Below are 59,116 nucleotides of genomic sequence, written 5' to 3' on the forward strand. Positions count from 1 at the left end.
AATTCTAAGTCCGTGTGGAAAGGGCATCATTGGAGACATTCAGGCAGAACGGGAGCCCAGAAGGTCAGCACCTAACCCGGGTGTGGAGAACCTGACACCGGAGTGGAGCCCAAAGGAGCGAACAAGTTGGGTACAAAATGGTGGCAGAAGGTTCTGGGAGGAGAGAATAGTGGGTACGAACTGGCAGAGGAGTGATGAGTTCCATCAGATGAGTTCAAATGTTTTTGGCTGTGAGTAGCAGAAAACCCAACTCAAAGTGTCTTTATTTTTTATCTTTTTAAAAATATTTATTTATTCCACTTTCTTTATGGCTGCATCGGGTTTGAGTTGCGGCACGCAGGATCATTGTTGTGGCATGTGGGATCTTTCGTTGCGGCGCGCAGGCTCTTCATTGCAGCTCATAGGCGTCTTTCTAGTTGAGGCACTCAATAGTTGTGGCGCGAGGGCCCAGCTGCCCCGCGGCGTGTGGGATGCTACCTCCCTGATCAGGGATCGAACCCGCGTCCCCAGCATTGGAAAGGGGACTCTTTACCACTGGACCACCAGGGAAGTCCCTCAAAGTGTCTTTAACAAAAGGGAATTTATGGGCTCACATAGCTGAGAAGTCCTAGCTGTGGGTTTTAGCAGAGGCTCCACACAGCAGCCAGTGCTATAAGCTATATGCTCTACACACACCCCTGTATTTTTTCTGGTAGTGGAAGGGGGGTATTTCCTTTTCTATTATTCTTGAAGAAGAAAGAAGAACTTCTTTTCTAGGAGCTTCCGGCAATTTCTACTATATCACTAGCCTGAATTGGTCCACTTGTCCATCCCTGAAGCAATCGCCCTGACCTGGCAGCGGATGTCACTAATTGGCTTAGCCATGCAGGGCTACCTCAGGAGCTGGTGTGTGCATGTGTGTGTGCACATGTGCTTGTGTGTCAACCTTGCCAAAATGCATGGTTAAATTCTGGGAGGAAGATCAGGAAACTTGCACAAGCCTCTTAGATAGCCTCATCCATCAGAGGGCAGACAGCAGAAGCAAGAAGAACTACAATCCTGCAGCCTGTGGAACAAAAACCACATTCACAGAAAGATAGACAAGATGAAAAGGCAGAGGGCTATGTACCAGATGGAGGAACAAGATAAAACCCCAGAAAAACAACTAAATGAAGTGGAGATAGGCAACCTTCCAGAAAAAGAATTCAGAATAATGATAGTGAAGATTCTATCTTCACCACTATCTTCACTCTCACCACTATTATTCAACACGGTTTTGGAAGTCCTAGCCACAGCAATCAGAGAAGACAAAGAAATAAAAGGAATACAAATTGGAAAAGAAGAAGTAAAACTGTCACTGTTTGCAGATGACATGATACTATACATAGAGAATCCTAAAGATGCCACCAGAAAACTACTAGAACTAATCAATGAATTTGGTAAAGTTGCAGGATACAAAATTAATGCACAGAAATCTCTTGCATTCCTATACACTAATGATGAAAAACCTGAAAGAGAAATTAAGGAAACACTCCCATTTACCACTGCAACAAAAAGAATAAAATACCTAGGAATAAACCTACCTAGGGAGACAAAAGACCTGTATGCAGAAAACTGTAAGACACTGATGAAAGAAATCAAAGATGATACCAACATACCATGTTCTTGGATTGGAAGAATCAATATTGTGAAAATGACTATACTACCCAAAGCAATCTACACATTCAATGCATCCCTATCAAATTACCAATGGCACTTTTTACGGAACTAGAACAAAAAAATCTTAAAATTTGTATGGAGACACAAAAGACCCCGAATAGCGAAAGCAGTCTTGAGGGGAAAAAAATGGAGCTGGAGGAATCAGACTCCCCGACTTCAGACTATACTACAAAGCTACAGTAATCAAGACAATATGGTACGGGCACAAAAACAGAAACATAGATCAATGGAACAAGATAGAAAGCCCAGAGATAAACCCACACACCTATGGTCAACTAATCTATGACAAAGGAGGCAAGGATATACAATGGAGAAAAGACAGTCTCTTCAATAAGTGGTGTTGGGAAAACTGGACAGCTACATGTAAAAGAATGAAATTAGAACACTTCCTAACACCATACACAAAAATAAACTCAAAATAGATTAGAGACCTAAATGTAAGACCGGACACTATAAAACTCTTAGAGGAAAACATAGGAAGAACACTCTTTGACATAAATCACAGCAAGATCTTTTTTGATCCACCTCCTAGAGTAATGGAAATAAAAACAAAAATAAACAAGTGGGACCTAATGAAACTTAAAAGCTTTTACACAGCAAAGGAGACCATAAACAAGATGAAAAGACAATCCTCAGAATGGGAGAAAATATTTGCAAATGAATCAATGGACAAAGGATTAATCTCCAAAATATATAAACAGCTCATGCAGCTCAATAGTAAAGAAACAAACAACCCAATCAAAAAATGGGCAGAAGACCTAAATAGACATTTCTCCAAAGAAGACATACAGATGGCCAGGAAGCACATGAAAAGCTGCTCAACAACACTAATTATTAGAGAAATGCAAATCAAAACTACAGTGAGGTATCACCTCACACCAGGCAGAATGGCCATCATCAGAAAATCTACAAACAACAAATGCTGGAGAGGGTGTGGAGAAAAGGGAACCCTCTTGCACTGTTGGTGGGAATGTTAATTGATACAGCCACTAGGGAGAACAGTATGGAGGTTCCTTAAAAAACTAAAAATAGAATTACCATATGATCCAGCAATCCCACTACTGGGCATATACCCAGAGAAAACCATAATTCAAAAAGACACATGCACCCCAATATTCATTGCAGCACTATTTACAATAGCCAGGTCATGGAATCAACATAAATGCCCAATGACAGACGAATGGATAAAGAAGATGTGGTACATATAAACAGTGGAATATTACTCAGCCATGAAAAGGAACGAAATTGGGTCATTTGTTGAGACGTGGATGGATCTAGAGACTGTCATACAGAGTGAAGTAAGTCAGAAAGCGAAAAACAAATATCGTATATTACGCATGTATGTGCGTAACCTAGAAAAATGGTACAGGTGAACCAGTTTGCAGGGCAGAAGTTGAGACACAGATGTAGAGAACAAACGTATGGACACCAAAGGGGGAAAGCCGCGGGGGGTTGGGGATGGTGGTGTGATGAATTGGGCGATTGGGATTGACATGTATACACTGATGTGTATAAAATTGATGACTAATAAGAACCTGCTGTATAAAAATATAAATTAAATAAAATTCAAAAAAAATTCTGGGAGGAAGAGATATGGGAAAGAGCAAGTGCAGATGCCCACGGCAGGTAGCACTGCCTGAGTGCCTACTGGGTGCCCAGCTCTGTGTCAGCTGCTTCACAGGCATCATTTAATACCCACGACAACCCACGCTTTGAGTTGTCATCTCTACTTTTAAAAAACAAAAAATTTATGTATTTATTTATTTTTGGCTGCGTTGGGTCTTTTGCTGTGCACGGCTTTCTCTAGTTGCGGCGAGTGGGGACTACTCTTCATTGTGGTGGCTTCTCTTGTTGCGGAGCACGGTCTCTAAGCACGCAGGTCAGTAGCTGTGGCTCATGGGCTCTAGAGTTGCAAGCTCAGTAGTTGTGGCGCACGGGCTTAGTTGCTCCACGGCATGTGGGATCTTCCCAGACCAGGGCTCGAACCCTTGTTCCCTGCATTGGCAGGCAGACTCTTAACCACTGCGCCACCAGGGAAGCCCAGTCATCTCTACTTTACAAATGCTGAGATGAACACATCTAGGGTCATGTGATTAGCAAGTGGGAATCTGGGATTTGGACCCTGCATGGTTACATCATAACACAGTCCCTGGTATACAGCAGGTACTCAATAAATGGTAGCTACTATTAGGGAGAATTCAAGAATGACTCTCAGATTTCCAGCTGTTGTGTTTGGGAAGATGAAGGGTCATCAATGGGATGGAAAGTACAGAACAGGAGGAAGAGCCTGTGGGGAAGCTGAGTTCCATGTGGCTCCTTGGTGTTTGAGGTGACCTTGACACCTTGGGGACTCATCTAACAGTGGGTTCCATGGACCAGATGCTCAGGAGACAGGACTCCCTGGAGAGAGTGAGCTGACGCCACCTTGACTAGAGTCATATACTGTAAGCAGAGCAGTGGGCCCAGGACTAAGCCATGGGGAGCCCCCTTATTGAAGGGGTGCATGGCGTAAAAGGAGCCCAGAAAGGCAACCAAGGAGGAATGTCAGGGAGGAGGAAGAAGTAGTCACAGAGGCTAAGGGAAGGGGTGTTGAGACAGGCTGTGTGATCGTGTGTCAGATGCACCACGTGAGGAAGTGGAGCGGGAGAACATAGTCATGATGATGATAGCTCACACTTACGGCACTCTCACAGTGCCCCAGGCTTTGTCCCAAGCTCTGAGCATCTTCACAACCACTCTGGAAGTCTGTCCTATGAAGAGCCTCATTTCCCAGATGATCCAGGAGAGGGAGTTTACCAAGGGCTGGTAAAAGGCCTGATGGAGGAAGTTGAGGTTGTACCAATGGTGACATCTTTGCACCCACTTTGGGGGGACCATCCCCCCTCCTTTTCAATAAGGCGATCAGTATATTCCAACCCCCCTCCAGTCTCAGTGCTCAAGGCATGATCACATGACCACATCTGAGTCAGTGAGATCCAGGCATAGGACTTTTAGGGGGAGGAGCTCTACTTCTTCTGTGCTGAGTACACAAGATGAGATGGTGTGAGACCTGGAGCTGCTAAGCCATCTTGCAGGCATGGGGTTAACCCATCTGAGAATAAGGACAACACAGGTTGGGATGTGGAACTGAGCTGAGCCACAGAGAGAGCTGGATGACAATGTGACACTGAGCTCTGCCTCAAGCTGGATCCAAAGCCTTTGCCATTACTGAACTTTACCCCCTGCAAGCCAATAAATTCCTTCTCTGCTTTTCTAGTTTGAGTTGGCTTTTCTGTCATTAACTGAAAACAAACTATCAGTTATGTAGAGCCACAACTAGCTGTGTAACAAATCACCCCACAGCTTAGTGGCTGAAGCAGTTCAGCTGAGACTGGATTGATCTTTAGGTTGGACTTGACTGGGAAATTCTCTGGCCTTGACCAGTTGGGATGACGGGGACAACCAGGCCACATGTCGAGGCCACGCTGGTAATGATCTGTGTCACTGTTGATGTTTTGTCTCTGGAAGCTTTCAGTAGTCTAGGATAGGTGCTTCAAAGATGGTCTGTGAACTGCTGAGCCTGCACTCTAGAGCCCACAAGCCACAACTACTGAAGCCCGTGCACCAAGAGCCCGTGCTCCACAACAAGAGAAGCCACTGCAATGAGAAGCCCGCGTACCACAACAAAGAGTAGCCCCCTCTTGCCGCAACTAGAGAAAGCCTGCGTGCAGCCAAAAATAAATAAATAAACAAATATATATATATATATATATATATATATATATATATATATATATATATATAAAGATGGTCTGTGATACTGATACAGGGTTGGGCTTTTCTCGCAAATACTGCAGCACAGGGTTGCAGGCGATAAGGGGGGTATATATATGAAGGGCCATTTTTTGTGTAGATTGTTCCTTAATGTGGGTTTGTGTGATGCTCCTTGGGATCGTCAGGCAATGGCTTTTTGGCAGTAGACCTCGTGGGTGATGTGGGGTCCTTCTCAGAGCGTCTTCTCAGTGGGTCCTCAGTGGGAGTCCTGTCTGTGCATGTGATGGCTGACTGGCTGACAGGCTCATTCTTTTGTGCGTTATCCCTTCCTTTGTCACCAACAGTGTAGGTCAGGTCTGAGCAGGTGGGTGCGTCCCTATAGCAGCTGCCCGCCCGCTGCTGAGCAGAAGAACCGTTCGGCTGAACCCAGCCTGAATGGTAGAACTGTGAGCAGATAGATTGTTGTTTTATCTACTAAATTTCAGGGTGGTTTGTGTTACAGCAATAAATAAGCAATAGAGTAAGAAAAAAAAACTATTAAAAGACTATATGAATTTGAAAGAGTTAGTTTCCTGCAATAACGGAGTCTCTGGAAATTCACTAGAACAGCAGGCGAGGGGCCAAGGATGCTGGCCCGAAGACTGGCCCTGGGCAAGGCCTTTCTCTCCTTTGAGCTTTAACCGGAGATTTGTGGATGTTTCATGATTTGGGGCACACGGGTGGGGACTTCCAATGGGCTCCAGGATGATGGGCCTTCGGGATTTGGGGGTTTTATGTGCACACAGCTGAAGCTCCAACTTGCAAAGCGAACTGGGCAGGGCGGTGGTTAATGACTGGTGTTGACTGTAGTCGTCACTTTTGCTCTTGTCTCTTCCATCCTGATGGCGCTTAACAGGTTGCCATGCATTTCCCTTTATTTCATTTTACCCTCTATGCGCAGTAAAGCTTTCTATGGGCCATTTTTACAGAGAGAAGACTGAGTCTGGAAGGGAATACGCGTCCCTTCCAAGGTCATGGAGCCTGTCAGCACCCCACACCCTCCTGGACAGCCAGCGGAGGGGGAGTGCTGTACCTGATGCTCACGGACAGAGCACCATGCCGGTTCCTGGGCTCTGAGGACTCTGCGCCAGCCTCACCTCACCGTCCTGAGGTCGTGCTTACCTGTCTGTGTTCCCCCACTGACTGTGGTCCTTCTGTGAACAGGGACTGTCCTCGCTCTCAGTGTCCGGTGACCCAGCACTGTGCCTGGCTCAGTTAGGAGCCTGGATGATATCTGAACATTGACGCAGGCATCACTGCCATCCTGTCCTCACCTCTTCTCCCCTTCCTCCTCCCCGAGTGGATGCTGATAGAGGGAGTGCACTTTGGCAGTTAAGAGCTCAGCTTCTGGGTTTAGGCAAACTCTGACTCTGCCATTCACTGCCTATTTAATATGTCCAAGCCTCACTTTCCACATCTGTAAAATGGGAATGATGGGGAGGGAACACTCTTAGCCCAGAGTTTGGCACAAAATAGGCATTTAATAAATAATGTCTGTAAATGTTTATGATGGTCGTGATTCACTCTCAGACTTTTTTTCTTTTTCGGCCTCGGCGCCCCGGCAGTGCGAACGCCAAGTCCTAAACACTGGACTGCCAGGGAATTCCCTCAGGTGTGATTTAAGGGCTGTAAGCTTATCTTAAGTGGCAAGTGGGTCACCACCGCTCTCTTCCAGATAGATGCGACATCTACATCTCTTCCACTCTCGCTCAATCCTGCACCTGTGGACGCCTTCCTGGGCTTTGGGGGTGTGGCCGGGAGTCCAGGCATCAGATTTACGTGTGTACAGCGCCTGGCAATTTGCAGGGGCTCAGGAGGCATTAGCCCCTGCTCCAGCCACCAACACTGCTGTCACTCCTCTTCCTATCCCCAGCCTCAGTCTCCCCACAGACAGTTGCTTCACAGCCACCCCATGAGGTACCAAGGCAGAGTTCAAAGTGTGTCCGCTCCCACCATCTCTGACACTGTCCTTAGAATATACCCAGAGGCTCCCCTCCCCAGGACAATGCCAGGATCCAGAAGGCCTAGAGGAAGCTGTCGGGGAAGTCCCCACATTCCACAGCCCAGACACCATCACAGCACAAGTCCAGATTAGCTCCATAGGGGAGATGACCCATCCTGGAGGCTGCCGCCCTTACCTGCCCCGGAGGGCTGGTGACAGGACTAGTCCTGGGAATTCAGATCTGGCCCTGGTCTGCCACCAAGTGGCTGTGTGGCCTTAGGACCCCCGACAGGCGTAGGGAGGAAGACCGCTGAGAGCACAATTGCGGGAGAATCGCTCCACTCTCACTAGAGGCACAAAAGTCTTCATCTAGATCCCCAAAGGGGTCCCCACCCACCTCAGGAGGGTGGGTATAGCCAGACCAGGTCCTTCTGTGAAGGACTGTTAGCGCCTCCCTTTCCAGGCCCGTTTCCACCGATGAGAGGGACAGATGCTCCCTTGGTCGGGGCAAGGGAAGGGGGTAACTGCATGTCTAAATGAAGATGCTCAGAACGGCCCCGCCCTCACCGCTGTCCAGTCCTCAGGAAGGCTCACACCCCACCGACCCAGCAAGACCAGAGCTACCCACTCGCACCCCTCCCTGCCCCAGAGCACCCCCAAACTGGCCACTCAAGCACACACTGCAGACTTTGTAGCTGTTTTTATTATTAATATTATCTTCTCCTTTAAGCATCCCTTTAAGGGTGAAATGAAATCCAACCATTTACAGAGAAAATGATTTCAGAATGTACATATTGATTTTCCCTTACAAAAAAAATAATACTATTATTATTATTGGTGTCCTTAAATTACACATTTCCCAGGACCCTGCCCGCTGCTTGGGCAAGTCCTGTCTCTCCACCCTGTCACCTTTGTCCCCAAAGCTCTTCCACGCCTGCCCATGGGAACCAACATGATCCGAGGTGTGCTGGGCCTCCTTGAGTCTGGAGGCCATAGGGCGGGTGGTTCCCAGAGAAAGCAAGCTGGCTACGGCGCCAGGGCCAGCAGTGCACTGGCGCTCACATTCACAGTTTGGTTTCCCTTCATACTGGGGGAGTGGCCCAGGGCTCCCCTGCCCCCGAAATTCCCAGTGTCTGACGTGCCTATAAGTGAAACTCTTCAACCCCACGCCTTGGCCCCCACAGCCCGCTGGAAGCCGTGCGCTCCGCTCCGTGGCCAGGCCTCCACTTGGCGGTGACCGTGAATGTGCCCGGCCCTCCTGGGTCTGAGAGGGAAGGTGGGGTCTAGCAGGTCTGAGCTCCTCCCCTCTGCCTTCCCCTGCCCCTGAGCTGGTGAACTGGAGGCCAGGGACCCCTGACAGCCTGGACAGGGGCATCCCTTCAGCAGCAGAGGGTGCCAGGGGCATAGGATGAGGAAGCTGTCAAGGAGGGGGGCCCTGGGCTGGGGCTCAGGCACGAGTCAGAAGCCCCCAGAGACTGCCCACCCGGCAGGGAGCAGAGGTGGCTGGAGGTGAGGTCAGGTCACCCTGGCCTGGGTGACCCAGAGCCACAGGGACACCTTGACCTCTTGAGCCCCTTAGCTGCAAGAGGGGCCAGAGAGAAGGGGGCTGCTCTACCTCCAAGGGAAGGGTTCCCTCGGGACACCCCCTCAATGGGAGGGACAGTGGGGGCAACAGAGACCCCCATACCTGCTTCACACCCGCCCGCCCGAAGCTGCTCTGCGGCCAGCTCCCCGAGCCGCACCCACGCCGGGCGCCTCCCCAGGCAGAGCTATGGCAAATGAGACGCCCTCCTCTCCCGACCCATCAGGAAAGCCCCAATAAGACACCCCAAGAAAGTCCCGGCTGGAGGCTGGAGGGGCTGGGATGGAGGGAAGGGGCCGGGGGGTCGTGGTGGGCTCTCAGCCCTACAGCACTCTGGTCGGGAGGATTCTCATTCCTTGGACTGAAAGACAGACAGACAGACGGACGGACCCAACATCCCCTTTAGCCTGGCTTTCCGGTCTCCCCAGCTTGCTTTCTGCCTCAGTCATTTCGGGAAGTTGCAGGAGGTGTGGCCCCAGGCTCCAGGTCTCGGGAAGGGTGGCCTGGGCCCTGCTTCCACATCCACACACAAGCATATATGTACAGGGACGCACCAACACAGTCACGTACAAGTATACAGCAAGCATGCACCCATGCCCATAAATACACACACACACACACACACACACACACACACACACACACACACACTCACGCACAAACACGTACAGTTCCACAGGCAGGCTCTGCGATCCGGCATCACTGGGTAAACATCTGAGGGGGCCTCGGGGAGGGGGCGTCTCTCCCGGCCCACAGCGGCAGGCTCTCACTGCACCCCAGCCCTGGGCTGGCAGTGAGGGGGCAGGGGCAGGTTTCAGGAGCTCTGAACATGCAAGCAGGATCTACAACTACAACAGTCATTTCCACCCTCTCCCCTCCTCCCCTTGTGCCAGAGATGCTCCTGTACCCATATCCATCCTCTCCTCCTCCTTCCTTTAATAAATGAGCAGGGCAGCCCAGCTGAAAACTACTTTTCCCGCTTCCCTTGCAGCTACCTGTGGCCATGTGACTAAGTCCTGGCCAGTGAGACGCCATCGGAAGTGACTGTGCCACCTCTGGCTCATGCTCTTAACAGGAAGGGTGTGCACTTCCATGCCTTTTTCTGGTTGCCTCAGACACGGATGCACATGTGATGGTGGGAGCTCGAGCAACCACTCTACCCAGAATTGGAAAGTGTGATGAAGGAAAGCAGAGCTGCCCTACCAGATCCAGACAACCTCCCTCCGGAGAGTTAAGTTAGAAACAAGCTTCTGTCTGCTTGAACCACTGTATTTGTGGGTCTCTTAATTACAGCAGCGTAGAATCTACTCTAACAATACATCCCCCTCCCCCACGAGGCAACTAAGGAATGAGATAACATACAACTGGCCTTAATGTCCCTCTTGGGCCCAGGGCAACCTCATGGCCCCTTCCTGGCCCCTAGCCAGCCCCAAGGAGGGGCACATGGGTGACTCCATCTGAGATGGTGGAGAGCTGGGGCTGTGGGTTCCAGTGGGAAGGGGTGATGGGGGAGGAGGAGGCTCCTCCCCCAGGGCTGACTTACTAGGCTGGCTGACAGTCCCATCCCACCCTGAGAACTGGACTCCTGGTCTTGCAAGGACTGGGTGGGCAGCCCACAAGACAGCGACATCAAAAGTAAGAAGGAATGTCAAGGCCAGGTTTGGAACCAAAAGGAAGACTTCCCAGGCTTCCCCAGGCCCCACACCTGTGTCAGGTCCGGAGGGGCTGGGGGCACAGGGCCATCCGTGCAGTGTGTCCTGTGGGGCAGCAGGGTGGAGGTCCCTGCTCCCTCTGGCCCAGCACTCCTGAGGACACTACAAAGCATCCACCCGGGCTTCCTTCCAGCTGCCACTTCTCATCCCCTCCGACCTTGGTGTCCCTTCTTCCTCCTGGGCCCAAATGCATCTATTTACAGAGCCCTGGGATCTCCCGGCATCCCCCTTTCCCACTGCAGGTCCAAAGCCCCAGGAGGCCGAATGGTGGGCTTCTCCCCGGAGGGGGCCGTAGCTCCCACTTGGCTGCCCTAGGGAGTTCCTGCAGGCTCCCTTCCCCACCCTTCCCTGCTCCCCAGTAACCACCGTGCACTCTCCGTTGGCACCTCCGGGCTGCAGCACTCTTGGAGGGGTGAAAGGGCCTGCTCTCCTCTCCTGATGAGGAAGGATGTTTTCTGAGCTCACGGGCCTGACCCTGGATTCACAAGGGCTTGAGTAGGAAAGACTCCCCCACCTATCCACTCCTGGTTCTCTTAAGAGCCACCCAGACGGCGGAAGGAGACAGGAAGGTAACAGGGCGGCAGCCGCCCACCCCCCTACCCTGGCCACCGGCCCTATAAGATCATGCAGCCTTAGCCTTCAACCACGTCCAATTTGCTCCTGGCGGGCGGCCTTCCCTCCGGACGCTTGCTCCGCCGCCCACCGTCTGCTGTGCTCTTGGGCTCCTGATAGGGGTTGTCCAGCAGGTAGCGGAACTGGTGGTAGTTCTTGAGCAGGTACTTAGGGGCATACATGTGTTCGCTGGGGTCGGCCGGCGGGTACTCCTGCTGCGTGCCGTCGAACCAGCCCCCTGTGCGGATCAAGCTCCGGATGTAATTGAGGTCCCGCTTGTCCTCGTAGTCACCCCAGCGGGGGAAGTCGCCGTTCTGGGCGGACACCAGCTTGAAGTAGATGCCCTCAGGCGTGAAGCACCAGGAACAGTGCCAGCCGGCGAAGTGCAGGGGGCTGCCCAGCGACCACTGCACCAGGATGTGGCCCGTGCGGTTCTCGTACTGGCGGAAGTTGGGCATGGTGTAGTACTGGCGGCGGCGCAGGCGGATGCCGTCCAGCCCGTACACCGTCTGCAGCATGTCCACCGTGCAGCCCGACACCACCTCTAGGGTGCCCGGCTGCTTCCAGAAGAAGCCGTACAGTGACTTGCGCATATGGAAGGCGAAGGGCTCCGTCCAGCCGTCGTAGAGCTTGAGAAAGAGCACGCCGTCGCGAGCAGGGATCTCGTCGGCGTCGTCGATGATGAAGACGTCATCGGGCCGCAGGTTGCGCAGCCGCGACACGCCATCCTGCGTCAGGAAGGTGCGCAAGTAGTCGTCGGCGATCCAGCCGTCCTGCCGCCCGCCCAGCGGGAAGTGGTCCAGGAAGACGTAGAGCACCTTGTGCCGGATGTACTCGAAGGTGCCGTTGGTCAGCATCTCGCGGAACTTGAGCGGCCGCGGCTCCCCGTAGGCCGTGAAGTTGGACTCGCACACCACGAAGGCGTCCACCACGTCGCCCAGCTCGTGGAAGCGCACGTCCAGCAGGTCGAACTCATGGTTGATGTTGATGGCGTTGATGACCCTCCGTGGCACCTCCCGGGGCACCAGGCGCTCCTTGGTGGGCAGGTTGGAGTACTGCACCACGGTGGGCACGCCGCAGCTCGGCCCGTGCCAGCCCGGGAGGCACACGCACTCCACCCACTTGCGCCGCGCGCCGCGCCCCCCCGGCCGCTCCCGGGCGCTCAGCAGCTGCCGGCCCGGGCCCCGCGCCGACGCGCCTTCGCCCGCCTCTGCCTTCTCCTCTGGCCGCCCTGATGGCGGCTTCTCCAGCGTCTTGGTACCTGGCTTGAAGCAGACGCCCCCGGCTTTGGTGCGGAGGAAGTACTCGGTGGTGTCCTCGGGCAGCACGAAGTCCATCCGGTGGATTTCCTCCGTGGCCTTGCTTGGCGACAGCGGCTGGAGCAGGGGCGAGTGGGAATAGAGCGGGGTACGCAGCAGGTCGGGGCTGCCCGGCTCGGGGCTGGCCTGGGGCGTGACCGGGGCATTGTTCCAGAAGAAGCTGGACACCAGGTTAGGGCTGAGGGAGGCCAGTTCTCGGGGGAAGGTGACATAGGACAGGGTCTTAAAGAAGTGCAGGAAGGAGATGAGGCACAGGCCGGCCATACAGAACATGAGAAAGAGCTTGTAGCGTCTCATCTTCATCCTGCGGGAAACAGGGAGACAGCAGATGGGTCAGGGGTCTGCAGACCCGGGCAAGGGGAGCCTGAGGCTCTTCTCCTAAGGGAGGGAACAGGGAGGGGCTTTGTTGCCATCGTGTTTGTGCATGTCCTGACCAGCGCCTGGTGACCCTGCAGGAAGTCACCTCCAGGCGACTCCCCTAGAAGTCAAGCCTGTGAGTCCAACTCACTGCACCAAGGACCCCTGGAAGCCCCAGCATCAAGGAAACCCCACCAGGCTCAGGACCCCTCCACTCCCACAACCTCTCCCCTCCAAGCCCACCAGGTCACCACACATACCCCTGGCAACCTGCCCGCCCCACCCTGACTGTACCAGCTGCATTGCTAGGCTTTGCCCCAGGAACAAGATGCATCCTGGGAAAAGCGCAACCCTGCAGTGCAGAACCTGCCCCAGGGGGCTTCCAGGCCCCAAGGGAGGGGGAGAGTGGGTCGCAGGCTGCGGAGGTGGGGTCCCTTCCCTGCACCACCCACAGTGCTTTCTCGTTCTATCTGTCCATCTCTCTGTCTCTTTATCTATCTTTTCTGTGGCTATATTTACAAACCTTTTGCACTGAAAAAATTCCCAGGTCTCAAGGGAACACTTCTAATTCTAACATATTTAAAGAACCAAATTAAGTAAAAGTTCCCCTTCATTACCCCTTGCCAGGCAGCAGATTGATATCCAGCCATAAACAGTTCATGTGTTTGAGGTGTATCACCGGTCTTACATGCAATTTTTCTGTTCTCAGTTTTTTATAATTATTATCATACTTGGTCGGGATGACCTACAGAGTCACGGGAGGGGCTGGGACAGAAACCGGCCTTTGGCACCTGGTGTTTTCATGTCCCCTTCCATAGATCCCTGTGTAGGGGACGCTGTCCCTTCCCTTAAAATGTTCCTTTCTGTGGCTTCCCCTTAACGTCTCTGGTTCTTCCTCTGGGTCATTTGGGTGCCTTCCTGCCATACCCTCCCCTCCATATCCTAACCTAAGCAAGGCTCCTCCCCATTCTGAACCTCAGTTTCTACATCTGTGAAATGGGCACAGAGTTCCTGCTGTGCAGCAGGTGCTCAATAAACTTTCGCTTCTTTCAAAGCTCGAGGCTGGAAGACTCCAACATAAATTTTCTCTAAGCTACATGGTCATAAGGCACAAAATCATGAAATGTTGGACCCAGGACAAAACTTTAAGGACCACCTCCACCAACCCTTTCATTCTGTGGAGGAGGCCCGCCTTCCCCGGCCTCACCTTGGTGAGGAGTCCTGAGTACGCTAGTGAGAAGCAGTCGAGTCACCGATCCCGCTGGCCAGGGAGGTACTTGTGCTCTCAGGACCCAGATGTCCCCCCTCCTCCAGTTTAAATGCTGACGCCCTGGAGCCTGCCATCGGGGGGCCAGCACAGCTGACTATAGGAGGCAGGACAATCAGGGGTGAGGGCCTGACCTCTGCTAAATGTCAGCTGCCCCAGGGGCAGAGGGGGGACAGCTCTCCACTGGGAGGCAGGAGGGAGGGCTGCTCCTTGGCAACGTTTTGAAGTGTGTCTTCCAGGTTCCTCTCCCCACCATGGGTTCCAGCCCTGCTCTGGCAAAGCGAGACCAGGCAGGCCAGGCCAGCAGGGCGAGTGGAGGGGCAAAGGGCTGAGGCCCAACAGAGGCAGGCGGATAGGAGGTCTTGCTGGGGTAGGGACTAGGTACAAGGCGACACTGCAGAAGCCTCCAGAGTGACCCACCCGAGGGCTTGTAGGACCTGGCAAGGCAGGCCTGATTCTTCTGGCGGATTATTTGTCCCCACTTGGGGCGTGTCTCTGTGGGGCACCCCAATCCCAGCCCTTGCTGGACTGAACTGGCCGTGAGCTGTGAAGGGCAAGGCCGGGGCTGCCGCTCAGACTAAATTCCCTGGCGGCAGTGAACAAAGGCCTTAGGAAGGTCAGTGAAACTCAGGGAGGCAAGTGAACGCCCTGCTTAGAGCAAAGGGGCCCCTACAGCCCTGCTGAGGTCACACTGACCCAGCTGCCCCTTGGCTCCCTGGTCAGGTTGGCTTTCAGGATCTAGTTACACCTGGCCAGCTGTGCGCTTCAGAGGACAGACTCACCAGTGCTTGGGATCCCCCTCTTAATCACTGGGGTCTTCAGGGTGAGGCCGTTTGATAAGGCCCCAGCCTGGCTTGCTGCCAAGAATCATGGAACCGAGTGTGTCTCCCTCATCGCTCGGGCTGCTAGGAGGCTCACAGACACACGGTGGTTGGCCCAGAGCAAGTCAGTGCGTCACAGGCCAAGTTTTCCAGGACACTTTCACACACAGCTGCCTGTGTTTTTTAAACTTATTCTTGGCCCGATCCCTTTTTATCTTATCTTCAAGTATTTTGATAAGTGCTTCAGATACATTTTTTAGACTGAATGGCATATTAATAGGAAAACAAATAAATTAATAAGCATTGGCACCCGGGGTCTCACGTAAGTCTCACCACCCCTGGGAGACTGAGGACTGTGAACGCCCCATTTTTACAGGTGGGGAAATTGAGACTCAGAAAGATGATGAGACTTTCCCCAAAGAACCTTAAGAAGGTGACTGAACAGGACCTGAACATAAGTTCTGTTCCCGAGCCAGCCTCTCCCTCCTGACAGCTGAGACCGTAGCCCTCCCTGGAGCAGCTGGCCTGGCTGTGGGCTGAAGCCATGGGACCAAATTTGGCCCCAGCTCCAGCATTTCTACCTCTGTCATAAAGCTTCATCCAGAACCATCAGGTGTCACAATAAAGCTGATGATTGCTGACCCTTACAGGCCAGCTACTGTCCTGAGCACATTACACGCATGTCCTCGCTGGATTCCCCCAACACGCAGCAGGTACCCTTGTCCTCTCCATCATACGGACGAGGAGACCGAGGCCAGAGAGATGGTATAACTTGTTCAGGGACACACAATTAGTAAGGGTCAGACTCGATTCTGTGGGGTCAATAATGGGATTTCATCCAGTGGTAAAGCTGTCCTGGGTCCCTTCCATCTGCCAAGATCAACCCCAGTGGGGTGATAAGGGTCCCGTGGAGAGTCCCCCAGTGACCAGGGAACACAACCCAGTGGATGGAACAGACACAATTGCATTTGACCCACACGACCCCCCGCGGGGTGTCACCCAACCTGTCTCCTCCATTGACTCAGCGACTACTTACTGAGAGCCCACTGGGTGCCAGGCGCTGTGCTGGCCCTGGGAGCACAGGGGACACGGGTGACAAGAACCCCTGCCCCGTGGAGCGGGCACGGGCGTGCGCAGGGCAAGGGACCGCTGCAAATCATATGGTATGTTACAAAGAGTCGTGCTCTGGAGAAAACTGAAACAGGGTAAAGGACAGGAAGGGGGCAGGTTCAGTGGTCATCAGGTGGCCAGGGAGGGCCTCATGGAGAAGAGTGAGGCCAGAGGACAAGGGTGCAGGGACAGTGGGCTCTGGGCAACAGAACAGCCAGCGCCCAGGAGAGCGTCTGCCGTCCATGAGCGAGGAAACACACGGAGGGCAGAGCGGAGGGAGGTGGACAGGCCGGATCACACGGGGCCCGGGGCCGCGGCCGGAAGTGCGGCTTTCACGGGAGGATTCTGAGCAGAGCCTCCAGCCTGAACAGCCTCACTTGGGCTGCCTGGCCGACAGCAGACTGTTGCCTTGAGGGCAGAGCAGGGAGAGTGGCGAGGAGGACACTGCACTGTCTGGGCAAGAGGCGGGGCTGCAGGAAGCGGTTAGATTCTGCTGGATTGCCAATGACCTGGATGTGAAGTGTGAGCGAGGAGTCGCATTCGGTGGATCCAGGACCTGCAGGATGGACCAGCTTTTGACTGGGGCGGAGGCTACCCCATGGCGGAGGCCACCATGAAGATGGGCAATGGCAGAGCTGGGGCTGGAGGCAGCTCTCTCTGCAGGGTCCTCTCTCTAAGCGCTGCCCTGCCCACTTCAAATGAGACACCAAATCGGAGAGACCAATGCACAGCCCCACCCCTGCCCCTTTCCCAGCGCTCGCCATGCTCAGCCCATCTCCGCGGATGTCTGTCTCCCCAGGTGGACACGAGCCCCGGAGGCCGCAGTCTCCAGAGCCGCCTCCACGCGCTCAGCCACTGGCGTGCGCACAGACTCTAGAATCAGACTGCCCAGCTCCAGTCCCGGCCCTGCCATTTCCTATCTGTGTGGCCTGGAGCAGGTGAATCACATTCCTCCTTTGGCTCATCTAGGAAATGAGGGTCGAATAATAACCCATGTAGAGTGCCTAGCACATAGTAAGAGCCCAGTAAGCTTCAGTTCTTCTTATCATTAGTGTTATTCTTATTATTAGTGTTATTAGAGAGGGACTTCAGGCGGGGGCGCGCAGCTGGTGCAAAGGCTCGGAGCCGAGCCCCTGGCAGGGCCTGGGCCCTGGCGGGTGCTGCCTTGTTTAAGAGCAGCAAAGAGCAGAGTGGGAGCCCAAGTGGAGCCCGGACAGAACCTGAGCCTGACGGGCGGTGGGCTGGGAAACGAGTGACCCGCGTCCTGGGGCTCCAAGGAAAGGAGGGAAGAACTGTGAGGCTCTCTGGGAGCCTCCCTAGAAGAGCCCACACACACATACACACGCTCCGTGAGTTGCTCCCAGCCCCAGCGGCCTGGGTTTCCGGCGTGAAGGGGATGGGGGATGGGCCAGGTGCTTCCTGGTAGCTAGATAATCATGGATGCAGGAGGCTGACCCAGACCCAGCATAGTGGCAGGACCAGCCCACCCTGGGCCTCCTCTTTCTGTACTGACTTGCAGCCGTGCCCATGCCCAGAAGGTTCTAGCTGGGCAGATTTTCTTCCTTCCCTCCCGCTTCCCACTTCTCCCTTCTCCTTGTGGCCTCTTTCCTTGGGCTCTGCTTGATACGATTATGAGGTGAGACGGAGCAGATGAGCCTCACCCCACGACCCAGTCACTACCTTGGGGTCTGGGCTCAGGCTGAGTCCGGTGGGGGCTCCTGGCCAGAGAGAAGACAGGTGCTCCCTGGAGGCCACAGGCTGTGACTTTGGGGCTAGCCAGGTGGGCAGCAGCCTCCCGGGTACAGACGCACCCTGACAGCTGTCACCGGGTGACAGGAAGCTCCTGTGGAGCTCTCCGTGGTCCTGAGCTCACATGCGCTGACCAGGGTCCTAGCTCGGCCCTGGGATGCCTTTGGCCAGCGTCACCCTGGCCCCTGCCAGCCTCCCCTGTGGTTCAGCAGCTTCTGTCCTAATGGCCACTTCCCCTGTCTGCCACCCTCTGGCCCCCTTCCCCACCTGCCTTACAACACCCTGGTGACAGCTGTGATCCCTGGGTCCTCAGCTCTGGGAGATCCGCAGGGCACTCAACTCCTCCAACTGGGAGAACGGGCCAGCAGGGAACAGGTCCGACACCTAGTAGGTGCTCAGGGTGCTCCTGGAATGTCCATGGGGGGATCCTGGAGGTCGCACAGCCCACCCTCAGCCTCCACTCCTGGCAGGAATTGGCCCATCTACAACCCCCAGCCTAAAAGTACCTTCAGATGGACCCTCACCACCACCCATCTGCTTCAAAGGGCATCTTGACTCTTAGCTGAAGGCTGGCTTCCACCCAATCCCAGTTCTGCCCCACGTTACCAAAGGGCTCTGCCAGCTCCGTGTGCCAGGCCTTGCTCCTGGCCAGCTCTGTTAAAGGGCTGGGCCAACTGGGGGGCTGCTTACTACTGACGGGCCCCCAGCACCCTGCAGGGCATTCTCAGTGACTCATCTGGCTTTCAGAACCAAGGCCAGAACTGGGAAATCTGGAGCCCCATGGAGGGTCCAGACTCCTCTCCCAAGGTCTGAAGGACCCTGGAAAAAGAATATTGCCCAAACCTTCACCCTAGGCCAGTGTCCCTGCCAAGTGCCCATCTGGCCTCTGCTTGTCCAATCCTTAGTACCGCCCATCCCAGGCCATTTGAGCTGCTAGAAATCGTTCTTCCTATTGGCCTAAATCAGCCTCCCTGGGACTTCCGCTACCACTTCTGGGTTCTTCCTTGGAGCTAAGCAGAAGCAATCAGCGTCTCAGGGATCAGAAGACGGCAACCACCACCCAACTCTGAAACGAAATAAAGGTCTTTCCAACGTGAGGTCCCATAATCCCACACGGAGAAGACAGGCAGAGGAGGTGGCTAGAGAATATGATAGATTCCAGGGTTCTGGCAAGATGGGAGAAACAGCTGACGCTGTGTTTATTCCTTCGTCTCTCCTTGTTTTATTCATTCCCTTGGTTCATATCCATCAGGCAGGCACCACAAAAAACAAGCCTACACCAGCACATCATCCAGGCTGCTGGCGGACATTTACCAAGAACCTGCCGTGAGCCAGGCACTGCCGACGCAAGGGCTGGAGAGAAATCAGGGGCACATTCATGCGGCCAACCCTGAAGGAAGGTATATGTGTGTCTCCGTTTTGCAGATGAGGAAATGGAGGCTTCAAGAAGCTAAGCTGGGGCTTCCCTGGTGGTGCAGTTTTTGAGAATCCGCCTGCCAATGCAGGGGACATGGGTTTGAGTCCTGGTCCGGGAAGATCCCACATGCCGTGGAGCAACTAAGCCCGTGTGCCACAACTACTGAGCCTGCGCTCTAGAGCCCGCGAGCCACGACTACTGAAGCCCGTGCACCTAGAGCCTGTGCTCCGCAACAAGAGAAGCCACCGGAATGAGAAGCCCACGCGCCGCAACGAAGAGTAGCCCCCGCTCGCCGCAACTAGAGAAAAGCCCGCACGCAGCAACGGAGACCCAACACAGCCATAAATAAATAAATAAAAGGCTAAGCTACTTGCTCAGCCAGCCAGGGCTTGTGGGAATGAAGCAGCTGGAAACAGAGACTCCCCGAGCATCCTGCACCTGCCAACAGGTAGACCTGGAGCCAGTGGGGCCGCAGATTTGGGAGTCTTGTCCCAGGCTAAGCATGGATGTCTTGGCCAACGGAGGGTCTGGTGTATCATGACCCTCAGTCCCCAGGAATTCTGCTCCCCTGGCGCTCCCCGGAGAGAGGGAATCGGCTCAAGGGGCCAGCCCTAGCCAAGAACTCCCTCTGCCCAGGTGACCAGAATGTGCTGGAAAACCTGTTTACCATGGGCTGGGGTGGGCGCAGCTGCTGCTCTTCCCATCCACAGATGAGGACACCAAAGCCGAGAGGGGCAAGGCAGAGCCGTACTGGGAGCCAGTTCTTGGACTAGCCGGACGGGGCACCCAGGCCACTTCCCTGGGCACAAGGGTCTGGGCCCCACTCTCTCTGCTGGCTCGGCTCCAGGGTGGGCGCCTGACTGAAGGCTCAGTCCCATGCCCATGCTGAAGCCCACCCCCTTCCTGCTACTCCACAGCAAGCTTCTGTGCACCCTGGCCCTCTCTCTCCTTCCTCCAAACCCCTCCCCACTCCGCCTGACCCCAGCCCCTGCAGGTGCCTGAGGACTTTCCCACAGAGTGGCTAGCACGTGCCTGGGAAAGTTAGTCTCCAAGACTGGGACCCGCCCTCGACTCCCTGGGGCTTCCTCCCCTCTTCCCACCGGTCACTGGCCCACCCAGGACATCAGCCTCTGGTCCCCAAAAGCCCATGGGTGGTGAAGATATAGAACATTTCTACCATCCCAGAATGTCCTATTGGACAGCACTGGAGGCTAAACAGATGAGTCATCCTCAGGCACCAGCCAGTGGGGCGTTTGTGTTCAGAAGCCTGCAGTGGCTCCCACCGTCCAGAACCGAAGTTCACAGCTGTTGTGACCCCTGTCTTGAACACTGCCTCCGCCTTGCCTTATTCATGTTAACTCGATGGTCACCACCTAGCACGTGCTTAAACCTGTGCCAGCTGTCAGCTGGGGGCTTTACTTACACTTGACCCTCACAACCATCTTGGGAGGTAGGAATCATTGTCCCCATTTTACAGATGAGGAAACTGAGGCTCAGAGGGTAAATCAACTTGTAGAGCACTCCTCTGCTCATCTGTGCAACCCCAGTGCTCTCCAGGGTCTGAGACCCACACAGCCTCCACTTTTAAAGGGGGCAGGGGGAGGTGACACTGGCCTGAGCCCCAGGCCACTGAAGCCTCTGAGTGGAGCGACCCCAACAGCCTGTGCCTCAGGGCGACCAATCTGTTTGCTTCCAGAGCTGTCCAACAGCACAGTCTGCAGTGGTGGAAACGTCTAGGCCTGGGCTGTCCATGCACCATCCACTAGCCACGTGTGGCTACTGAGCCCTTGAAATTGACAGGGGAGACTGAGGAACTAATTAAAATTTTAATTTAATTTTCAGTTTTAATAGCCACGTGTGCTAGTCGCTGCTCCAACCGCCCAGCATTAGACAGACTGTGGAGGAGCTGAGGCAGGGAGGACACACAGCAGGACAGCCGCGGTGCTGAAGCGAGGGGGCAGTGGTGAGCTGCTGATGAGGTACCTGCTAAATACTAGGTGACTGAGGGAGGGAGCGGGAGGGATGCGGGCCCGGGGGCACTGGGGCCAGACATCCTGGGACCGAGCCTGGGGGCTGGAGGCGGGACCTGGGGAAAGTCTGGGAAGGAAGAAGAGTAGCAGAGCCGTGGAGGACAGGCAGGTGCCGGTGGTCAGTGCAAGGCCGGGACACACGCCGCCCCAAGCCTGGGGGCGGGGCCTAGGCCTGGATCTGCACAGAGGCCACCTGAGGCAGTGTCCAGACCCTGCAGCCAGACGGCAGGGCCTCGCCATTTCCCTGGGCCTCGGCTTCCTCATCAGTGTAATGGGGCTATAATGGCGTCCACGTCACAGGGCTGTGGTGAGCGGTCCGCGTATCTAAAGTGCCTGGAACAGGAAGTGTGCGTGAAACAGCAGCTGGTGAGGGGCACACGGTGAACGTTTGTCACAGGAGGAGGGAGACCAAGGCCTCTGAGGTGGAAGCAGGGACTCCTGGGTGGCCTTGGGGACAAGGAGAGGGGCTAGACGCAGAGACATACAAACACCCCACAGAAAGGGCTCTGTGGGCGCTGAGAACAGGTGTTCCCAAATCCGGCACCCCTCCAAGGTGCCCCAGCCCTAGCCCTAACCCTAACCCCCCCTCCATGTGACCGGGCACCACCGGACCGCCTCCTCCAGCCCCTGCTTCTGCCCTGTCACGGCAAACCTCAGCAGCAACTGGGCTGGTCCCCTGCCTCGCCAGCCTCTGCTCCCACACTGTGAATTCTCCAAGCCAGGTGGGGCCCACGCTCCCCACGCCCGGCCCGGGGCCCAGACAGACAGACGTTCAGTGAGTGTCCGGGACAAGCCAGAGCAAGGAGCACTACCGCGGAACTTCAGGCACGGGGATCTGGGGGCGCCGGGCCAGGCTGGAGGGAAGCCACCCTGGGGCTGTGAGAGGGCCTTGCGGGCATATGAGGACCAAGGTCGGGCCGCCGGTGCTTCTGCCTTGTCCTGGGGTGGGTGGAGAGAGCAGACTGGCCCCGGGCGTGGAGCTGGGGGTGCAGCAGGAGCAAGATGGGGGGATGAGGTCCTCACAGAGCTCAGTCCAGTGGGGGACAGAGGACAAATGAGAGAACCGGCCAACAGAGCACGCCAGGCATCAGGGAGGGCTTCCCGAGGAGAGGACACTTCAGCCGAGACCCAAGGTCAAGAGGGAGCCACCGCGCAGAGTGGGGACAGCGGCCCAGGCATTGGGCCTTGTGTCGGGAACCCCAGTGCAGCGGCAGCAAAGCAGGGGCCCCAAGTCTTGTGAGGGGGTGTAGGGCCTCGAGGAGTGGCAAGGACACTCCCCACACTTCAGGGGCTCCTTAGGCAGAAGCCCGGGCACCCCATCTTGGTCAGCAAGACCAAGGCTGCTGCGAAAGATTTTCATCTAAAATAGAACCAGAGGATGTAAAAGGGAGTCTCACGCATGTGCCCTCAGGGAGACGAAACTTAAAGACCAGGAGACTTGATTTCCGTAAATGCCGGATTTCCAGAAAACTGAGAGCGATGGGGTTTTCTTGGATTGGAGGGTTGATCAGAGGTTGCCTCCTAAAACCCTTGGAAAGTTTTGCCAGAGGCAGAATGGGAGATGACCCAGGTCGAGTTGGTCTCACAAAGTGGACCAGATGAGCTTTGTTTGTTTTTTTTTATGCGGTACGCGGGCCTCTCACTGTTGTAGCCTCTCCCGTTGCGGAGCACAGGCTCGGGACGCGCAGGCTCAGCGGCCATGGCTCACGGGCCCAACCTCCCCGCGGCAGGTGGGATCTTCCCGGACCGGGTCACGAACCCGTATCCCCTGCATCGGCAGGCGGACTCTCAACCACTGCGCCACCAGGGAAGCCCTGAGCTTTGTTTGTGTGACTAGACTGGTCCTGTCTGCTCAAGAAGTTTTTAAGGCTGGTCTCCTTTTGTTTCTGATTTTAACAAACCTTCCCTGAACTCTCCCCTCTACAGTCCCTGCCCGTAAATACGACCTGCCCCAAACCCTCCACAGACTCGCTCATAGTTGGCTCGTTTGCTTGTCCCAAACTGCAAGTCCTCACCTCTTTGAGCTGGCCTCAGTTTACCTCTTTACTGAGGTCAACACAGCTACACCCTCTAGCTGGGCAGGGCTGGGCAGGGCTGGAGAGCAGCAAGGCTGGAACATTCCTCCCAGGAGAGGGCGCGTCCATCACCACCGCCTTCTTCAGGGCAGCTGGAACTTACTGAGTGCCACGGGTGCCGGCCGCTGCGTGAGCTGGCCTTACTCCATTATCCTCAAGGCAACTGGGCAGGAGGAGAGGGGCACAGGGGCTGAGGGACCTGCCTGAGACTCAGCTGGCAGCAGCAGGACTCACACCCACATGCCACTGCTGCGGCTTCTCATTCAGGCTTTCCCGCACAAAGTCTAGGCTGCTGCCTTGAGCCTAGCCCGGGTCAAAGGCCCCTGCACGTCTGCCCCGGCCCCCAGCAGGAGCCCGTGGGCCTGCGTTTGTGGGTCACAGTCCTCCCTGGCTCTGGCATGCGCCCAGACCAGCCACCAGAGCCCCGTGCCCAGGACAGCTGCACCCTCCCAAAACCCCTCTGCCAGCAGCTTCCCCGCCCCACCCCACCCCCGACTCCCCCTGGAACAGTGTGAGCGCCCCCTTCCCCCGTGGCACTCTCAAGGTTGGGCTGCATTGACTTAAAACCGCCTGTCAGGGTTTCCCTGGTGGCGCAGTGGTTGAGAGTCCGCCTGCTGATGCAGGGGACGCGGGTTCGTGCCCAGGTCTGGGAAGATCCCATATGCCGCGGAGCGGCTGGGCCCGTGAGCCATGGCCGCTGAGCCTGCGCGTCCAGAGCCTGTGCTCCGCAACGGGAGAGGTCACAACAGTGAGAGGCCCACCTACCGCAAAAACAAACAAACAAACAAAAAAAACGCATTTCACAAAACCCAGGGTTCCCTGAAAGGCTGAAGGAGCCCCAGAGCCCTTTCCCATCCCCTACCAACTCCAATGGGAACAGATCAACCTGGACAGGGTCCCGTGTCGGGGTCTCCAGTAGCCTGAAGGGGGTCTGGTGCTCTAAGAAGTCGAGAAACTTCTGAGGCCAGGCCTGGACTTCAGGAGCTCTGGCGGCCTGAAGCTCCTTAGGGGACCTGACTCCTGCAGACCCCTGCCAGGGGTTGTTGCCTGCCCATGTGTACTGCCCTCCTGCCCACACCCTCCCTCTCTTCAACTTCTATCCCCACCTTGCCCTTTACTTTTTCCCTAGCCCTGCTGGCCTGGAGCTCAGAGACAGTGAGGGAGGGCCCCACACCGACTGCACCCACCACTCAGGGGTTTCTGTTTGCTTGCAGTTTGCCAGCTGGGCCTGGCCGTATGGCCTGGGGACACACAGACCCCCGCGCCCGTGGCCACCCCTACCAGCCTGTCACCGTATGGGGGGAAGAAGAGCGCCCACCTGAGGCCTATCCCAGAGCCACTCTCTGGCAGGGGCACTAAGTGTTTTAGCTCTAATCTGATCCTTCCATTAGCCCCCATCACCGTCACAGGCGAGGAGAGGGGTTCAGAGTCTGAGTGACCAGCCTGACTCACCCTCTAGGCGGCAGCAGAGTGGCCGACCAGCCCCTGGGCCCTCGCGGTACCCACCACCCCACCCTGATCTCTGCCTGGCACCTCCCTGGAACCCCCAGGCCCACCTCCCCTCACCTGACCCAGTACCTGCCTCGGGTCCGGCGTGGCACGCCACAGGTAAGGCAGTGTCCCATCCCGGCGGCTGCACCGTGCTTCCCGACCCCCTCCCGGCCTATATGGCTTGTTTCTCCCTGGAGGCTGTCCCCCCACCCCCAAGCTGAGCGCAGGCAGCAGCAGTTAGGTGGCGATGCGGTGAGCCAACTCTGGCCTGGCCTGACACCAGCTCTGCCCTTCATCAGGGCTGGTTTCCTGGCTCCACCTCTTCCCAGCCAGGTGGCCTCACCTCTATCCACGAGGTACAAACACTAACCGAGCGGCAGGGCAAGGCAGCCTCCCGCTGCGGGAGCCGCTCCCCAGAGCCAGGAGCCAAGGAGGTGAGGGCACCCGGCGTTTCCGTGTCACAGGTGAGGGGCCTGTCGGTGCCCTGCACTCAGTAGACCGCGAGCCCAACTCCTCTTGGAGTCTCTCCCTGCTCGCTCTCTGGGCAGAAGTTCACCGTGACCTGTGCCCTGACTCCCAAGGTGCTGCTGGGCACGTCCAGCGGGACGCGGATGGGACACGGAGGTCCACGCAGAAGAGCTCAGAAGCAAACTCGCTCCACTGGTGGGACCCAGTGGCTCAAACAAAGCGGGGGCTGGGGGCGGGGAGAGGAGCTGGGGGACCCGGGTCTGAATCCGACTCTGCCCACTAGGAGAACCTGGGCCGTTCACCCGCACGGGGGCCCAGCTCTCCGGGGGTGGGAAAAGAGGCTGGCCAGGGATGAGAAATCAGAGGGCTCAGAGGAGACCCCCAAACGGCTACCGTACTGCCTGGCTCCACGTCCAAGTCCACCACTGGCAAGGCATTAGTTCTCTGTGTTAGGAATGGCCCTCTCCGGGGTCCTCCCGAGAGGGTGAAGCCGTAAATCGGGCCCTGGCGCAGAAGGGGGCTGGCCGGCAGAGCTGCCAGCATTCGTGCTGCTGGAGGGTGGGATGCATCAGAGGCCTTTAAACACACTGCTCCACACCCCTGGGACTCCTCCTCCCCCCTCCTCCCCCCTCCTCACAATGCAGCTTAGCCCTCGCCTCCCGGGGGCGCGCGCTGCAGGGGCGCCTCCACCCAGCTTGCTCGGGAGAGAAACTTCCTGTTGGTCTATCTGCCTGCCCTGCAGCCCCCCTGTGCCTCAATGTCTCCCTCTGTCACATAGGATCAGCCCCACCCAGTAGGGTGGCTGGAGGCCCGAGTGAGGAGAGTTGAGAGGACACCCCCAAGTAGGGGGACGTCCCAAGGGCCCAGGGGCTGGGTCATCTCTGCAGGGAAAGGGCTGGGAGAGGCGGGGCGGCGTGTGGTGCCGGTGCCGGAAGGGAGAGAAAGGAGGAAGGGAGAGGAGGCCAGGGTCCAGCCGAGGTGGAGCCGAGGCAGCAGGAGGCTGCAGTGATGACTTGGGCAGACTATTACTCATTAATAGAGTTTCTGATTGAAGGACTGAGAAGAACCCGGCTTCTTCCAGTTCATGACAGTAACACGCTGCCAGTCCTTCAGCGAATGTGGACGGAGCCCCGCCCCACGCAGGCCTATGGCTCACATCCTTACGTAGCCCACTGAGGCCAGTGGGGAGGAAACCCCCCCAGAGACCCCTGCACCTCAGGCTTGCAGCTCCTGGCCCACCTCCCAGCCACTCGGCCTTCCAGACCCAAATGACCCACCCTGGCCCGTCAGGAAGAGAGGGCGGCCAGAGCAGACAAGTCCAGGGGCCGAGGCCAGCCCTGCCCTGCCTCAGTCTCCACATCTGTGGAATGGAAATCAGAACGCCCACACCTCCCAGACTCACAGTGAGGAAAAACAAGGCCAGTCAGGCCGGGGCTGAGCACTTTGTGCCTCTACAAGAACTCATTTCTGGGCCCGGCACGATGTGAGATGCCCCCAGCCCCATCTCTCAGGAGCGAGAGGCCTCAATGACAGAGCAGTGGGGCAGCAGCTCCCTGGAATCCAAACTCCAGCGGAACTGTACTCAAATCCGGCCCCTGCGCCTTCTCGACCCCCTGTGTGATCCTGGGCAGGTCACTCAATATCCCTGGAGCTCGGAGTCCCCGTCTACAACGTGGGATCATCCCAGCCCCTCACCTCAGGAGAATTAAACGGGGTAACGGCCAGAGCACCTTGACAGAGACCAGTCCTCTGATCTCCGAGGCTGAGCTCATGCCGGCTCTCCACACAGCCTCACCACGTGCCTGGATGGCCCGGCTGGGGCGCTGCTAGGCCTACTGGCACCTCCCTCCAAAATGCCTCTACTCCTCCTCACCGGCCCCGCCTTCCCTTTATTTTCTGTCTTGAAATTCTTAATTTTTGAACAAGGGGCCCTGCATTTTCATTTGGCACTGAGCCCACCAATTCTGTCACTGCGACTCCCCATCAGGCCACATCCCTCTGCGCAGACCCCTCATCACACTCAGAATAAAATCCAAACTCCTTTCTGCACCCACAGGCCCAGTCCCTGCATCTTTGCTGACCTCGCCTCCCTTGTCCACTTGACTCCAGCCACAGTCCCTGCCTTCCCAGCCCTTCCACACCCCAGGCTCACCCGTCTCAGGGTCCTCGCACTGGCTGTTCCCTCCGCCTGGAATGCCCTTCCCTCAGATCTCCACATGCCAGCCGCCTGCTCAGAGGGGCCTTCCTGACCAGCCAGCTAAAGGGGCCGTCCCCTCCCAGGTCATCTGCTCCACAACACTCCTCACTGCTGAAGCTATCTGTCTCCTTGTTTATGTGTTAGTGGTCTGTCTCCCCCACCCACACCCTGCTCGCTTGGAATGTCAACAACATGAGAGCAGGGTCACCATGGGCCCCAGTCATCGGTCACTGCTACTCCCCACCCCCTAGGACAAAGCCTGGCCCAGAGCAGGAGCTCCATAAACAGCTGTTGAATGAGGATGGAACTCATATGAGAAGTGATGCTAGACCCCTGGTGGCAAGTATCATCTGGTTTGGGGGTGCCTGAGGCAGCAGGCCCGCCAGTGCACACCCACACCTAGCAGGGCTCCCTCCACTGCTCCAGAGGAAGCCCCCCCAGCCCTGCTGAGATCAGCGCCGTCCTGCCCAGGCAGCCCCAGCAGTGCCAGCCCCTCCTGCCAGGCTCGCCCATCCTCCAGGGACAATGTACAAAGGGCCACTTCAGTTCGGAGCCTCAGCTCCATCTCCAGCCCAGCAGGCCTGAGTGTGGGGGAAGAGAGGGGAGGGCACACCCCACCCCTCCTCTGTCCTCGTGGAGCTTTCTCTAGCGCAGGCAGGATGCAGGGTGGGCGACAGAATCCAGCGATAGCTGGAGAGACTGTGTCCCATGTGCTGCCCCCTGGGGGGCAGGGGTAGGTGAGTGCCCACGTGGGGGGCGGAGCGGTGCCCATGCCCAGGGTGGAGGCAGAGGTTGGCCCCCGTGTTCCTAGGCAGTAGGAGTGGAAGGACTCCCACGGGCACCTCCCCACATGTACAGGGCGGCAGGTGGTGGGTACACCTGTGCATGCGGGAGGCCCGAGTGCTGGCTGGGTAAGGGAAGAGAAGAGCAGAGCCAGTGGGATCTGGGCCAGGCTGCAGGGAGGGTGGGGACCTGGGCTTTAGAGTCAGTTCCCATCATGCCTGGAACCCTCCACTGCAAGACAGGGCGCAAGGGACTTCCCTGGTGGTGCAGTGGTTAAGAATCCGCCTGCCAATGCAGGGGACACGAGTTCAAGACCTGGTCCTGGGAGATCCACATGTCGCAGAGCAACTAAGCCCGTGCACCACAACTACTGAGCCCGCGTGCCACAACTATGAAGCCGGCGCGCCTAGAGCCCGTGCTCCGCAACAAGAGAAGCCACTGCAATGAGAAGCCCGCGCACTGCAATGAAGAGTAGCCCCCGCTCGCCGCAAACAGAGAAAGCCCGTGCGCAGGAACAAAGACCCAATGCAGTCAAAAATCAATCAATCAATCAATATTAAAAAAAGGGGGGGCTTCCCTGGTGGCGCAGTGGTTGAGAGTCCGCCTGCCGATGCAGGGGACACGGTTTCGTGCCCCAGTCCGGGAGAATCCCACATGCCGTGGAGCGGCTGGGCCCGTGAGCCATGGCCGCTGAGCCTGTGCTCCGCGGCGGGAGAGGCCACAGCAGTGAGAGGCCCGCATACCGCAAAAAAAAAAAAAAAAAAAAAAAAAAAAAGACAGGGCGCAAAGAACTTGCTCAGTTGTTCCAACAACCTGAGCTGATAACCTGTGACCTGAGCCTGGCACCCAGGATGCTTGTACAGCTTCGGGCATTACCAACTTTCCTCCTTCTGGAACCCGTCAGGGGTGCAACCATCCACCTAGCCGCCCACGCCAGGAGCCCAGGAACCACCCTAAATCCTCCCTCACTGACCCCGCATGACTAGGCCTGTCTATTCCATGCCCCGATACCTCACAAGCCCCACCCTTTTCCCTGTGCCACTGTTCCACACTGGTGGTACCACCACCAATGCTCACCTGCACAACAGGAGTGGCCTTCCCAAGGGGACTCCAGCCAGGTGCCTGTGAGCCAAGCAAAAGCCCCATCTGGCGCTGCCCCTCCTAGCTGAGAACCCTGTCCTCAGGATAAAGTCCAGATCTTCCAGGAGGCTCAATGTTTCTGTGTAATCTTACACTCCCTCTCCCCATGCCGGTCTGGGGAGGGTTCAGCTGAACTAGACTTCCTCCAGGTCTCCCTGACCCCAGGCTATGGAAAGAGCCGAGCTGTTTCAACCCTGGCCTGCCCCCCACTCCCCTGGTCCCCAGCTCCAGCACAGTGCCTGACACAGAGGTTTGCTGAATGAATGAAAGACCTTCCTCCCACATCCACACACCTGCACTTTTCAGTCAATACCGCCGGGCTCTCAGGCCTGGTCTGGGGCCTGGAAAAGTGCCTGCAGGTCCCAGTCCTGCCTGCCACGTGACCTCGGGCTCAGCACGCCCCAGGGAAGCGGCGCATCTACGTGAATTCGAAGGGTCCCTTCCAACGGGCTGGTGGTGCTGAAGGGAACGGTTCCGTCCTCAGTCCTCAGCAACGTGATGGCTGATGGTTGGGAGGCAGTACGGGAAGGAAGAAGGTGGAAAATGAAGCAATGGCTTCGAGCAGGTTAGGATCCTCCCCACCAAGGCTCACCGCTGTGTGCTCAGTGCCCAGAGCCAGGCCTGGCCTCGAGCAGCCGCTGCTGAATGAAGAAATGGGCTTGAACCCTGGCTCTGCCACCCACAGCTCTGTGGCCCCAAGCAGAAGTCCTACCCTCTCCAGGCCTGTCTGCTGAGCCATTAAAGGGAGGCTGGTAACACCACCTGCAGGGTCCTCGGAGGGATGTGGGGCTGCACCTGGCCCAGAGCCTGTGGCTCCCGCAACCTGGGAACCTGAGCACAATTAACCTCCTGCTGGGAGTGGCTCTGACGGAGCAGGTGCACAGCTGGTTGGCTCTGCGGCTCTGGGCACCCAGTGAGCCTCCTCAAGGCTGAACAATGAGGCTTTTCTCTTTTCCCTTCCCGATTACTCTCTGTCCGCCCCTGCCTGCGAGGGGCCATAGCCTCCTTGGGTCAGTCCCCACCAGGGACTCTCAGTGAGCCCTCACCAAATGGCAGGGGGCCATCGCGCAGGGCTGCAGGCACTGGGCCCCACTCCTTAATTTCATGGAAGCCGCCAATCCCTTCTTGCTTCTTTAATTACTTAGTCCTTCCCACCGCTGGATCCAGAGAGCATTCTGGAACAGGCCTGCAAGTGCTCAAACTTCCCACTGACGGTGGGGCAGCAGTGACAGAAGCATCACCACAGGTGCGAAGGTCATTCCAGGGGTCAGGTGGCTGGGGTCCCAGTCTCAGCAATTGCTAACCTCCCAGGAGACCCTGGGCGCCCAGAGCAGCGCCCCCTTCCCAGGTGATGCGCTTCATCTCAGCTCATCTTCGCGAGCCCACCTCACAGATGGGGACCGGGGCTTAGAGAGGGGACATACCTTGTCCAAGGTCAGGTACCAGCAGGCCATGGGAAGGGCCTGGCTCAGCAGAGACTACGTGCATGCCCACTGCTGCTCACCAAGGTGCAGGACCGCCCCATCCTCTCTGGACCTCAGTTTCCCACTGACCCCCGGGGGCACGGACTTGACCTTCCAGCTCTGACTGATATCAGTGCTCCGCGTTCCAGGCCACATTCTAGGTTTGCTGCTCCATTTCCCCCCTCCAATTCCATAATCCAGTTTCTCTCTTCTGAATTGAGGGGTTCTACTTCTAGATGCTGTGTTCTGGGGTCTGGTCCCGAGGTTCTCCTCTCATGGAAAGTTCTGCAGCCCTGGCTCTCCAGCCCACATGCTACTTCTTCAGGGCACTGTACTCTCCTCCCTGCACTGGCAGCGGGGCTCACAACCCACAATTCCGTGTTCCAGCGCCATCGGCCTTCAGGAGCACTTCAGAGCAGTGAAACCAGCAAGGAGGGTCAGCTTGGGGTCCCAGGGCCATCGGGGGATCGCAGAGCACACCCACAGCTGGGCAGGAGTGCCCCTCCTCACCCTTCTCCCCGTCCTTCCAGGATGCCATCCTGCCCACCCCCACCCCTGCTGGCCACCGTCCCCACCAGTCTGCACGGGGATGGCCTGACAAGATGGGCACTTCCCAAGAGCAGAGACCTTGGGACACTCATCTTCAGGGTCATGGCCTGGCACCCCCGTGTGGGCACTCAATAAACGCTTGCTGAATGAATTAGCTAGGCATGATCAAGACTGGCACGGTTACACACGGGCACAGACTGAGGGACACGCATTCATATGACAGAGTTGCTCCTGCTGTGTGCATGCGCTGGTGACGCACACACACACACAAATGCACAAAAACAGACACGCTCACACCCTGCGGTCGGCAGATCTGTGCCCTGGCACCTAGCCCAGCCCCTGGCACATAGTAGGCACCGGTGATTAAGTGCTGAATGAATGAATGAGTGCTTTGTACCAGGGACAGAGCCAGGGGCCATGGAGGAGTCAGAGATTGAGTCCCCACCCGGCCTCAGGGCTGAGCTGTGATTAGGAATACTATTACCACAGGGGAGAACTTGACCACGTTGCAGGACTGCGGAAAGGCACTTCGAGGCAGGAGTCCGTCAGGAGGGCAGTCAACGGCGATGCACACCCACTGGGCACAGGGGTGTGGGGGTAAAGCCAACAGCTCTGGGGTCACCCCTGGCTGGAAGGGGCAGGAATGGCTTCCTGGGTGGGTGGCAGCACCTGGGGTGGAGTGGGTTGGCTTTCCAGGTGGACGGTCCAGCATAGCAACAGCCCCGAGGCTGGAAAGTGGGGTACATGGGAGAAGAGGAGCGAAGGCCGGACTGGTGCCATAGGAAGTCAGAGGTTGGGGCGGAATTCTCGGGGTGCTGCATCCCAGTAGCCCCAGGCCTGGACCCTCACTGACCCGATTTCCAGGAATGAGAGAGACGCAAGCTGTTTGCCACGGGTGCACATGTTCTGGGGTATGTGCCTGGGACGGGCCAACTCCCACCCTGAGACCCCACAGCCAGTCACCCTGGAGGCTGCCCACAGGCAGTGACCCCAGAATCCAAAATATGGGGAGGTGGCTGTTCTCACGGCACCTTTTCTTTTTTTTTTATTTTAAATTAGTTAATTTATTTATTTTTGGCTGCGTTAGGTCTTCATTGCTGTGCGCGGGCTTTCTCTAGTTGCGGCGAGCGGGGGCTACTCTTTGTTGCGGTGCACAGGCTTCTCATTGCAGTGGCTTCTCTCGTTGCAGAGCATGGGCTCTAGGTGCATGGGCTTCAGTAGTTGTGGCACGTGGGCTCAGTAGTTGTGGCGTACAGGCTTAGTTGCTCTGTGGCATGTGGTATCTTCCCGGACCAGGGCTCGAACCCGTGTCCCCTGCATTGGCAGGCGGATTCTTAACCACTGCGCCACCAGGGAAGCCCACGACACCTTTTCTTACCTCTCTCCTTTAGAATATTACTTCATCTCTCCGGTTATAAAGGTTTCTCATACATTCTAGGGAATCTGGACGTCACAGCGAAAGAAACAGGATGATACCACCCACCATCCCACCACCCCCTGGGCTAACATTTTGGCTTAAGTTCTTACGGAGTTTTTTCCTGTGCACATTTTTGCTGGAATGAGCTATTGACATGGATTTCCTGCCAGCTTTGGGGCAACACACATTTTTCCTAAGGAGCTTTGTCTCCCACACCGGAGGACCAGAGGGCAGACCTGAGCCCTGGGGATGCTGCTCTCCTTGACTCCTTCTCATCCACTCCCTAACCTGGACCCCATTGAGAAACACCCCTCGGGTGTGGGGTGCAGCCCCACAGTCCTGGGCTCTCCTCCTACAGACCACAAAGGTCTGGGTCAGTGCCAAGCACCCCGGGATCCAATCTTCCCTCTGGGAAATGAGCCGGTTCAGCTCCCCGGTAGCCCCAAGCTCCCCAGTATGGCCCCCTCTCTGGACTGAGGTGACAGTCACCGACTGGGCTGCACTTTCCAGTTGCCTTCAGGAGCTGCGCTGGGAGGTCCCTTGGTCTTTCCCAGAATCCCCTTCCTTTGCCACCTAGACACAAGGAACAGCAAAGCAACCCCACTGCTGTCCCTTGGTGACCTGCACACGAGTCCCCTGACCCAGTCCTCTCTGTTCACTCCACTGGCATCCCTGCCAGACCCTCGATAGACCTGTCCTGCACACGGGTCTCATCCCATGGGGACGGACAGGCAGAAATCCCTAGCGAGGAGGATCAGCCTTGCCATTGGGGTAGGGGTGTGGCGTGGCTTCCTGAAGGAGTCTTAAAGGATGGGTCAGGAGAGGAGGGGAAGGGCATTCTGGACAGAGGGACAGCAGCAGAAAAGGCTTGAGAGGAAAGCTGGAAGCTGGATTTCTAGTCTGGCTGGGGGAGCTGGTGCATCGCTCCTGAGGTATTGAAATGAAATCACGCAAGAAAGCGCCAGCATCTCGTTCCCATTTCTGCCGTAAATATGAGTTACGACCATTAACATTCACAGTCCTGGGCGATGGGTCGGGAAGGCACCTTCTCTATCTTTCACCTAAACCAGCCAATCTGCCTTGTTTCCGGAAGTGGCCCTCATCTTCCACTCTCAAAATTACCATTCAACAAGTACTAAAGAAATACTTCTCGGGCTTCCCTGGTGGCACAGTGGTTAAGAATCTGCCTGACAATGCAGGGGACAAGGGTTCAAGCCCTGGTCCGGGAAGTTCCCACATGCCACGGAGCAAGGAAGCTCATGCGCCACAACTACTGAGCCTGCGCTCTAGAGCCCGCGAGCCACAACTACGGAAGCCCACGTGCCACAACTACGGAAGCCCGCGCGCCTAGAGCCCGTGCTCCGCAACGAGAGAAGCCACCGCAATGAGAAGCCCACGCACAGCAACAAAGAGTAGCTCCCACTCGCCGCAACTAGAGAAAGCCCGCACGCAGCAATGAAGACCCAACACAGCCAAAAATAAATTAATTAACTAAATAAATAAATTTAAAAAAAAAAGAAATACTTCTCGAGTGCCTCCTCTGTGTGAGGCATGGTGTCAGCCCCCAGGGAGTGCCTGTGTGCCCAGCCCAGGAACGAGTCCCCCGCCTTAATGGGCAGCTCTCCCTGGTCCCCCTTCCCTGGCCACCACGGTTCACCCAGACTGTGTGCTGGTCCCCAGTAACAAGAGGAGAGTGGTGACAAGGGATTTGTCCAAAGTACTAAGCAAGCTCTGGGGGTTCCACAGCCAGCCCAGGACCTGTTCCCTGGAGGAAGCGGCAGTAGCAGGTGCTGGGCTAAAAGCAATGGGCAGGGGGAGGGGAGGAGCGGGCAGGGGGCACGGCATAGTGTGTGCAGAGCTGCGTTGAGGCTGGGGGTGGAGCGGAGGCCGAGAACACAGGAGGGGGCTGAGTCATAGGGATCTGGGTCCCAGAGGGCGGGGGTCTCATCCTGGAATTCATGGGGCTAAGCAGTGGTTCTTGGAGTCCACAGGCCTCTGAATCCCCAGGGGATTCAAATCTGGGTTTCCAGCCCTCCCTCCCATGGTGTGATTCTGACTCAGCAGGGCAGGGTGAGGCCCGGGAAATACATACTTTCCCCAAGCTGCCCAGGTGAGGCAGGGCCCCGGGACTACGGCAAGGAAGGAAGTAGCACCAGGACCCTGAAGCGGGTGGCCTGGAGGCCAGGACACGGGTGAGGCAGCTGTCTCAGGCACCCAAGCCTCAGACAGCAGCCACCTCTGGGTGATTGAGGGGGCCTAGACAGGCAGCCCCATGAAGCTATGGGGTCCTACAGGCTAGATATAACCCTAGCCCTGCCACTTCCCGTCCCTGGGCCCCAGGCCACCTCAAACTGCCAAATGGGATAATAATATTGGTAGCTCCTGCCTCGAGGGAAGTTAGAGGCATCTCTGAAGCAGACAAAGTGCTTTGGCCCAGTGCCCAGCACACAGTAAGCGCTCGATAAATAACAGCAAATTATTATGACTGGAAAGTCCTCCATCATGGGTCTCTCAACCAGAGTCTCAGAGACTGCCTCTGGCCACCCTCCCTCAACCAGACGCTGTCTGGCCTGCTCCTTCTGGGAAGTTCCTGGCCTGCCTAGAGAGGTAGCCAGAGGCTGGGCCCTCAGGAGGCCCCAGTGTCCACACAGACTCCTACCTTCTGTCCTGGCCTTCACCCTGCACCCCACCCCACCCCAAGGAGTCCCACTTCAGTGGGAACCAAAGTCTTAGCCAAACAAGCTCTAAATTCATGAAACAACAGAATAATTAGGTGTGTGAATGATTCTTATTGTTCCAGTTTTATTTTTATGGAAAAGATGAAAATAAGTGAGCCAACGGGGGAATTTCAGCAGTGCAAGGAAAAGCATTTGGGGACTCTGTTAACTTCTTGGATTATGGGCAAAACCTTGGGCCCCCTTGTCAGCCCATTCTAGACCACAGGACCGTGGGCCACTACCCTTCCACCCCCCCACCCCCCAGGCCCGCTTCCAGCCCTTGGGAAGTTCCCACCCGCTCCTGAAGCCTCTCTTTCCCCTTCTGGAAGATGGGCACAAGCAAGGTCCCTGTGACCACTCTGCTGCAAGTGAGGCTGCCCTGTGGAGGGTCAGCGTCCTCCATCAGGGATGGAGAAGGGGGAGGAATGGGTGGAAGGAAGAGCAGGGCCGTTCCCCTGGGCTGAGAACCATTTACACCCCAGCTCATTCGAGACCCAGTTGCCAGCATACCACTGCCCCCTGCTCAAGCAGTGGGTACAGAAAGGCAGGCTTTGGCCCATGGGGACTCACAGACAGAGGGGAAGAGAACGCGGAAGTGGACGACACATCTACTGGGGCAGGCTGTGTAGTCTCTGAGGAAGCAGGGGCGAAGAGGGAGACTCATTCAGGGAGGGGGGCAGCGAATGCCCAATGGAAACGGAACCAGGCTGTTCAAATAGCAGTAATGTGCGTCATCCCCATTTTAGAGACAAGGAAACTGAGGCACAGGGAGGCAGAGTGACTAGTACACTGTCACACGGTAAGAAGTGACAGGATCGGGATTCGAACCTGGGCCACTGGATCTGGAATCCTTGCTTTTTAACTTCTGCACTTGGCTGCCTCATGGCACAATTATTGAGACTCTTCCCCTACCCCCAAGCAGCCAGCACAGAGCTAGGCAGACCATGGGTGCCCAGGGATATCTGCTGGCCAACTAGATTCCAATCTCCGGGGGGCAAGGCCTGTGTCCTCTCCACCTGGCTGCCCGGCACAGTGCCCCTCACAGGAGGACATCATGTTTGTTGATCAGAATATCTGAAGAAACTTCTGGAAGGGAGCCCTGGTCCCCATGTGGTAGACTAGAGCTAGCTGGGAGTGGGGTGCACCATGCGGTGTGGGGAACAAAGAGGCTTTGGCCTTGGGGAGCAGAGCAGAGCCCCCTAATGGGCATGGCTGGGGGCCAGAAGGTGATGGGTGCCCACGAGGGCAAGAGGAGGCCGTCTATGCAGACCACCCTGTCCCTGGTCACTCCTCACTGCTCCTCCTAGAAGGAGGACATGGACATACAGCTCCCCCAGGCCTCGGCTACCTCCTAGTCACATCCAGCCCTCACGGGATCCTCACCGTCACCCATGAAGTGGACGTGGCCCGCCAGCTGGTATCCATGTCCCTGTTTTACACGTAAAAATACGGATGCAGCAGCCAGCGCTTCCCGAGTGCTTCTCAGGTGCGGCATGCGGCATCTCATGCAGTCCTCACCACAACTCTGTGGAGGATTCTCCCCATGTGACAGATGTGGAAACTGAGGTTCTGAAAGCTGCCCAGCCGGAGGTGGTCCAGCTTCCACAGTAAAAGGGATCACCAGTGTGGGTCAAGCAGCCCTGACCACATCAAGGGCACTGGGCAGACCCTCGGAAGGGGGGCAGCTGAGCCAGATGGCGCTATCCCAGTCAAGTCACCCCTCACTGTGCTGTCCTCGTGCCAGCTCCCTGGTGTGACCCGCCATCTTGCCTCCACCTGGCCCTCCTTCCCTCCAGCCCTGGCTCCCCCTCTTCATCTGGCTTCTGATTTTGGCCTGACGCAGTGCTTGACCATTCCCCCACCTCCATCTCCCAGCACATACTCACATCTCTGAGCCTTTGCTCATGCCATCCTTCCTCCCAGAATGCCCTTCCCACTTTCTCCACCAACAAACCCTTCCAGCTTCCTTTTATGTTTCCCAGCAAGTTCTCTCTCCCCCTTGGACTGGCAGCCCCTTTTTCAAACTTTCCTAGGACCCTGTGCCTATCTCTTTAGCACTGATAACCCCACAGAACTCCCAGCTCCTCCAGGTGGGGGGTGGGGGGGCACTTGTCTTCTTCCCTCCATCCTCAGGCTTGGCCCGTTGCCTGGATTTTTAGTAACTGCCCAGGAGGTGACACAACAGTGCCCGCAACTCCCCCATCAAGGAAGGTCTGGCCTGGTGGCCCAGGAGTGAAGAGGAGTGCTCTGGGGTGGAGAGTGGCAGTGCTGGGGGACCCTGGAGAGAGCTCATTGAGGTAGTGTCCCTGCCCACGCCCCTTCTAGGAAGTCTTCTAGAGCCTAGACAGTCACCCGACCTCAGGTCACCAGGGTTGACTGAGACCCATCTCTGCCTCTCTGGCACCCCAGCTCAGGCACACCCCCCCCCCACTATAACCCAGGTGCACTCCCCTCCCCACCCCGGTTTCAGAACTCATTATTTGCAGATATTTATAGCGCCCTCCCCCAGCCTGGTTGCCTCCCCCGCCCTGGGCAGTGAAGTGGAAAGAGCGGGAGCCCCCTCAGCAGGAAGGGTTGGGGTTCTTCCCCCACTCCCCTCTGCCTGGTCCCGGCCTCCGCACCCGCCCAGCACCCAGACAGCGCCTGGGCCCCTGCCGCTGCCGTCGCCGCCGCCGCCGCCGCCGCAACCCGGGGTGGGGGGAGGTGGATGGGGGAAGGCGGGCGCTGAGGCCTCCCACCCCCAGTCCCGCGCCGCGCGGGAGGTTTGTCGGGGGCGCAGCGCACAAAGCCTGGCTCCAGCCCCGAGGCTCGGGGACGCCCCCAGCCCAGGCCGGGGGTGGGGGGTCGAGGGGATGAGGCTTTGCCCTCCCGGGCCACGGAAAGCTCCGCTGAGCAGCCGGGTTGGGGGAGGGGGCGCCAGAACTGAGTAGCCGCCTCTGCATCCGCCCGTCATCTCGGCCCCCCACCCCGGCCCCCCAGCGTAGTTCTCCCGCCCCCGCCCCCAAAGGTCACGCTCAGGGAGAGGGTCTGTGGGAGCTGTGACTGGGGGCGCAGCGAGCGCGGAGGAGGAGGCGCGGAGATGGAGGCGGAGGGCCGGAGTGCAGGGATGGAGGGGGCTGCGGCTCGGGCCCCCAGGACGCCAGGGTCAACTCACCCATCGCCCGCCGGGTCTCAGCAGCGGCGGCATCAGCGGCGGCGGCGGCTCCGCGGCCCCCGGGGCCCCCGGCGGGGAGATGCTGGCGTCCGCCGCAACCTCTCGCCCCATCCCGGGCTCCGGCGGCGGCGGCTGCGGCGGGCGCCCGGCATCGCAGGCGGCGCGGCCCCGGCCCGGCCCCGATCCCCGCCCCCACCTCCACCCCGTCCCGCGGGCCAGGCGCGGCCGCCTGCCTGCACCACGGGGCCGCGGCGGGGGCCCGACGAGCAGACCGGCGCCGGGGAGGGCCCCACGGGAGGCGCGCGGGGGGTGCGGAGCCGAGGCCCGAGCGCCGAGCGCAGAGGTGCCGCTCCCTCCGGGCTCGGGCGGCTCCGGCCCCCGCCCCGCCCCCACCGGCGCCCCCTCCCCTCCGCCGCCAGCCGGGCTCCGCTCGCAGCGCCGGGACTGGGGGTGCCTCGGACCGCAGTCTCGGGCCGCCGCCGCTCCGCGCCTCCCGCGCGTGCGATCAAATTGTGTGTGTGTGTGTGTGTGTGTGTGTGTGTGTGTGTGTGTGCGCGCGTGCGCGCGCGCGCCCCTGCCTGTGACCGTGCGTGCGCCGGCCCACGGCCCGGTGCGTCCTGTGCGGTTGTGTGTGTGCGATGGGAGGCGGAGCGGGTCGGAGAGTATGTGTGTCTGGCATGTGCATGCGTCTGCGTGTCCGGTTCTGTGTGCGCCTGGATGCGTGTGTCTGTTTTGCAGTGTGAATGGGTCTGTGTGACCTGCAGCGTGTACCCGGGTCTGTTCCCGTGTGTGCATGGGCGTGGATCCCTGGGGCTGTGCCTGTGTGTACCTGGATCGTGATTGTGTGCACACATCTGTGACCGTGTGCAGAGAGGCCTCTAGGTCTTGTACTGTGTGCCTGCCAGGCCCTGGGCGTCTGCGATGATGTATATACGCATTTGCGACCACCGTGGGCAGAGGCCTGGTTTTGTATTGTGGTGCGCGCATAGCGCTGGGCCTGTTACTGCGTCTACACAGGTCTGTGTGTTGGTGAAGATCCCCGATGTACAGTGGCCTGTGGGCCTTGGGCCTTGGCTTACTTGTATCCTTCTGACCCCCTCCATCCATGCATATGACCAACACAACTGTGTGCTCCCTCTCCCCCAGGCATGGCCCACTGACTCCGGGCGGAAACTTCCCCTCCCCCCGCAGCGGGGGGGGAGGGGAAGCCCACTGGCCCTGCCCACGTTTTGGGCGTCCTCTCCTGCTACGCGGCCAGCATTAGCTCTCCAAGCGCCCACCATTTCACACCTTGGCCCCTAACGCTCTTGCTCCGGGCTCGAGGCACCCTCCATGTGCTTCCTGCCCTTCCGGGGCGGTGGGCTTCAAGCTTCCGCTCTGGGGGTCCCGTTGAGCATTCACTTCCACCCGTGTGTGCAAGGCATCTTGGGTATGCAGCAGCACCACTGTAGACCATCGGCAAAGGGGAGCAGGGCAGGGCGGGGAGATGCCTCAAGGCTAGGTCCCAGCACATGTTCCCAAGGGCAGCCCCACGGACCTCTGGAGCCACCTCCTGCTGGTCTTCCTACTCCAGGTGCTCCGGGCCCACCTTTATCCATTCTTGCTAAGCAGCCAGGTGGCCCCTTCTTCAACATTCATTTGAGCAGGTCACTCTCCTCCCTGAACCCCAGATGGCTCCCACTTGCTCTCAGCTTAAGCTCAGTTCTTGGGCAGGGAAGAAGGAGGCCCCGGTGGCCTGGACCCATCCAGTTTTTCAGCATCACCTGCTACTGTTCTTCTCTGCCTGAAAGTTCCCTCTAAGCGGAAGATGAGCAAACTATTGTCTGTAAGATCCAGATAGTAAATATTTTCAGCTTTGCTGCTCATAGGGTCTCTGTCTCAACTACTCAACTCTGCCATTGTAGCATAAAATCAACCACAGATATTGTGTAAAGGAATGAGCATGGCTGTGTTCCAATAAAACTTTATTTATGACCACTCAAGGTAAACCATTATTCTTCTTTCGATTGTTTTTTTCCACTTGAAAATGTAAAAACCATTCCTAGCTGGCACTGCTCTAGGTATATAGATCCCTGAGCCCTATGTACCATCCCCATGACTCACCTGCTTCAGGTACTCTGTCACGCCCCCCAAATCCCATCGATTCTACCCTGAAAATGTCAGCCTCCTCTTCTCCCCCACCTGCCTCTCTAGCAGACTCTCTGCCCTTGTCTCTCCACCCCCGCGGAATCCTCACTACTGCTCACACACACTCACCTCCACCTCGCCATGCCCCTCCCTGTGCCTCTGCCTGGGGATTCCTGCCACCTGGAAAGGGTGCTCGCAGAGACACTTTCCTTGCCCCCCACGTCCCCGGGAGAATCTCCTCCCGCGGCCTCCCACAGTAGCTTGGGCATCCCTCGGCCCAGAAGTGGAGCAGTTTCAGGTCTGGCTTCCCCAGCAGACTTGTTCTGGGCATCTAAGAAACCTGGACACCGGCCCAGCACCAAGCTGGGCACAAAATATCGTATCCCTCGGTCTTCACAGCTTCCGGCAAAGGGGAGGTGGTGAAATGACATGCCCTGGGCTCGAGTTCAAGTTTGTGGGGCTTTCTCGGTCCTCACTCTCTGCCAGGATGCTCATGGTGGGTGGTCCACAGTATTCATCTGTCACTTCGTGTGTGCTCTTTCTGCCCCTGACAAGCTCTGGCTCCCCCCTAGACTACGAGCCCCGCAGGTCCAGATCAAGGCCTGAGCCACAAGTATGCCTTTTTGTCCTTTGAAATTTTTTAATTGACTTGAATGAAGAGAGAATAGCTGCACACAGGGCAAATTTGAAAATTATTGAAGGGTGGCAGGTGGAAAGCACGCTTCCCTCTATGTAAGGATTTTACCCTTATGACATCTTTTGTGATGCAGCTCGTTTGATGTGAAGCCATTTTGTTGTGACCTAAAAACCAATCCATTCCACTTATAGCCTGACTCTCTTTTGGTTTTTTTAATAAGGTGCAAAATAGATGTGGTCACCTGTCGCTGAGCCCCCAGGCCCTGCCCATGGAGCCGAGTGAGAGGTAAGGCTTGTGGGCAGGTCACTTTGCACGGTGGTAACTGGGTTCAGGAACCAGAGACATCTGGCTTCGGTCTGGGTTTTTGTGCAAATGACTTAATCCTCAGTTTCCTTGTCTGTAAAATGGGGATAAGGAAGCCTCCCTCATAAGGCTGCTCAGAGGGTGAAATGGGTCCCTGTACACGAGGCCCTCCTCGGGGCCTGCCATCCAGTCTCTATCTTAGCTTCGGGGCTGCCTTCTCCTGAGCCCTGAGTACAGGGCTTGACATGCAGGAGGCACTCAGTCAACACTTGCAGAGAAAAAAAAATGAGTTCATGCTGTGTGCATGTTGCTTGTCATTAAAAAAAACAGTGATTGGCCATTTTGACCTGTCTGAAAATGGCCACTTGGGAAAGCTGTGTCCCCAGTGTCCTGCTTCAGGGGGCTATACCCTGCATCCCTCACTGGGGCACCTGCACCCACATGTGGGTGCTTTTAGGCCCATGCACTGGAGAGGGACCTAAAGGCAGGCACCCCCCAGGGAGGGCAGTTGTGTGGAGGAACAAGAGTGGGATTGGCCTGCCCTGCCCGGAGCTGGCCGGGTCAGGGAGACTCTGGGGACCTGCTCAAGCATGCTGTGTCCTCTCCCCACTTGGGTCCTTGTTCTCTGGAACTTTCCAGATTCCCAAGCTTCTTGAGAGACCACAGGGGAGTCAGACTTGGTTGGGGCCACACCAAAGTCGGCCTCCATCTGCCCATTGTGTTGGGGACTGCACGTGGCAAATGCCTGCCACCCACCCCAACAGAGATGACAGGTGACTTGCCCAGTCACACACAACCTGCCCAGGCCCCACCTCTCCACCCTCCCTGTACAGGCCCTGCAGCGCCAGGAGCCCACCTCTGAGATAGCTGCCAGGAGGGAAACAACCCCCAGTTCCTTCCTCCCCAGTCTCTTCCCCTCCAGCTTTTATAGAGGGAGGTCCACCAGTAGGTGCTCGACAGGGAGAGAAGCCAAGTATTGTCGTGATTAAGACCTGGGTTCTAGGGGCTTGTCTGGTGGCACAGTGGTTAAGAATCCGCCTGCCAATGCAGGTGACACGGGTTCTAGCCCTGATCTGGGAAAATCCCACATGCCGCAGAGCAGCTAAGCCCATGAGCCACAACTACTGAGCCTGCGTGTCTGGAGCCTGTGCTCCGCAACGGGAGAGGCCACGACAGTGAGAGGCCCGCGCACTGCAATGAAGAGTGGCCCCCGCTCGCCGCAACTAGAGAAAGCCCTCGCACAGAAACGAAGACCCAACACAGCCAAAAATAAAAATTAATTAATTAAAAAAAAAAGAACAGTTTTTTTTTTAAAAAAAGAATCCGCCTGCTAATGCAGGGGACACAGGTTCGAGCCCTGGTCCGGGAAGATCCCACATGCCACGGAGCGGCTAGGCCCGTGAGCCATGGCCGCTGAGCCTGCGCTCTAGAGCCCGTGAGCCACAGCTAATGAAGCCGATGCCCCGCGACAAGAGAAGCCACCACAATGAGGAGCCTGCGCGCAGCAGCAAAGACCCAACACGGCCAAAAGTAAGTAAATAAATAAATTTATTTTAAAAAATCTTGTAATACGCAGCAGCAAAGACCCAACACGGCCAAAAGTAAATAAATACATCTTGTAATAACCTATAATGGAAAAGAATCTAAAAAAGTATATATATATATATATCTGAATCACTTTGCTGTACACCTGAAACTAACACAACATCACAACATTGTAAATCAACTATATTTCAATAAAATTAAAAATTAAAAAAAAAGACCTGGGTTCTAATGCACTTCCACTGCCTGTTCCAGTCATTTCACTGTGCTAAGCCTCCGCTTCCCCATCTGGAAAATGGGGATGATCCCTGCCCAGTCATCACGTTGATATTAGTGTGGAACCTGGGCGTCCCCATCCTCTCCCTTCCCCTCACTCACTCCCCGCCGTGTCTCCAGGCCATCAGAGGGATGTGGGGAGGCAGAGGCTCAGTAGGTGGTCCTCCCTCTCCACTCCTCCTCTGGGGCCAGGCTGCCTGACAAGGAGGCTGTGGGAGGCTGGAGCTGAGAGAGGCCAGATACAAGATTAGCCACCCCAAGGCAGGTGTTGCCTTACAGATCTGCTGTCCCCTTTCCCCCGGGACCTGTTTGGTTCTGGGAACAATCACTGGGTCTGTTATCCCTTTTGGCAGCTGCCGCCTGGCCTGTGGGAACTACATTCTCCCCTCCCTGGGTCATCTCACGCCTGGCCCTGGGTCTCCAGGACCCGTGATGAGGGCCAAGCACCTGTCCTGCCAAGGCTCCTTGGGGGCCAGGAGCACGGCAGCGCCACGGGCGGAGTGAGCTGGCTCAAAGCTTTGCCTTTGGGACTTCCCAGGCGGTCCAGTGGTTAGGACTCTGCGCTTTCACTGCCGAGGGCACTGTTTCCATCCCTGGTCAGGGAACTAAGATCCCGCATGCCGCCTGGTGGTGTGGCAAAAAATAAATAAATAAATAAAGCTTTGGCTTCTTCATCTGCAGAATGGACATGAGGTGACTGCCTGACAGCGTGTGGGCTGGCAGCAGAAGGATTCCATAAATGTTAGTCCCCTTCCTTCCTCATCACCTGCCAGATGAAGTCACCAAACTTGGCATCCTCTCCTACCCTCCCCCACATGCTCTCCATTCATTCATTCATTCATTTATCCATTCCATCATTACTGAGCCCCTCCCCAAAGCGTACAGCAAGCAGCCCTCTGAAAAGCTTGTAGTTTCTCCAACTTTTCTTACCTCTGTGCCTTGGCATATATTAGCCCTGCCCAGAGATCCTTTCTGGAAAAACTCCTACTCATCCTTCAAGACCCAACCCACATATCCCCTACCCTTGAAGGCCACTCTGGTTCCCAGAGGCCTTGCTCATGCCCTATGTGGAGAGTTCCCACCTCAAGGCCTTTGCTGCTACTGAGGGTCCATGGCTGTTATCGGATTCTCAAAGGGTGGGGGACCAAGCTGAGGGACTCCTGGGCTCTCCTGGCTTTTCAGAGGCCCCTCCCCCAATTCTTCCACTCTCCTCCCACGGTGGAGGATCCTGCGGGCTCCCACATTGCCCTCTCACCCCTCCATGGCTCTCACCTGCATTCTTGCCGTAGCTTTTCCACCGGTGCTTCTGCTCCTGCCTCATAGAACAGTCAGTGTGTTTCTGGAAGGCACAAGTCCGACCCCCTCCCTCCTCTGCTCAAACCCTGCTGTGGCTCCCATCTCACCCAGCGTGAGGAGCCACAAGGGCCCGCCCGGTCTGAGCTGCTGCCCCCTCAGCGCTCCCTGAGCTCATCTACTTCCTTCGGGCTGGCTGTTCCCTCCTCTGGAATGCTCTTCCCCAGGTGCTGCACGGTTCCTCCTCTTCCCAGTCTCAGTGCAAATGCGGGGACTCCCCAAGCACCCTGTTAGGTGCAGGCTTCCTGATCGCTCTGCCTGCTCTTCTTTTTTCTTAGCACTTTTTGTTTTTTTAACATCTTTATTGGAGTATAATTACTTTACAATGGTGTGTTAGTTTCTGCTTTATAACAAAGTGAATCAGCTGTACGTATATATATATCCCCATATCCCCTCCCTCTTGCGTCTCCCTCCCACCCTCCCTATCCCACCCCTCTAGGTGGTCACAAAGCACTGAGCTGATCTCCCTGTGCTATGCGGCTGCTTCCCACTAGCTATCTATTTTACATTCGGTAGTGTATATATGTCCATGCCACTCTCTCACTTCATCCCAGCTTACCCTTCCCCCTCCCCGTGTCCTCAAGTCCATTCTCTACATCTGCGTCTTTATTCCTGTCCCGCCCCTAGGTTCATCAGTACCATTTCTTTTAGATTCCATATATATGTGTTAGCATATGGTATTTGTTTTTCTCTTTCTGAGCGACTTCACTTTGTATGACAGTCTCTAGGTCCATCCACCTCACTACAAATAACTCAATTTCGTTTCTTTTTATGGCTGAGTAACATTCCATTGTGTGTATGTGCCACACCTTCTTTATCCATTCCTCTGTTGATGGACACTTAGGTTGCTTCCATGTCCTGGCTATTGTAAACAGAGCTGCAGTGAACATTGTGGTGCACGACTCTGTTTGAATTATGGTTTTCTCAGGGTACATGCCCAGTAGTTCACCTTCTGGCACACTAGGTAATTTCTTATTTTTCTTTCTTTCTTTCTTCCTTTCTTTCTCTTTCTTCCTTCCTTCCTTCCTTCCTTCCTTCCTTTGCTGTGCTGCACGGCTTGCAAAATCTCAGTTCCCTGAACAGGGACTGAACCCAGGCCACGGCAGTGAAAGCCCAGAATCCTGAACACCAGGCCACCAGGGAACGCCCCCTCCTATGTTTCTTGTTTTTTGCTTGTCTCCCCACTAAATATAACCCCTAGCAAGGCAGCGACCTTTATCCTGACCCCGCTGTTGTCTCCCCAGTACCCACTAGCCTGCTGTGGCACACAGCAGCCGCTCAGTAAGCTCTGTTCCGTAGGAAGGACGCCTCAGCCCCGTGTGGGTTTGGGGGACATCCCTCAGCTGTAAGTGTCTTCTGTGTGGGGCTTGAGGGCTGGTGGGAGCCTAGAGAGGGAAGTGTCAGCCTTCCGGAGGGAGCGGGGCGAGGGAGACCTTCGGACGGAAGAGTCCTCCCATCAGGGCCAGGGCGGCGGTGTGGTTGTAAACAGATGTGACCCAGGAAGCCAGTCGCTTTTTGTACCATGAGCTGCACACTTAGTTGGGCCCCAGCAACCTCTCCTAGAAACTCGGGAGCCTGTTCCATCTCCACCCCGCTGCCTTCCCCGGAGCCCCCCCAAGCCTCACACACTGGAACCCCAGGTGAGGAAACTGATTGACAGAGCCCACCCGACAGCTGAGGGCAGAGCCAGGACTCAGACTCCAGAGCCAGCGCTCCAGCCACCAGGGGCGGGTCCCCCCGCAAGTTCTCTCATCCACATCTGCAGACCCCATTGAGAGAGGAAGGAGAGGACATCTGGGCGGGGCTGAGGTTACATCTATTCATTGATTGAGCACCTACCGTATGCCAGGCCCTGGGCTAGACGAATCAGACTCTTTCCTGCCCCCAGGAGAACCTGGGACATGGGGAGCAGGGGATGAGACAGAAACACAACGGGAGGCAGCCCTGCCATCCCCCTGCGGGGCTGGGAAGGTAGAAGCAGCAGCTCAGCCAGGCCTCAAAGGGGGGGGCAGATTCGCAAACTAGCAAAAGAGGGGAGAGGGCATCCAGGCTGAGGGTGGACAGGGAAGGGACTGGTTAGAGGCAGAAAGTGTGCAGGGGACACAGAGGGAGGGATTCAGCCTGAGGACCCCCACAAGCTCCAAGGACACCAAAGGTACTGAGAGCTGGACTGTCACCAGCTGAGCTAGTGCCCCCACTGTGGCAGATGCCAGCCAGGAAGGGGGCCTGCTGGAGTGAGGCTCGGGGGCTGGGTCGCCAAGGGGAACGCGCTGGGTCACACCAGTGGTCGTGCCCACAGAGAGAAGTACACACAACCACACCTGCGTGTCTATGCCTGGCACATGCACGGAGCAGGTGTGCCCACTGGAGACTCCCCACCCTAGTGTCACTCACACATACACACCCAGCCTTGTACACAGAGACCCACAGACACACCCCATGTGCACACACACAGGATACACACCCTGTACCCACAAAACACTGCTGGGCACTCCCCACAGACTCACCCGACAACATTCCTGTGGGCCACAGATGGGAGGGCAGGGCTGGGCCCCGCCCACCCAGAGCCCCCTCCTCCTGCAGCCTCGGCTCCCATCCATACCACCAGCACCTGCCCTGGCAAAGGCGCCTTGAAACGCCATGAACAGAGGTAGGGGCACAAACCCACGATGTCCACCCGATGGCAGCTTGCGCTCCTGGGGCCCATCAGCGAGGTTCCATCCTCACAGCTGCTGAGCCAGGACCTTGCCCACAGCCCCTCGGTCACATCTCCCATGCCTGGAAGGCGACCTTTGGAACATCCAGACTGTTTTCACTTGTCTGAGCCTGAAAGCCCCGGGGCCAGAGGTGGCCCTCCAGGGGTCTCAGAGGTCCTTTGGCTCAGCAGGCGCTCTGAGCCTGTAAATAATGAGGTGCTGCGGGGAGCCCTGGCTGTCCAGCTGGAGCTGGGCGGACGGGTGGGAGTGGAAGAAAAGAGGAGTTCACCCCGAAATCTGTTCTGTGGGTCGGCCACAGAGAAAAGCCCTGGGCGGGGCTGGGTCTCCACCTGGGGGCCCAAGCTGGCAGCAGGGGTCAGCTGGTAACCTCTCACCCATGTGCACCCCGAGGCTACTGTGGCTGCGCAGATGTGGCTCAACTGAGCCTCACGCTCAAGGTCAACTCCTCCGACCCCCGTCCCAGGCAGCTCTGCTTACATGCTTCTTGTGACATGGCGCTCACTCTCTCCCACAGCAGCTCTTTATTGTGGGACAGATTTGGCTGTTAGAAATCCTAGATCCCGCCACCTGGAACTGGTTAGAGCAAGTCAGTTTCTTCATGAATGCCACAGTCCTTCAGAAATTTGGCAAGAGTCCCTGCACCACTTCTCCTCCCAGGTTCTTCAGCAGCTACTCTTACGACAGGGTTTCTAGAAATTTCCATTCCAGCCACTCTCCCACTTGCCCCTGCCCTTCCCCAGCTGCAGCCTGACTAGTACAAAGGCCGAGGGCCTCTCCCCTCCCCCTACGGGCCGACCCCCCGGTTTACACCACCTGCCTTTGCGGTCAGGTTTCTGACCACTCTTGTACACTTCCTGCCAGCTGCTACCTGAAGTTCAGGGACTTGGCACTTGGAAAGGCTCAGGTGCTCATAAAAATTCTGGTTTAAGAAAAAAACCTCAGCCACATTATGGTATAGGATCGTGGGTTAGAACATGGGTCAACAAGGCAGGCTTTGAATTTTGCTATTGTTGCACTTTTGGGCCAGTCATTGAACCTCTCTGTGCCTCAGTTTCCTCTTTTGTAAATTATCAGTAGGAATAAGAATTGTATCTACTGGGAATTCCCTGGTGGTCCAGTGGTTAGGACTCTGCGCTTCCACTGCAGGGAGCATGGGTTCGATCCCTGGTCGGGGAAATAAGATTCCGCATGCCACGGGGTGCAGCCAAAAAAAAAAAAAAAAAGAATCGTATCTACTGCATAAGGTTGTTGTAAAGATGAAACAAGTTTACACGTGTCAGAATGCTTGGAACAGGGTTTCCCTGGTGGCGCAGTGGTTGAGAGTCCGCCTGCCGATGTAGGGGACACGGGTTCGTGCCCCGGTCTGGGAAGATCCCACGTGCCGCGGAGCGGCTGGGCCCGTGAGCCATGGCTGCTGAGCCTGCGCGTCCAGAGCCTGTGCTCCGCAGCGGGAGAGGCCACAACAGTGAGAGGCCCGCGTACCACAAAAAAAAAAAAAAAAATGCTTGGAACATAGCAAGGGCCGTTATTACTACTACTTGTAGCTGGTTACTGTCCAGAAACTCCAGCCACTCAGACCCCCCCTGACTTCTCCCTTTCTGAAAGTTTAGGGTCATGGAATGGTTCCAGCCTACCCCCCATTACACCAGTGAGGAGACAGGGCTCAGAGAGAGGATGGGGCCTGAGACCATACGAAGCTGCGAGGACAAGACCCCATAACCATGGCCTTCAATCTACAGCATGTATGTGGCCCCAAGGCTCTGAAGCCCAGACCACTCCCCTGGGCTCTGCGCTGCCACCTTCAGAATGTTTGGCCCCTGCCTCCCGCCAGGACTGGGGCCTATGCAGAAGAGACACCCTGTTTCTGGCACCTTCTATGGGGCTGGGGCTGCGGAGGTTGGGGTGGTAGGACCCGAAGAGGCCTTGCCAGGACTGGGGCCTGTGCAGAAGAAACACCCTGTTTCTGGCACCTTCTCTGGAGGGCAGAGCACTCACCCTCAGCCTGGGACCAGGGCCTTCGATGAGTCCAGACTTTCGGGGGCCCGCTGGCCTTACACCTCTTGGGAGGATGCTGGTAGCCTGGGCAGTGTGTAGAGAAAGCCAGGGTGGGAGCCAGGAGCCAGGGGTCTAGAACAGCCACACCCCTTGACTCACCACCAGACACCCGCACAGTGAGGGCCTTGGCCTTGGCAGCTCCTCAAAGGAGCTCTGCATCTCCCGGGTCACAAAGCCAATTCTCAGGCTTGTCCCTACAAGGGGGAGGAGGTAACCGAGGCTGGGGAAGGGGGATGACAGGGTAAGGGGATGCAGCAGGGCAGGGCGAGGCCTGGTTGAGCAGGGACCCTCCTGCCCCAGGGTCTGACTGCCCCATGGCCTTAAGCCTGCCAGCGTCTCCCACGTGGGCCCCTCTCATTCCCTCTGCCCTGGGGCAGCCTGGTCTGGCAGAGAGGGGTCAGGAAAGGTCAGAGCCAGAGGACTGAGCCCAGAGCTCAGTGTCCACAGATGGGGATGTTGGCAGGACAGGCTTTCTGGTGCCCACCAGGATGGCCAGCATCACTGCCCCTCCCCGCATGCCCCTCACTCAGGAGCTGCTGGACAGTCTCTGCCAGCTTCTTACCTGGCCCTGCCAGGGCTGCCAGCATTCCCTGGGCTTGGAGTCACACTTGGGTGAAAGAAGGAACCCTTGTGTTTTGCTGGTGGGAATGTAAAATGGTGCAGCCACTGTGGAAAACAGTACAGCACTTCCTCAAAAAATTCAACATAGAATTAGCCTGTGATCCAGCAATGTTACTTCTGGGTATATACCCAAAAGAACGGAAAGCGCGGACTTGAACAGGTAGTTATGCATCCGTGTTCACAGCCTCTTTAATCACAATAGCCAAATGTAGAAGCGACCCAGGTGTCCATTGATGAATAAATGGATAAGCAAAATGTGGTGTCAATATGCAACAGAATATTATTCGGCCTTAAAAAAGAAGGAAATTCTGACAGATGCTACAACATGGGTGAAACTTGAAGGCATTATAAATGAAATAAGCAAGTCACAAAAGGACAAATAGTGTATGATTCCAGTTCCATGAGGTACCCAGAGAAGCCAAATTCATAGAGACAGGACGGTGGTTGACAGGAAATGGGGGGTTATTGGGTTTTTTTTTTTTTCGGCTGCACAGCATACAGGATCTTAGTTCCCCAACCAGGGCTTGAACCCGTGCCCCCTGCAGTGGAAGTGCAGTCTTAACCACTGGACCACCAGGGAAGTCCTGGGGAATTATTGTTTAATGGGTAGTTTCACTTTGGGAAGATGAAAAGAGTTCTGGAAATGGATGGTGGTCATGGTTTTACACCAATGTGAATGGACTTAATGCCACTGAATTATACATTTAAAAGTGGTTAAAATGGTAATTTTTATGTTATGTATATTTTACCAAAAAAAAAAAAAAAAAAGGAAGGAACTAGGAGATGGGGAGCAGACACTGCAGGAGTGGATGGAGCATAGGCTCCGGAATGATGACTAACTGTGTGAGCCCAGGCTAGTTACTTGACCTCTCTGTGCTTTCATCTCCTCATCTGTAAAGTGAGACTAATAACAGAGCCCCCTGCCCCTAGCCCACATAGAGTTTTGGGGAGGATTAAATGAGCTGCTAGATGTAAACTGCTGAGTACAGGGCCTGCACAGAGTGGTTACATTTGCCCTCTCTTCTCCCCATTTTTTAGATGAGGCAACTGAGGCACAGAGAGGTAACTTTCCCAAGATGGTACAGCTAAGAGTGGCAGAGCCAGGATTGAATCCACAGCCTGTACTCAGGGGCCGCTGTGAAGTTTCTGAGGTCCTCAGAGGCTGGAGGTGGGGGAAGGGTTCGCATGGTCTCCTCCCCACTGGCCCCCTCATGAACATCACTATCTAGGACTGCATTTACTCAGAACCTGTGAGGCTAGGGTGGGGCCGAGGTGGCACTGCTGGACGGAAGTTTCTCAGTATCAGGGAGGACCGATCAGGGCAGGGCCGGTGGCAGGCAAGGCCACAGCATCTCTCCCTGCCAGCGAGGCACCCCCAGCAAAGCCGAGGCAGGGAGTTTTAAGAGTGCTGTCATCAACAGGAAGAGCAGGCCCGGCCTCATTCCCCACTGGGGCTCGCTGTCTCACTCCTGGGGGGCGGGGGCGCAGGGAGCAGGGCCGCTGGGCCTTAGGAGGGGGAAAGACCCAGGAGACTGGAGAGAGAGGGCTCTGAGACCTTGGGTCCCCTTGGACCTGGCCAGAACTGGTCTACCCTTCTGCAGCTGGGCCTCTGAGCTTCCTGGGCGCTCCCTCCTCTGCATTCTCATGAGCCACCATCCACTCTCCCACATGCCGCAAAGCAACTAAGCCCGTGCGCCACAACTACTAAGCCTGCGCTCTAGAGCCCGCGAGCCACAACTACTGAGGCCGTGTGCCACAACTACTGAACCCCGTGGGCCCTAGAGCCTGTGCTCCACAACAAGAGAAGCCACCACAATGAGAAGCCTGAGCACCGCAACAAAGAGTAGCCCTTGCTCGCCACAACTAGAGAAAGCCCACGCGCAGCAACTAAGACCCAACAATGAAGACCCAACACAGCCTAAATAAATAAATAAATTTATTTAAAAAGTTCTCCAGGACTGGATCAGGCAGACCCCTCTCAAGCTGGCCAAAGTCTCCTGGGACCCGGAGATACCAAGATGCTCTCCAGGGCTGTTGCCACAGGAACCTACTAGCTGCCATGTCCGCATAGGAACACCACCCCTTCTGAGCCTCCGACCGTCCTGGGAGATGTATGATGGAGCTCCAAGTGACAGAAGGGGAGGGTGAGGCCAAAAGACAAAGTGACTCCCCGACACCACCTAGGCCTGTGTCTCCACGCCTGTCCACCTTCCCCTCCACCTCCACCCTTTCCTGCTCTGGGGAAGACAGAGACGTGCCAGTGGCCCCAGCCAGGCTACTCAGGGGCAGCAGACGGCCGTCCACTGCCACACCTCTGTCAGTCCCACCAAGCCCCTGCGGTACCGGGGTCCCTCTTGCGGGGCCAGGTGTGGAAGGGCCGGGCTGAAAGGGCCCTTGAAGGGCCTTGAGTCCACACAGAAAGAGAGCAGCAGCTTGGCCCACGTGCTCCCCCGGGGGGCCGCATTCCTCCCTCCGCCCACCATCCCATTTCTGGCTCTCCTGTTTGAGAAATCGATGGAAAGAAGGGCACTCAGTCTGCCCCAGACGGACTGTAGGGCCACGTTTCTACACAGGAGAGGCTTGTGCAAGGGGGAATCTTGAGGAAGAGCTGTGTCTTCAGCTGCTCCCCAAAGCAAGCACGTCTACTTGGGGCTGATGGAGTTTGGGGGTTGCCAAGACAACCGTGGGGCCACCTGTCTGTATGTGTCTGTCCCCCAGCCGGGGGTCCACTTGCACCCCTGTGCCCAGCTTTGCCCTCCCCCATCCCCCACCCTCCTTCCTGTGGGCCTGGACACACGCACTGCTCACTGCCCGCTGTCTCCTGAAAGCCGTGTCTCCACACTCCTGCCACTTTATCTTGTGGGTCATCTCTGTGCAGGAAGGAGCCTGGGTGGGTGCCAGGGCCGCCTAAGCAGACCTTGCCATTCGCCCCAGGCGGGGGTGGGGAGGGTGTCCAAAGCAGCTGGGTCCCGGGGCTAGCCCCTAGGGGGCCAACCCTCGCTACCTTCAAGACCAGCCCCCAAAGAGAAAGCAGAGGCCCAGAGAGGGGGAGTGACCTGCCCACACCACACAGCAGGAAAGAGGCAGAGCTGGGCCTGGCCCTGCACCCAGACCCCAGCTTCCCGATTGAATTCTCAGCAGCTCACGGGAAATGGCTCCTCTGCGGCTGAAGGGAGGACTAAGGTGACCCCAGATCCCCCCACCCCATTTCCTGTGACCAACACTCCACTGCCACCAAGATGATCACCAACTTAAAAACGCTCGTTCCTGGGACTTCCCTGGTGGCGCAGAGGTTAAGAATCCGCCTGCCAATGCAGGGGACACAGATTCGAGCCCTGGTCCGGGAAGATCCCACATGCCGCGGAGCAACTAAGCTCGTGCGCCACAACTACTGAGGCTGCGCTCTAGAGCCCGCGAGCCACAACTACTGAAGCCCGCGCGCCTAGAGCCCGTGCTCTGCAACAAGAGAAGCCACCGCAATGAGAAGCCCGCGCACTGCAACGAAGAGTAGACCCCGCTTGCCACAGCTAGAGAAAGCCTGCGTGCAGCAACGAAGACCGAATGCAGCCATAAATAAATTAAAAACAACAAAAAAAGCTCGTTCCTAGTAGAGGATGGTTTACCTATCATGATCTACTCTTCCTACTATCTCGGGAGGGACCATCTTCACTTTATAGACATGGAAACTGAGGCTGGGAGAGGTTTGGAAGTCCCAGGGCTCGCGGTGCAGAGCAAGCCCTGAACTCAGAGTTGTTAGGGGGGCTTTAGAGCTCCTGCTTTCCCAACCGGTTTCCTCCACCTCCCAGGCTTATCAGTACTTGGGCCCTGGGGGTAGGAGGAGGCGTTGATGGTCACATGGCAGACTCTGAGGATGCTGGTGGGGGCGTCTGTTACCTGGACTCCTGGCCCACAGGGCGATCTGATGGGAGCCGGGAGTCTGCCAGGCCTCCTACATCTGTCTTTGCAGACAGCCGTGAGATTCCGGTGTCTCCAGCCCTGGAGCCAGGAGAGGGGCTGCTGTAAATGAGGCTGGGATGACAGCCAGTCCTCCCTCCCTGGGCTGTTCTTCTTCAACCTCCCTGGAGGATTCCAGGCCCTGCTGATCCCTGCAGTGTCTCTGCCTACCATTCCATGCCCATCCTACAGGTGGAGAAGCTGAGGCTCGGAGTTGGAAGGTAACACGCCCAACGTCACACAGCCACACCATGTAATGTGATGGCCAAGTGGGGTCAGGCCTGGGCCCAGCCCCAGGAGCACACCCCCTAAGCTGCACTGCCTTGGACATGTCGCTTCCCTGAGGCCCCCTTTCCTGAGGCCACACCAAGGCGGCTTTCTCACCACTTGTGGCTGGGGTACTCACCGGGGCCGCCAGGCTACGTGATCAGATCCTCCAGGAGCGGGGGCTGGATCACGGCAGGCATCCCCGGAGGGGCCCGGAGGCGCGTACCCACCTGAGGACCCAGGGAAGGTATCACAGCACCCCTCCCCCGATTCCTTTTGTTTTCCTCCCGCTCTTGCGGCGCTTGCTGTCATATGTCACTTACATTTCCTTGTTCGTTGTCTGTCTCCCACTGGGCAGGGCCTTTGCTTGGTTCCTAATCGGTGCTGCCCTAGTCCGTGCATGTTTACTGAGTGAATGAGTGAAGGCCTGCTGGACGCAGTACATCCCTTACTGGCAGGGGAGGCTATAGGTGCAGGGATGTAGGGAAGAAGTGATGGTGGCTGGGCCAGGTGAGGTGGCGCTGAGAGAGGAGGTGAGACCAACAGGACAGGGTAATGTCCGGGGTAGGGGGAGGAGGGAGCTGCGGGGTGTCTGAGGGGGAAGGCTGGTCTCTTGGCCGCCCACCCCTGACAGTCGGGCAAAGCAGGGGCTTGTTTGGATGCCCTGACACCCTCTGGGCTGGGGCGGGTGCCTCCCCCCGAGATGGGCCCTTCCCCAGCCCCATCTTCTACTCCTCAAACTCCCTCTTCAAGACCCAGGATGCAGCCCCACCCCAGCCTTCCCTGAGTCTCCAGCTCCGCTGCCTCGCTGGCCCAGCCTGGACGCTGGCCCTGCAGGGACACAGAGATGACTGTGCTTCAAGGGAAACAGACCCAGAAGCCAAAGCACAGCGTTACCCCAACATCCAAGCAATGCCGTGTGGACACTCTCTTAAGGAAAAAAATTAGTTCCGGGACCCTGGGGCTGTCTTCGATGGTTTTTATTACAGTGTTTCTTACTACACACAGACTCAGAGCCAGGTATAAACCTCTTGTGCTTACGTTTGCCTCCCACATTAAAACCAAAGCAAATGTACAAACAAATATAAAGAATATTAGCAGAACCAATAAAAGTACAAGGTGACAGGGGAATTCCCTGGTGGTCCAGTGGTTAGGACTCTGTGCGTCCACTGCAGGGGGCAGGGGTTCGATCCCTGGTCAGGGAACTAAGATCCCACATGGTGTAACCAAACAAACAAACAAACAAACAAAGTTGACCACAGGAACGGACCTTGCCAGCTCTCACCACAGAAGGTCTGCAGTCCAGGGGACACAATGAAGAGCCGGTTCTCTGGGGCCGGGGGGCCTTGGCCACAGTGTGGGCCCTCCCCGCTCCTTGCACCACCTCTGTCCTCTCCCACCCAGCCTGCGAGGCCCCAGCAGGGACAGTGCCGGGACAGCTCCTGGCCGTCCTGGGCAGCCAGGCAGGCCTCGCTGGGCACGAAGTCTCCCCGCATCTTTTCTCATTAACCACCAGAGACTGTAAACTCTCAACTGCCCTGGTCAGCACCCACCCAACACACTGAGGGGCAGGACCTATTTTTTTAAATTGTGGTAAAATACACATAACATAAAATCTACCATTTGAGCCACTTTTAAGTGTACAATTAAGTACATTCACATCGTTGCAGAGCCACCACCATCCACCTCCTGCACTTTCTCATCTTCCCAAACTGAAACTCCGTCCCTATGAAACACTAACTCCCCATCCCCGCCTCCCCCACGCCACAGCACCCACCCTTCTACCTTCTGTCTCCATGAATTTGACTCCTAAGTACGGCATAGGAGTGAGACACACAGTATTTGTCTTTGTGGCTGGCTTATTTCTCTTTAGTGTAATCCTCAAGGTTCCTGTGTTGTAGCCTGTGTCAGAATTTCCTTCCTTTTTACAGTTGAATAATATCCCACTGTGTGGATACATTTCACTTATCCATTCATCGTCAATAGGCATTTTATCCATCGATGGGTTGTTTCCACCTTTTCCCGACTGTGAATAATGCTGCCATGGACGTTGGTGTATAAATAATTGTTCAAGTCCCTGCTTTCTCTTCTCCTGGGTGTGTACCCAGAAACGGATTTGCTGGATCATGTGGTAATTCTATGTTTGATTTAGGACTTATTTTTAGGTGATTGCTCAGATGATCCTAAATAGGATTATCGTCCATTTGTTTTTAATTCATAGTTTTTTTTTTAATTAATTAATTTATTGTTGGCTGCGTTGGGGCTTCGTTTCGGTGCGTGGGCTTCTCATTGTGGTGGCTTCTGTTGTTGCGGAGCACGGGCTCTAGACGCGCGCAGGCTTCAGTAGTTGTAGCTCACGGGCTCTAGAGCGCAGGCTCAGTAGTTGTGGCACACGGGCTTAGTTGCTCCGCGGCATGTGGGATCTTCCTGGACCAGGGATCGAACCCGTGTCCCCTGCATTGGCAGGTGGATTCTTAACCACTGCGCCACTAGGGAAGTCCCTAATTCACAGTTTTAATTTGAAAACTCTCATACTCTGCAAATTATGTCCCGAGACTCTAGTTTGAGACTCTCTAGAGCTACGCCGTCCTATTGGGGTGACCATGTGCCAGGAGTGGCTATGAAGTGCAGGAACTCGGCCAGCCTTCCTGTACTTGAGATGCTCTGTGTGGGTAAAGGCACCCGTGTTTCAAAGACTTAGCATGAAAGAACCATCTCATTAGTAGTTTTTATATTGATTGCATGTTGAAATGATAATATTTTGGCTATGCTGGGTTAAAGGAAGTAGAGTACTAAAATTAATTTGGAAACCCCAGCAATGCGTCTTGGGGGCTCCAAGGAGCTCTGGTTCTTTATGTCTCGGGGCAGAAAGAATTCAGCAAGAGGCAAAGTGATAGATAAGAAGTGACTTATTAGAATAGAATGTGTGAGGCTTACAAGCGGGTGGGCCAGAGGGTGCCACGCCCCGAGAACTTAGTGGGCTACAGTTTTATAATCAAAGGAAAAGTGAGGAGAGAAGACCACCTTCTTCCTCACTCTTGAGTAGATGTCAAGCTTCCATCATCAGTTCCTCCTCCACGTCAGGTGGGGGAGTTTTCTTGTCCCTCCATGGTCAAGCTGGGATTGTCATGGTGCAACAGAAATGAGCAAAAAGGTAGTAACATATACTAAAAATATGGTAAATCATCTCAGGTTTCAGTATAATGTCACCCTTTCCTTATATTTTTGTTAGCGCACACAGAGGAGTGTGTCCTGGGAATCATTAACTTACTGAGCTCACTGGGCAGGATGTGGGTCTCCTGCCACCATTGTTTTATTGTTTTGGGGCATCTCATGCTTCTGTTGCATGGTTTTGTTGCTAAGCAAACCTGCTTGGTTTTGTGGTTAAGCAAACCTGCTTTCTTGAGTTATCATTAACTTACAGGGGTCTCCCACACTTTTTTTCTTTACTTACAGTCCCCTATTGGGATTAACTATTTAATCACCTACTTTGTCCCTTTACTCTGTCCTTATCAATTTCACTTGTATCTTTTCACTTTTTGAGCGTGACCACTACGGAATCCAGCATGGCGTTTGTGGTTTGAATTCTCTCTCTGTTGGAAACATAACCCTCGCGGGTTAATCCAGGTGCTTTGCAAGTCTAGAGGAGGCATTTGGAGCTCAGAAGCCTTGGCCGGTTCTCTTGTTTGTTTTTAATTCAGATAAAGTTCACATAACATACACTCAACCATGTGAAAGTGTACCATTCTATGTGGTCCCTGGGGTGTTTACGACATTGGACAACCACCACCTCTCTCTAGTTTCAGACTTTCTCATCACCCCAGAAAAACACGGCGTATCCACTGAGCAATCAGGCCCATTCCTTCTTCCCCCAGCCCCTGGCAACCACTAATCTGCTGTCTGTCTCTACGGATTTGCCTATTCCGGACATTTCATATAAATGGAATTATGTAATACATGACCTTTCGTGTCTATCTTCTTTCACTGGGCATATTGTTTTCAAGGGTCATCCATTTTATAGAATCTATGAGGGCTTCGTTGCTTTTTATGGCTGAATAATATTCCATTGTACGCACAGACCACCATTAGCTTATCCATTCACCCACTGAGGGATGTTTGGGTTGTTTCTGCCTTTTGGCTGTTATAAGCAATGGCGCTATGAACATTTGTGTATAGATTCTGTGTGGACATGTTTCCATATCCGGGGAGTGGAATTGCTCGGTCATATGGTAAAGGCTGCTTCTGTTTGTCTTTTTTACCTTATCTACCAGAGTCCTAGATACACTTTGTCGAAGAGACGGCTGCTCCCTCAGGGTGTGTTAGGACAGACACTTGATCTTGCTGAAAGGAGGCTTGGGGGGCACTTGCTGGGGATTCCCCCCCATGTCAGTATTTTTGGGAC

At 56.2% G+C, this 59,116-nt stretch overlaps 1 protein-coding gene across 1 annotated transcript; it reads right to left on the bottom strand.

Annotated features, from left to right (window-relative positions):
• Nucleotides 1-8,117: 8,117 nt before the first annotated feature.
• MGAT3 (beta-1,4-mannosyl-glycoprotein 4-beta-N-acetylglucosaminyltransferase) lies at nucleotides 8,118-39,030 on the bottom strand. The gene is made up of 2 exons (XM_019943656.3): nucleotides 38,863-39,030; nucleotides 8,118-12,961 (listed from the first exon to the last, which is right to left on the bottom strand). Exon 2 carries the CDS (start codon nucleotides 12,958-12,960, stop codon nucleotides 11,359-11,361), a length of 1,602 nt encoding a protein of 533 aa, XP_019799215.1. The 5' UTR covers nucleotide 12,961; nucleotides 38,863-39,030; the 3' UTR covers nucleotides 8,118-11,358.
• Between the last annotated feature and the right edge of the window lie 20,086 nt (nucleotides 39,031-59,116).

The sequence above is a fragment of the Tursiops truncatus genome, chromosome 11 (genome assembly GCF_011762595.2).
Source record: "Tursiops truncatus isolate mTurTru1 chromosome 11, mTurTru1.mat.Y, whole genome shotgun sequence".
NCBI lineage: Eukaryota > Metazoa > Chordata > Mammalia > Artiodactyla > Delphinidae > Tursiops > Tursiops truncatus.

Excerpts from the sequence above, each read along its gene's own strand:
- MGAT3 (XM_019943656.3), bottom strand. The coding sequence starts at position 12,960 with ATGAAGATGAGACGCTACAAGCTCTTTCTCATGTTCTGTATGGCCGGC.